Raw genomic sequence first — 72,089 nt, forward strand, 5'->3', positions numbered from 1 at the left:
CAGGAAAACCTACGTCCTAGTTATGCCATCGGAGTGGACAGAGCAAGTTCAGGTAGGCTGCATGCAAGCTGCAGAGTTTGAATTCACTTGTCAGAAACTGCTGGTACTCATGTTTGCCAACCAATGTGCTGCTTTTTTTCAAATCTAAGTTCAGTGTCTTGTGATCCGTGAGCTTGCAACCAGCCTGTTGTCTGCTGCCCTAAAAGCACAGCATCCTGCAAGGACTCTGCATTGATGCAGGTACCTTATTTGGCACAAGATGGGAACTTTCGTCTCCAAACCTCCTCCCAGAGAAGGATGCATGGGTCATGCTCCAGCCTTGAACAAGCTCAGACCTGGCCAGGACAGGCTGCTACAGTGCCTTAGGAGATGTGGAGGTGTCATGGGCTGTGCTTAGAAGAGCCTTTCAGTGGAATAGGGACAGTTACCAAAGCACCTGCTTGTAAGTTGGACCTTGCAATGCAAGAAAAAAGAAATTTTCTTCTCTACTGAGCTCATGTTTGGAGTGAAGACATTTTTCCTGAGGAAGAGGAAGCAGAAGGACCATGTTGGCTGGTGAGACAGCTGACTGTTGCAGGCAGAGCAGGAAAGACAGGATGAGCGCTTCTAGAGTTTTCTCCCATCAATTAGAAATGCAGAGAAAAAAAAATAATGTTGTTCTCCACTGAATTTTTCATCCCAGAAGAAAATGAGAGAATCATACTCTCATTGCTGTACTTCAGTCCTTCAAAATGGTTTCTGTACTGAATAAGTGTTTCAGGTGAAGTTACTGGTTCCAGACTATATTAGTCCCTCATGATTCCAGTGTGCTCTAAGGTAAATATATTGTTAGTACTTAATATCCAGGTTCATTACATTTAATAAGTGTTGGGCAGCTATGGTGGCTTTCCAAGCTCTTTAAAAACAGGTGTTCCTCTATCTGTATGAGAGCGTTAGGAGTGGGATACATCCCGTCTCACTCCAGCCGTCTGTAGCGCAAATTTCTGTGCCTGAGCTAGTGAGCCTGGCTCCCTTTGCAGTCAGTCATTCGGACAAATTAAACTCGTTCTAGATGTCTGAGTTTCGTGGATGTAGTCTTCCTTTTAGGTTTCATGTGAGCAAGGTTGGTGGGTTTTATTTTTGGTATTCCACTCTTCCCATTTTTTAACTTTGTCACTAGGTAAATCCTCTCTCCCATCGGAAACTTGATACTCCCATATGCTGATATTCACAAGGAAAGGTTTGCAATGATTTAGTTTATAAACATACTAACAGTACTTTATCTGTACTAGCTGAAACATGTTTACCATATTTCTAATTCTTAAAGAGCTCAAAGATTTGTTTGTATTGGCAGATGAACAAAAACTATAGGTTTCTTTTTCCCCCTCTAATTCCCCACACTTTGGGGGAGAAAAGGCAAGGAGTTATGTTTCTTAACTTTTGGAAGTTTTACACCTCTACTTTCAGCACCACTTGCAGCGCAGATGTTGTAAAGTCCTTTGCAGTTTTAGTGACAAAGGCAGTTTTCAGTGAGACATTTGCTGGAACAAAGTGATGTAGTTGTGTGAATGTTACGTCTGAGGGTATGCACAGGAGATATTGTGATGGGATTTTTTTGCAAACATGGCACCAGATTGGAGGAAGATGACCTCCCATTTGAGGTATTATCGCTTCCTCTTTTTCTCGATCTTCTCCTGTTCTCCCCAAGCATTCAGAAACCATGAGTCAAGCCTCAGAAGAACACCATGAAAAGGAATGGAAAATAACTGACTTGGCATGCTTTTCATTTGTCCTTTCACAGTTGATTTTTACAAGCTTTTTTTGTAATGAGGACCACAAAATCACTTTCTGTTCTTAGTGAACAGCTTTGATTCTTGACGATTCACATGACTGCAGAGTTTTAGGAATAATATCATGATACATTCATTATAATTGTGATATATTCATGGGAGCTAGCAGTGGTGAAATAGATCTGGAGCTGGAAGTGTAGGAGTAAGCTTCCATTTTCTCTAGGTACTTCGGGCTAGCGGAGTGGTAGCCTCCTTCTCTTGGTACTTCCATGGGAGACTTTCCTGGGTCAGGGAGGCAGCATAGTCTCCTCACCAGTCATCTACATTGCCGCTGCACCCAGCTCCAGCTCTTGGTTTGGGGTTTTCCTGCAATGTTGTCCACCACGCTGGTTTTAGAAGATCGCTTTGCTTGGCTGCACAATCAAAAAGTCCAGGGCTTCCTCTGCGATGGGAGCTCAGGCAGCCCGGGACAGGCAGAAGTACCGCTTCCAGTTTGAAACCTATAAACATTAAGGGGTGATCTCCGAGCGGCGGTGGGACTTGTAATCATAATTTCTTGTGTGCCACAGTGACCATTTACATTTTGTGAAAAAGTCTCCCTACCGAATTAATTTTCAGCATTGGGGAAATATGGGCAGCTTTTTACAGTTTGATAATAATTTATCAGCCTCTTTCCTGCAGTGCTTCGCTGGCTGGCTGCTCTGAAAGCACACAATCAACAAGAGAGCAGTGAACAGAAATATTTTCAAGAGCAGATGGGATGTACCTTCAAAAACCAGGATTGTCCCAGTGAAACTGGGACATCTGGCAACCCTAAAAAAACCCAAACTAGATGAAATAAAAATTATGAGATGGAGGAGCAGCAAAATATGTCTTTGCATTGATTAGCAGGCAAAGTAATTAATCTCCTTCAACTCCCCTTTCGGTCCTTGGTGTAAAACAAGGAGAAATAGGGATATTATTGCTTTGCCAAGCATTAATTCCTGTATGGTGGTTGCTGAGCAGTGTTTTCAGACTTAGAAGGGATATTCCACATCCTCTCCTCCCTCTTTCCTGTTGCCCCCAGCAACAGTCTTCATGCCATTTATAAACAAAACCTGTCCCTTGCTATCTTTGTCACTAGGCCTAATTCAAAGTTTTCCCATTGTCTTTCAGGGACTTTGGATCAAACTCAAGCCCATCTTTGCTGAGCGTGTTATTGTGCAAGACACCAGCCTTGGTGTTTGGAACTGTTTGGAAGTTTGGAGTCCCAGTTGGGAACTGTCCCAGCTTGGAACTGACTGTCTGTCCTGGGACTGCTTTATAACAAGCCGATGTACATTGGTCTTCTCAAATAACCAGACAAAGTAGCATCATCTCCACAGTTCCACATGAGTCATCTGCTCTCACAGTAGATTTCGGGGTAGAAAGTTCACCAAAATGCTGAGTGGGAAAGAGAGAGACAACTGGTCTATCGGTTCAAGAAGTTCATCTATCTTGCTAGAAAAATGTTCTAGAACTCCAAATGAACTATAAAATTATGTTTCTTGCATTGCAACAATTTAGAAATTATTGCTACATATTTAGAAGCTGGTATGTGCTTATAACATTTACACAGCGTCTAGTGCAGTGGGATCCTGGCTCATATTGGGGTGGGGAAAAAACTCATGTGATGTTACAGATTATAAGCTCTGTGGGAATGTTAAACAATACTGTGTTTGTACTGTTTCTTCAGCAGATAGCATGATATCTCCATAGTGGAAACTTGTAATTTCAGTAAAGTAAAAAATGAAATTGAAGAGAGGTGTTTGGCCAGCAAGCGCAGGTGTTTTAATGGCAGTGAGACAACGTACAAAGAAACGTTATTCTAAGTATCTTGTCACCCATCAGATGCCAAGACAACCCAAAAAAATCAAAGCCCCCTGATATCCAGGGCAGGTGTGTTTCCCAGTAAGTTTTTATGACAGTTAGTTACTATCAGCCCTCCTCTCACACACCTCTACTCTGTCTGAGTCATTGTGTTACTCTCAAGGTTCGTTTTGGGCAATTGCACATTTTATCAAATTTCCCATTTCCCTTTGCTTCTATTTTTATTTTTTTCCAATGTAACAGTCCAGTGCCTTCTCAGGTTCATGCCATAGCTGTGCCTGACAGGTATTTCTTAATTTTTAACTTTTTTTTTTTTTTTTTAATTCCAGATTCCTTTTCTAAATATAAGCTCTTTGCTAAAGCTAAAAATATAAAACACATCCCCTTCCTAAAACTCAAAGGTTGGTACGTTTTCGTTCATAGTTTGATCTGAGGGCAAATGGCATGCGTGTGTATGTCCTTGTGTACCCAGCCAACTTGTCAGAGATGCCTCTCAACGACAGCCGTGCCACCCAAGGCAGTGTACGTGAGGGTGGGTTTTGGCCTCCTAGGAAGGGAGCCACAGATGATGCTGGGAGACACAAGGAAGGAAGCAAAGGGAGAAAACAGATGGCTCCCATTTGCCCACTGCATTTTTATTGAGACTTATATGAAGGTTTAATGTTGCATAGGCGAGTTTTTCCCAGGCAAATATAATTCCTCAGGAAAAATATTCAGGACTTCAGGGTTGCTTAAACTGACCAATGCCACATGCACAAGAAATGTGAAAGCTGGGATTTTGTTGATATTTCACAGCACGGACTGAATTTGTTTGATCAAATTAAGAGCAGTCTTTTAAGCATTTTAACATTTTGTATACCCTGCCCCAGATTACTTCCTTTGATGAGGAATGTCTGTGCCATTGGGACTGTATTTAAGATATTCCGTTAGATAAAAAGGCAGAGCTTTTTATGAGCTTCTTTAACTCATTCTAGAGTGAAAATGACCTCTGCTGGTGGAAATTTGCACGTCGTTCAATTAATCAAGTATTATCCAGGTCTTCTCAAGAACATTTGTGTCTAAATGCTGTTGGCCTGCTTTCTCAGTGTATTTTATTGCAGCACTCTTCTAAGGGGAAGTTGTTGTATGTTAGGAGATTGTCAGCTATCTTCTCCAGTACCAAAAAGATACAGGCCCAGGGATAATATAATAATGCTAATTCCTAATAACATAGGAATACTAGGGAGGATGTCAGAAATGCTGAAATACTAAAGAAAAGACAGAATGACCCCAAAATATTTATTCTTATTTAAAAACATTTTGACTGTGGCACCCATTCCTGCAGCACCCCCTCCTTAAAAATAGTGAACAGAATCCTAGCAAGGGTAAGTGATAGAGTGATAAGTGATAGCAGAATCATTTTACTTGTTTCTGTACAGAAGATGGATTTCGTTTGAAAGAAGATAGTAATTCTGTGCTTGCTAATAGAGTCTGTCTTTTTAATCTTTCTATAGGATCCAAAAGGTTTGTGATCTGCGTCATGTTTATAAAATACGTCATTTTCTATCTCCTTTTCTATCTCCTCCTATAAAGGGTACTTGGTGAATGATAAAAACCAACAAGCTTTGCGTAGACACAGGTATTAACCTTTGTGCAGGCATGGAGAAATAGAAAATTACGTCCATATAGATTTTCTAGATTATGGCAGTTTTGAAAGTGTTACCTAAAGTTACAGAACCATTTTCTAGACCTCAGTTCAGCTTACTATTTTATATGCCAATGTCTACTCACTTTTGTTATTGACAGAGATTTGAAAGTAATCACGGGGAAAAAAACTCCACTTTTTGTAGCTGCTGAGCAATGTTCGTCAGTTGTAACACAGTAGCAGAGTGGGAAATTGGGATGTGAAAACACTGGATTCTCTTTCTAAATGTGTTTGTTTAAAAACAATTTAAAAAAAAACCCCACATTAAAAAACATATCCCAGCTTATGAAAGCTTCATTCTCATAAGAATCTCAATTTCAACATAACCCCATTTTTCACTGGGGAAAGTAAGTTCTTCAGAAACTTTCCAACCAGACGTCTCCAGGGAGCATGCAGTCACAGGACAGGGCAGGCCCTGTCATTTATATGCTGTGTTCCCAAATTGTCTTTAGCACTCTGACTTGGAGTCTCCCGTGTGACAAAAAGGGACAGAAAAGACATGGCAAGAGCCCAGGATGAGCTTTTTGTGCCGTGGGTTGCGGGAGAACAAATAGTTGTTTCCCCATCCAGATTTGTTCTTCGTCATGTTTCTGGCTAACTTCACAGAAAATGCTGGAAAAATATACTTTCAGCACTCTCTTCTAATTTTATATACTCCCCCTCTGCACCCATCGAAAAGCAGACACATGAACACATGCAAATTGCTCCTTAGTAACGACTGTCCTGTTGAAAACTTTTCTTCTTTTTTTGCCTAATATTCTAGAAATAGCTTTGGGACGAACAGTTTCACTTCAGTGTCACAGGTCATCACCCAAACTTTTATTTTTTATTTGCACAGAAGGCATCTGTGGCTTTAAAACTCTGAGGAAGAAGCTGAGCAATTTGATTTTTTTTTTTTTTATGAGAGATGGGGAAGTAAAGTTTAAAATATCATTGCAGAGAAGTTGACAGAAAATCTACTGCTGAAGGGCTGAGTCCAGCATCAAGATAATACTTCAACCTGTGCGTACTTACAAGTGTAATCTGTCTTTATCAGCAAAATGGTGGAAGCTGTGGGTAATTTTAAGCACATGCTTTGCTGCTTCCAAGCCTCAACTCTGTGGCTGGTTGCTCTGGATTCAGTGGGGTCACACTGAGGTAAGGAGGGAAATTTGGCCGTCGGTGTGTTTGTGCAAATCCACTCTGTCTACAGAAAATATAACCTCAGATTTATTGGCGCAATCCCACATCCTTTGCCGCGGGTGAGACTGAATCGCCCAGTAATAAACGAGCAACATTTTAATACCTGATCTTGGGAATAGTCCCTTTTTGTGGCTCATATGGAGCTGAGGTGACAGGTATGTGCCTTTCGTCCTCTACTGAGGGCCACAATGAAGTACATCCACCCTGAAGTCCTGGCCGAGGCTTTCTTTACAGAAAGTGAAAAACTAGACGGAGAGAAGGGTGGGAAAATGCGCTGTGGTTTCCCACCAAAAGCCTGCGAGCCTGAGGAGCTCCTTACCATGGCTTGGCAACCGTCTTCACCACACTTGTAATGTTTGTTCCTGAAAGACAGACGTGTCCTTTAGCAGGACAAGACTCTCCTCAAACTAATCTGAGACTGAGGGAGGTGCAGGGAAAGGAATTTGGCATAAGGCTGGTTAGAATATTTTTTGACGTTTTCTTCTTTAAAAATGTTGATCTGTCAAAACAAGAACATTTTATAGAAATAGTTCATCTTGACCAGCTCTTGACCTGAAACTGTTTAGGATAGCCTTCTGGCCTTGTTCAAAATGTCCCATTATAGCATTTTAATCACAAGAATTTTTTCCTTTCCAGTCCAAAAGGTCTTTTTACATAGAAATGGAGTTTATCAAAATATGTATTTTCAAATGTAAATGATAACAATAAAATTAGTTGGTTTGATATTACTAAAATAGAAACATTTAAGGGATTTGAAAGAGTTTTAGCTGGTACTTTTGGGGGGAAAAAAAGGAAAAGTTTTCAATAAGAATGGTGGAAAGATCAGAAATCTAAAAAAATCAAAGGATTTTGTATATGGGGAAAGTTTAGAGAGAAAACTGAGAATGGCATTTGACCTAGCACAGACACACTGGACGGTGAGATGTTGTCTTTGAAACCCAGTTTCTGCATCCTGATGAAATTTATCACGAAAGGATATTTTTGTATGTTCACTAAATTGCGTTCACGGTAACGATAAATTGCATCATACTGCCTGTGGCAGGATACTGTATCTGACATGGTGAAAAAACTGTGGAAAAGAAGCTGGTTTATTTCTGTTGGCCGCTTTGATTTTTCTCACTTCCTTTCTTTAGTACAATGGTCCACTGAATGCCTTGAAAATAAAGGAAAGACAAGTGCAAATAAATTGCTAATCCAGGCTGGGTGATTTTTTCCCTCTTAAAGAGGCCGGGATTTCACTAGAAAAAATAACATGATTTTGTGAGGGTGAGTTTGCTACATGAACATCATGCAACATGACTTTGTGTTTAGAGGCATCCCTGCAGGCTCTGCTGGGTATCTTGCTGCATCTTGCAGCAATATCAACTAGTGCTGTTAAATTTGTAAATCCCTGGTGAAATGCCATGCCGTAGTGCAAACTAGTTAGCGCTGTACTCCGGGAGTTTGTTGGAGCTTAGTGCAGCTCTGTCGTGCTGATGTTATTTCAAGTTTTGCATATCTATCCTCAAGCATGAGCAAGGAGGGATAACAAACGGACTGAAGTTACGTGGAAAACAGTAGTTTTTGTTTGGGACTTCCTCACTGACGAAATGGGAAGCCAAAAAATGGAGAAGATTGGGAGGAAGAAAAGGGGAGGGATAAATTACACTTAATGAAATCATGTGTTATTTATGTGTATTCATGCATGATAACTAAATTCCCTCCAGTAGTTCGGCAAGACCTCTGGATTGGATTCTTAGGTTTTTCCTTGATCTTGTTTTTTCTAGACTCAGTATTGGTTTAGTTAATCTGCTTGACTATACTTTCATGATCTGGCTATCTCACAAAGACTGTCTAGCATGAACTTTGAGCTTTCAGTACACATGGAGGGAGAAATTATGAAGACTTTTCTGGTCAGGATTTCTGGTCAAAGGACTGCCTCAAGAGCACTTTTTCCTCCACAGTTGTTGCTTTCTGAGTTTGTATCATGTGTTTGCAGAGGAGATGTTTAATCCCTGGTGAGGACTGACTTTAGATGGCCATAGGCGATATATAATATTAATGTGTAAAGTTGTATTCATACCTTAATATATATGTCCAGGTTGCTAGAACCCTTATTTTACAAGGGGTGCAGTGTCGAGACAAAGAAGTCAAACAACTTGCCCAAAATACTTAGTGGAAATCAGAGACTGAGCCAGGCTGAGGATATGACATGTGCCCTGGGTGATATCCAACCTAGCTGGTCTGCTCGGTACCTCTGGTGTACCTGCTGTTGAAAGTGGACTTGCAATTTCAGATCTGCCCCCAGCTGAAATGACACACCCGGTAGCTGTTGCGTGTTTGGGAATATTATGCTGCTCAGAGTAGCTTTGTGAGGTTGTATTTGTTGTTTGTCAGGCTGTTTGTTTACTTTTTTCAAGTCTGATGAGAGCAGCTTTGTAGGCTTTGGCTGTGTTGCTATTTTCATTCATTTTCAAGTGCTGAGTTTGTTTTTGTTAGCTCACCTGTTTGTTTTAAGAGTCTTGTTTGTTCTTGGGATTGATGTTTGAGAGTGCCATTTCCATGAGTTGTGAAGGCACCAGGAATTTTTATTGCTGTGATGAACTCTGTGGCCACCACCACCCCCAGGCACCTGACTGACAATTGGGCAGACTGGCTGCTTGCAGACATCTAGACCTTCACACCTGTAGAAGATAGCGTGCACTGACCACATTAAGGTAGTCCAGTTTTGGATGTCATTGGGACCCGTTCCCAGCCTATGTCTACCTCAACCCACCGGATTGCCCAGGGTGTTTTGCATTCACGTACGATACCGTACGCAGACAGGTTGGCTTGTGGGATCAACAGGGCAGCAGCCCTCACAACAGGTCTTGATGGCTCTGACATCTGCACCACATCAACTTCCTGCACCACTTTAAGAAAAAACTCAACAGTACAAAACTTCCTGAACACATCTATTCTTGAAAACACTTGTGTGACACAGAGTAGACAAAGCATATTTGGAAAACAGGTTTCTCTTTGACGTGAATGGGTGGGGATTATGAAAATATCAGCCCAGGTTAGGCAAATGTTTGTGTTCTCTCTTTTAGGAGCGGGAAAGCTCAGAGAGATTTTGAGAGCTGTTGAGCTGAGATGGGAGAGCTGCTGGAGAGTCTCGCCCCTCCCTCCTCTGGCTTCTGAAGGAGTGTTAGAGCATGCTCTTCAGTACCCATGCTGACCCAGGTAAGCCTTGTTTAATTTCCCATATTCTTTATTGAAGCTGTATTTGTATTACAAGCAGAAGGGTGATGCCAAGGGAAGTATCTCTGGAGAACAAAATCCCTTTTCTGCTGTTCCACTGCACACAAAGGCATCTGATAGAGAGGGAAGGTGTGTCTAACACAGCATGGCTGTGTCTCATACTGTATTACTCCATGTGCATGGGACAACACCATTACCAGCGGCTAAAGCTTGAAGCTTATGTCACTGAGTGATTAAATATGCAATGTCTAATGATACCACTATCTAAGATATCGAGCCATGTATTTTTACTTGTCCATATAAAGTGAGATTAAGTTACTGACTTATCAAATATACTCTGTTTTCTCAGACATAAGGATAAGATCAGCAATTGTTTAAATGACATCTCTGTTTGACTAAGGGACATAAAATCTGGCCTACAACACAAAAGTTCACATGTACTTACAGTCCCCACCTGCCTACCCCCAGTATGCAAAGCATACTCCTATCAACACAGAAGAGGAAAATGTTTGCCCTCAGGGTTTTCTGTCAGTTCACAGATGGAAAAAATTAATGTTCGTAATGGTTAGCAGAGTCTGGTGCGGATGAAGCCTGAACCAAATTCTCAGTGGGTAATTTTCAATTGACTTTTATAGTCTCAGAACTAGACCCGAAGTGGCTGTCCGTTTAATCAGAAGTAATTTTGGGCAAAACCTATCTACTTCCGTATGAAAGAAAAATCAGTTGAAACTTTGTACTGAAGAGAGAAAGAGGGTAGTAACTATGGTTAAATACTTGTCAGAGTAATTCTGGTGAACATGTAGTATCTCTGATCTGAAAGAAGAATCACAGGGTCATAGAATCATTTGGGTTGCAAAAGACCTTTAAGTTCAGGTCAGCCGCCTCTGATTTCTTTCCTTAAATACTGACGCATACCAAGCACGTTAGCTTCTGACTGAAGTCAGCCAACCTGCTTGTAAACTAAACCTAAAGCTATCCAAACCTGTTCCAAAATCATGGCAAAATTGGGTATGACTAGCTGCAAGCAATCAGAATCAGCATCTGCTTCTTCGTGTTAGGACAGTGAAATGCATACCCATCCCATAATCAGTACTGGCTTTTTGAACTGTTATCATCAAATCGGAAGTCTGAGCTCATATGTAAGGGCTGGGTAGGGATATAAAGGTTGTTGAGAACCAGATTCCACTTGAACTGTATTGTTGTAAATATCAACAAATGTAAAAATAGTTTGCACTGATGCTATACTTTGAAAAGAGCCTTGTAAGAATGGCATTGCAAGGGCCAATACACTGAACTATTGCTATATTCTTTATGACTTAAAGATCCTGGTCTTATCAAGAAGGAAAAAAATGTTCTAAATTCCAGTTCTGCAAATTTAGCCTTGTTCATAAGAGTCAGGGTGAGTTATTCCCAGCTCTGACAATGCTAAAAATAAAAATAGCAGGCCATTTACCTCTTCTGGGATATCTGTAACTCCCTTGAAACCAGTGGAAAGAGCAGGATATCTACCATTTATAGATGCAGCAGGACCATATAGAATTTGTGGTTGTGTTGATGTGAGGAGGAAGTGAATGCTGCTTTACCCATCCCTCTTGTGGTTGTGCTGGATTAATAGAATTAAAGCAACAAAATGTTTTTTACTAAAATAAAAAGAGGACTGAACATGCAGAGGGGACAGAACTATTATTTGGAGGACTGAACCCAAACTTATTTTCAGACATTAAAGAAAACAGTGCTTTTCAAAGGTTATTCACTTTGAGTCATTTTGTCATTTATGAGACTTACCGTCCTGCCTGCCTTACTACACCTTTGCTGGCCAGTGCACTAATGTTTAAAGAAATGCCAAGAAAACTGTTTCCCAATCAGTTTTGTTGCAGAGGAGGGAAAGGATCCTACAGGGAAGGAGGCTGGGACTAAAAGTAAATGAAATGCTAAGTTCTGTTTCCAAGGAGACCTACGTACGGTCAGGGTTTACGTTTGCTTTGGCCTGACAAGACAGCCCGGCACGAGCGTCTCCTGTCCTTGCCGGCCGCTGCCGCAGGGTGCGTCTGGAGGAGCACGAAGAGCAGCCCGTGGGCGACGCGTCCCGGCTCTGCGCCACTGCCGGGGGAGGCTGAGGACCTGAGGGCCTGGGGAGCTGTGAGAGACGTGCGGAGAGAGCTGCCAGAACAGGTATTTGCTCCCATTTCAAGTCCCACCCTTCTCCCTCTCCCTTCTTGACCTGCTTGGTGGGCTGGTGAGGAGAGGGAGGAGGAAAGAGTAGACCCAGGGCTTTATTTCATTGACGGGTGCTCTGAAAGGCTGGGAAAAGACTGAAGCGTGTGTGTATAAAGCCTAACGGTGCTTACACAGGCGCCACGAGCCTGGGGCAGCATTTCTGTGTTTAACAACTTGCTCCTTTCCCCGTCCCTCTCCTTCCCAGCAGCACATTCACTGAAGGGTCTGACAAAATCTGTCCCGTCAGTAGTTAACTTAGCATTAGGGCTGCTGGAAACGCATGAAATAATCCTCAGGGTATGTGAAGGTCTTGGTTTGGTGATCACAGAATCACAGAATATTTAAGGTTGGAAAAGACCTTTAAGGTCATTAAGTCCAACCACCAACCCAACAGCACCATGACCACTAAACTGTATCCTGGAGTGCCATGATGTTGCTGTACACCTCTAACACCAGTCTCAAGGGCACATATTACTGTGCCACTATGGGGTCCGAGTGGGAGTTCAAGGAGTGTGCTGAGGTGGGACACCAGAGCGAAGAGGTAGCTTAACCTTTTTGCAAAGCTCCCTGTCCTTTGCTCGTGGTGTTTGCTCAGGGACACGACAGCAGTGGGCTTGAGCTCTCCGTGAGCACAGTGTTAGGAAATGCATTCAGGGCTAGTCATGGCACCAGCTGCTTGCTTTAGAAGAAAGGGAAAAGGTAAACGCACCTGGGACTGATGCTTCTCTTGCTTGCAGACACCAGCAGGAAACAAACCCACTGATGTGAGTGGGATTATAATTGGTGCAAAACTACTATTTTGTGGACCTTTTGTGGATGATTGAAGAGTTGGTGGTCATAATTATGACCCCGTACCCATGGAGAATGGTGATGTAAGGAGAGAGGGAGGTCTGGCTGCATCCTTCTCATCAAAGGAAAGATACTTAGATGTTCCTGGTGCCCTGTCACCAGCTGTGGGACATTCTCCTGAAGTGAGGAGGCAAGAAGAGTATCCTGGAATGATGTAGTTGCCTTGGTCCCATTAGAGATGTACCTAGTCCAATGCTAAGGGAGAAAACAATGTTTTTGCCAAATGGCTGATCTACTGTTCTGGTTAATCTGTGCCTAAGATCCCTTGGAAAGAAAACCCTTGATTCATGGATATGGGCTAACTATTTGGGATCCAGTTCTGTTTTCACTCAAAGCGGTGGCAATTTGGACATTTCTGTCCATAGAAGCAGGGTCATACTGTTTGTATTCTGTGTCCGTTGGAATGAAAATGATGTGTGACTATATATCTGGCAGAGCTTAAAGCAATAAAAAAGAATTACTGACAATCTAGCAATCTAATAGACAAACAATCATCTACAATTTGTTTTAGGGAAACAAGACAATTTCCCTCTTCGTTATTAACTGTACTGCGTTGGTTCCCACTAGATCTGCTTAGGGGACTGTTCATCTTGCTCATTTAACTTGATTTTGTATAAAATTAGGGTACTTTATATAGTACTTCTGCAGAATGAAGAGGACACTCAGCTAGATAAAAACTGTTGCATAAAAGCCCAGCAATCATAAGATTTGGCCGCTGCCTATTCCATTCCAGTGTTTGTGGAAATTACTTATTCCAGATTACCAACATATTGATTCAGCTTTAGTACCCCAGGGGGAAAAAGCTGGAAAGCTAAATGATCACCAGACCTATCCGTTAGCTATTTCACAGTAGGTAGCACAAGAAATGCCTTTTGTGCTGCAGATGTGTGTTATCTTGCCTCTTCCTTCTTCTTCTGAAACGCAACATCCCTTACCCATGTTCTCTTGGTACCAAGCGCGAGCCCAAGGCTGGTGGTTGTTTTACTTGTGAGCAGTCACGAGGAAGAACCTGGGACACTCTGTGGCCAGAATACCAAGTTGGGTGTCCTTCACTGCTCCTGGCTGTTTGCAATGCAAATGAAAGGCTTTGTCTCACATAGTGCCATATCCATGGTAACCAAATGAAGACAAGTTTGCATTACTTCCTTAGTAAAGTGTAATCCTTCCCCTGGCACATGTGCCAAAGAGGCATGCAGAGTTAAAGGGACAGCAATATATTTCTTGGAAATGGAAGCAACCAGAGCAATTTCTGGCTTCCCTTCCCCCTTTTCTGTTTCAGTTATCACTGCCCTCACTCACTCCTCCACCCTCTCTTTCCCATCCTGTCTTTTTCTAGAGTTCCCACTGTTAAAAACTAGACTAGTCCTGATTTCTATTTTCCCTTTGCCCAGAGGCTAAGCAAACAATCATCCATGTCCGAACTGTCAACTTAAACACTTCTTGGCAAACAGCCTCTCCTTGCCCTTCCTGGTATCTTTGGGGGGGGAAGAAGGGGGAAAGCCAAGCCAAGAACATCAGTTCTTGTCCTCCAGTTTTTCAGACTTTGCATCTGTGGCAGAGCAGAGACGTAGATGCACTAGCCTGCAACTATTCCATTATATTAACAGCTGGATCAAGCCATACAGGTTGGAGCTTATAAATTTTTTCATTGTAGTTTTTAAAAATTTTAGAGAGCCTTTTTTTTTTTCCTCTTCTGATCTGTAAGATATGATGTGGGAAATAGAAATTAATTTTTTTTTCAATTTCTGGTTTTAATTCCAGTTAAAAGAGCTCAATTACAGATTTAAAGAGCTTTGATTTTGAAACCGCTTCATAGGTTGTCTCTTTTGACCAGCCAGGGTACATCTTTTAGCAAAGGGACCAGACTCAAACTGAGTGTGCTGCAAAATTATTGCTGCTGTTACTGTTTTCACTGTTGTTGTTTTGTTACCTTGCTTGTGACACCCTGTGCACTGAATTTACGCGCTTTCCATTATGTATCTGTGAGGCTTAAAATACAACTCTTTCCCTCTTCGGCACAGTCTTATGCTGTTTCAAATGGAAACATCTTTAGCTGTTGTTATTTAGCGTTATCTGTTATATTTATTCTCAATTAAGAGTAAGCTCACATTGTGATTAAAATGCAGTTTGATGATACCATCAGCTTCCAGTTCAGTTATTCACAGTGAGCAACACTGATTGATTGTCTCAACCAGCCCTAGGACTTCTCCTTTGAAAGAGCAGAACAAGTTGGTACTGTGGCCTTCAAGCAGGAATTTCACACAGACAGAAACCTACCCAAAATTTATATTTACCAACATATGAGAAGGCTTGAAGTGTTATTACAAGCTTTCACTACCTGGCGTGCTTCCAGACAAGCTTCTTTTCCTGGAGTCACTTCACTTGTGAAGTTTTTAGATGGATGGGGTTTGATATTCAAAACACCCATTCCAGGGGTGTTTTGAATATCAAACCAAGTGCCATTCATTTCTTTTAATGCAAATGGCAGGCATGCTGAAGAGAAAAAATAAATTAATATCTTCCTATGGTAGCGAGGATTTCAGTGTACTTAACCACTGGCAGGTTGATGGGCAGGGAAAGGGGACCTCAGCTTCATTTACCTGCCCAAAGTCAGGGACTAAAGTTGAAGACTGAAAAGGTTTTTGTCATCTTTTGCTTCTAGTAAGACAGAGAGAAAACAAGAATCCTCAGTCTTCAAGCAGTAGTTTGTCCCAGTAAAGACCAATTGAAAAGAGTGAATATTACTGACCAGAAATTATGATTGCTCCTGCTTGAGGATACTGTGCTAGTTGCATCTTTCTTCTTGTTTACTGAAGCAGAGATGGGTAGGTAAATACCATGAGCTTTCTCCCTGATGGGGCTGCTGTAAAAAGGATAGTTAAGCCAGAATGCCAAACACAACTGTATCACGTAAATGCCTCCACGGTAATAGTATGAAGGATCTTCTTTGTTGTTTTCTTCCCATTCTTTTCTTTTTTTAATGGTTACCTAAATGCAGCAATTGATTCAGAAACTGTCTATATATGAGTTCATAGAGTTGATAATAAGAAACATTCTCATCCTAGTTATGGGATCTGAAAAAACATTTTTTTCTCCATTCTGTATTGCAAAAGCATACTCAGTGTTCTGCTGTCACAGCGAAACAGCCCAGTCACCATAAATATGCTCAAATACTTTTCTGTATGGATATGTCTTGGGAATTTAAAGGCCTTCCTAACTCAAAGTATCTGAGACTTGCTGCTACCTCCCAATTCATGTCTGTATAACTTGCAACTTTAGTTGCATATTTCTCAATTTTAAAGTTAATCGTGGGCTGTCTACTTGAGTATTGTTGCACCTGGATATGGAGATGTTTGCATTCATAAACGTCTACAGAAAGTGGATAAATATTAACCAAGTGTGATTGAGTAATCACCTGACAAATGGAAAGGGAAGAGTAATACTAACAGTGCTATCCAGTAGGTATTGTATGGTGTGAGGAATACGGTGTGAAGCTGACGAAGTTCAAGATCCTGTTTCAGTGAAACAAACGCACTTTACTGTAGTTGGTAGCAAGGAGAATGGTTCTGTTAAATGCTGGCAACCAAAGTGAGACAAATCTGCCTGGGAACCTGCCATAAACTGTTTATGTGTTTTTCAGTTTTTAGAAACTTTTCATTTCTTGCATTCTGTAGCTGGTATAAATTTCTTACTGATGCAGAGTCCTCAATTTCTACCTTGAAACCTCCCTGGAGGGGAGGGGGAGAGGGGAAAAAAAAAAAAAAATTTCCAAGATGTTCTCAGTGTGTTATCAAATGAACAAAACACACAGAACATGGAAACCAGCCAGTCATTCATTCCATCGACAGATTTGCAGAGCTAAATTTGCTTCTGGAGAGCAGTTAGAAATTAAAACACACAGATGATGAGTGGTGCTGGCACCCAAACTGTGATCAAGAGGACACTCTTGTCTGAAAAGATGTACCCTATCAGATTAATCATTATGTGTTAATTAATTTGAAATCAAAAGGATGTCTTCTGCTGTCTATGCACAGGAAATTAATGGTGATAGCACTAATTAAATGTAATGGAAGTTACCTCTGTACTTCCCACATCTGGGGCCAACCTCTTTATTGCCCTTCATGTTGTGTCATTTACAGTTCAGTCCCATTGTAGCATCTTACCCTCATTGTGCCCTGCTGTAAATGGCTGTGCAAGTCATCAGGTGATGGAGAATCAGACTGGCAGATTACTCAGCTAGGAAATCAGTTAACTTCAATTAAGCTCACTCTAAACTTTGACTTCTAACCTTAAGAAGGTGTGTCACTGCATCTCCTCTGCCTCGAGTCAATCTAACATGAAAAAATGGTCCTTTTGTCTTACTCTCCCTCTTTACTCCCCAAAACCACTACTGTCCTTTCTTTGACCTCCTGCTGCCCAAACTTTTGTCCTGGCAACTTCTCTGAGAGATGGAAGGTTCCATTTCCTTGCAGTTTTTTAATTTGACCAAATGCAGCTACAGGTATTTTCTCACCGTTCTTGTGTAACTGAAATGCTCAGACTGAAAAGAAATTGGAGAGGCCACAGCAAGCAGATGAGACTCTGGACACTCTCTGTCAAAGGACCCAGGTACACAGTTCCTGCCATAACCATCCTCCGCACAACGGAGATTGTTGACCTGTTCTTCCAGTCTTTTACTTACAGCTTTTCATTAGTCTCCGAGTCTCCTAAAAGGTAATAACAGAAAAGAAAAAATCAATGGGTGTACCACCCCTGTTACGCAATGACAAATGAGTAACTACAGCTAAAAATCCAAGTTATTTCAAAGGATGTCAAGTATCCTGGTTTATTTGTCCTGAAAATGTTCACAGAAGGGACAGCAAAGCAATTTTTTTCCCACCCTGATCATTAGTAGTTCTCTCTATGGCACCACCTCTGGGCTGTTGTATGTGACTACAGCAGACCTTTGCTCCTTTGGGTTTTCAAGTCAGGAGAGTCATCAAGCCACTTCTCGGCGAGCTGCAGTTCACCTTGGAGGAAGGGCTCTTTGCTCAGGAAGTGGTGGCAGTGCCCCAGGTAATTCAGATCAAGTATCTCAGCAAAGCTACGTGGAGACATCTCATCAGTGGCTGCTGAGCTGAGCCTTCCTTGAACCAACACTCTCAGGGTCAGGCAAAAAACCTTCTAAATTGACTACGCAAAACAGCATTTAATAGGCGTTCCCTTTCACCGCCATGTCCACTGATACCAAACCACTTAAAAGCTGCTCTTGTGGGGCTTAATTCATTTTTCTCCTTGAATGTCTTTGACACAACCTGGCATCTATCTGTCATCACATGCATCCCCTTCACACCCCTTATCATCACCTCAGGAACAAGCCCACCTTGATGTGATCACATTGCAAGTGCATTGATGGCCGTAAGAACATTGCCTTGTTCGCTGGAGCAGTTTTCACAGTCTGAGGGGTAGCAGATGGACAGCTATGTCAGTGGCATCATACCAAGCTCAGTTTTGATTGCACATGCATCTGAAAATGTGGGAAAAAATTAGTTTCTGAAAGATATGGGAATTTATAGGGAGCAAAATACCCCAAACACTAGTCATGTGTTCTTCACATTTTATGTTACAGTGGCACTGAAAAGAAGAGCACATTATTACACTGATCAATATTCAAGTTCTTGCAGGACAAAAATCTTACCATTCAAATGGATACCATTCAAAAGAGATAATATTATTACATTTGCATTGCACACAGAAAACTGAGGTGCAAAAAAAAGAGGAGACTTCCCCATTCAAGAAGGAATCCCTGTTTCCATAGTACCAGCCCAAGGGATTTAGCCTCAGAATAGTATCCCACCATATGATCAACAGTAGAGCTCTCTATTGACTAATAGGCTCTAAAACCACTGCTGATGCTTTATGATAAATGTAGGGGATCTTTTTCTTTAGTTTTCAGACTTGCTTTGTGAGATGGCATCAGATCCAGGCCAATGGAGCGGCCAGATCCAGGCCAATGGATTGACCATAGCTTTGAGATGGACAAGGCAGGGATTCTGTGTGCAGCAGAGCATCATGGATGTACCCAGATGAAGACTCTCCACTATCAAAAGTGGTAGACCACTGCTGGTTGGTAAGACTGGAAAAAAGGATTCTGCAGATTCTCAGCATCCTATGGTGACTGAGTGCAATGTCAGGGGTTTTTTTCTGTACTAGTTTGCTTGTACTGGTGACAAGCATTCGTGTTTTTCTCTCAGTCACTAACTCCGTCTTCATTTTTATTCTCAATCCTTTGTTCTTGCCCACAGAGGTTCTGATGGAATCTGTGTATCTCTTCGTATTTCCTATTGAAAAGTTAAATTTACATAAATCCATTGTTTCCCCAGGCCAGTTTATAAGTGTCAGGTACTTAAACTGATACTCAGCATAACACTTGTGGTTGCAGTTTGCCTCCTTTCTCTTCATTGGGTGGGGAAAAATCACCATGTGTTGCAAAATCTGATCTTGTTTTCATCAGAACTTCACCTTTGTTCTAGTGTTCTCACTTCTGCCTGGGTAAATATGCCACTTGTCAGGGTACATCACCTAACATGTAGGATCATCTCACTAGCCATCCCAGATCACTGTGTTTAGTCCAAGGTTAGGTTGCTGCTTTGGTCAGTGCAGAAAAGCACGTCTAAAGAGCTCCTTGTCTCTTCCTCCTAATACAAGTGAACTGCTGTGGAGGTGCTGTACTCTTTACTTTGACTATAAAGGGAACCTAAATACCGATTTAGAGAAAACATGCTGGTTTACTTAATCTTCAGTGCACCAGTAATGAGTTTTCAAGGCCAGGCAGCTAGGCTGAGATTGACAGTCTTAAAACAGCTCTGTTGCTCTGCAGTGTAACAAAAAACAGAGCAACCTTGCAAATCCATATATACTGTATTCTACCCGTCAAAATTAGATCTGTAAAGACTTCTGATTGCTACAGTCTTTCCATGTCTCTTCACTGTGTTAATGAGAATTGTACCATTGAATCATGATAATGCAATGAAAATGCCCTCTGCTTTATCTTATGTCCGGCTGAGCCACGTTGCAGATCGGCACTTCCCTCCCTCCTCTGTCACGGAGAGCAAGGCAGCTCCTTAAACTGCTGGTCTCAGTGGCTTCAGCTGAACCTGATGGAAAAGAAGCCTGCCCGTGGCATTTTTCAGCCATGAGATGAATGCTTCTGAGCCACCTTTGCTTCCCTTCGGGTTGAAACGCTGAATGTGAAGGCAGGAGAGCTGGGATCTCTTCCTGGTTCTGCTGCAGGCTTCCTGCCTGGCCTTGGGCAAACAAGGTTGACGGCTTGTGCTGTGCTTCCCCTGCTTGGTAAAAAAGAGGCAATAATCCTCCCTCTGCACAGGAGTGGACGGTATCTCCCATCCCAAGCTATGCAGGAACCGTGTGTCGGGGTGCGTTCATGCAGAGTCAGAAAAGCTAGATGTTCATTTTCATTAGGACTGCTAGATACTTCCAACTATGGATGACTGGCAGATAATAAAGACAAGTTAATAATTCAGGATTTTATTTTGCTTTCCAAATTCAGTTAAAAAAAAAGCCCTCAGGTTACTAATGGGAATTACTAGACCCTTCTCCCAACATTTCTCATGCATTCCAGGATTCACCAAAAATGAAGCCATACGACGAGGTGGTTAATTGCTATAAACTGATCTGTCAGTTCTTTACCTAAGTGCTCTACTTTTTATTTTTAGAAGACTCTATAGAAGAAAATATTTATCACTGTTTGAATTCTTGTGTTTTGTAAGTTTGGATCACATTATTACTTAACTATTCATTGCCTGATTTCTCCAATAGGAAATAGAATGCCTGCAATATTGAAGTTTCCTGTAGGAAAATCTTGACCCCTGAAAATTCAGAACAAAGTATTGTGCTTTGGCTGACTTCAACCAAAGAATTAGCTTTTTATTTTGTTGAACTACATCAAAATACTCTTTCACAACTATTCATTCTGAACTGATGTGTCTTGTTTACGACCCAATGCCTCATGAGAAATGTATCTCAGTGCTCTGTTCAGTTCCATAATGTTCTTTGAAGGATAGCATTTCCCATCATGTGTCTGGATAGCTTTCTGATCAAGCTGTCTGCTACATCATGGGAATTTCACAATGCTGGGTGCCTCAAGGGAGATGTAGCTTGTCACATGAGCATGATTTATGGCGCAAACTGTGGTTACGCATACTTACAACTCCATGAGGCAGTGTGCTACTTCAGGGAAATATAGTTTAACCTTGAAACTTACTTAAACTTGAATGTATTTTGTTCACCAAAATCTTGATTTTTTTTTAACTTTTTGTCCTTCTTTGTGGTGAAAATAGAGTCTGAAAGACTGGTATTTCCCATGAACTCTTCAGTATGACTTCATGGATTCACTGCTTAAGAAAATGCAGCTGAAGCGTTTTTTGTTAGAGGCAGGGTTGTACCAGAGAAACAAAAACAAACAAACAAACAAAAAACACCAACAAAACAAAAAACAAACAAACAAACAAAAAACCAAAAAAAAAGACACAGCCTTAGGAATCATGTTTGGAGGTATGGTGAGGAGCAAAAAAATAGCAGTAATCTTATGTAACAGTCATGGCAATGTTTTCCAGCGGTAGAGTAAGGCCAGCGCAGCCAAACTCATGCATTGCAGGGATGGATTATTGCTGGTGTCATTGATAATTACCATGTCACCATGCAGACATGAATCAGCTGAGAGCTATCATACAGCTGCCTCTTATGTCATGCACTGGAAAGGCTTTTGCTTCCATTGCTCTCACTCCTGCCCCTGATAAACTGATTTAATTAGGTTCTTATTAAAATTTAAGTTCAGATGTGACAAACTTTATGCATGTAGAATACTAAAATTTCATGGTCTTTGCCTTAAACACAAATGCAAGATTTGAATCTCAACACTTAACAGGCTGATGAATGTCGAGGAGAAAGTAGGTGGTGGTCACAGGCAGGAAAGAAGATGAGCCTATGGCTCTGTTTTTCTACCAGCCATCCCCACGCAGCTCGTCTATGCCTCGAGTGCCCCGTGCTACGCCTGCCCGTCAGCCCGCCTCCCCGACCTCATCTCTTCTCAGGAAAGCGCAGACATTCTTTTGAGGATTTAATTTCTTTGTCTTTTTAAATGGTTTTTATCTTACAATCTATCTACAAGTGGGGATAAACCTCAAGGCCAAGGGCAGGCAGGTAAGAGAGAACATAATTTGTCATTTCTAATAAGGAATGCTTAACTTACAAAATATCGAGCACCACAGACTTCGGAGCGGCGGGGGAGAGGGGGATATTGAGAAAAGCTGATATTCATGGATAAGCTGTATATTTTTTCCCCTGTTTGGCGCCATAATAAGATTCTCACATGAGATCTTCAACAGAAAAGTCTTAGGTTCCCCTCCTCCACTGGCATAATTTTGTTTTCCTCTATTTAAGTAGTGGAGGTTTCTAGGATGTATTTGCACAGTGGTCTGGAAGTTATGGTAAAAGAGTTTCAGGTGACTGAAATTCTGCCTGACCTGAATGCAGAACATCTCACTTGTTCTCACTTATTTTCCTGACCTGCTGAATGGAGAGAATTCAGAGATGATTTTTTTTTTTTAGGAAAGGAGCTACAAGCCCACATCACCTCACAGATCTTCATATATTCCTGAAAATGTACACATATTTAGTGCTCTTGGAAGCCCAAAATATTATTTGTCAGTGCTTCCGTACCCATAATTTTTGGGTTTTGGGTTCACAAATAAGAGATGCAGTTCAACAATATGTTTTAATCTTGACTCTTGTTAATCAGAGATTACTGAGGCTAAAATGCCTTATCTTCCCTCAAGTATCACAGGCCACATTTTACTTAGCAAAATATATTATTCATAAGCAAAGCTATACTTAGATGTGCAGTAAACAGAGCACCAATTAGCACCACAGTTGGTTTACAAAGTATTTTTTGTTTGTTTGTTTGTTTTCATAAGGTTTTCTGACAGATTTCTAAAGGGCATTATTTCCCCCAAAGTATCTTCCAGTTCGGTAATGAGATTCAGTGTTTCTTGTGTCAGGAACAAAATACTTACACAGATCAGGAAATGTAAATACCGTACCCTCCCCATTACTATTTCTGTGACCTCTTAAATATGGAGAAAACAATTTCTAATATTGCAAAATGTCAAGCTCTCTAATAAGGAAGTTCTCATGAGAGTCTTCTCATTAGAGAAAGAAGTGGAAACTCTGACCATGAGTAAAATGGCCCATCTTGGGCTACCTGCAAATGTAAAGTTTGTCGAAGTCACAAGGTGGACACGGGGTCCTGAGCAGTTTACTGTCACTTAACAGGTTGGATGGCTTAGCCTTGGTAACGGTGTTGTTGGCATGTTCTTGACCCACAGCAATATAGGGTAATTCAACTTACTTTAACCTACAGCAAAGGATAGTTAAAGTGTCATACCCAGGGTTTATCTGGTTTGAGAGTACAGCCACAGCAGCTATTGCCTCTCACCCAACATGAAGTAACCTATCAAGTTCTGCCCATTTGGTCCTGACTCTCAGCCCTTGATTTTTTGCTGACCTACTACTTCCTACACTTCTCACACACACCAGGTTTCTCAGCATTCTTTACTTTAACACCCTGGCCAGTGTTTCTGAGCACTAGGTTTTTAACCTGGTGTTACTTGTGTTCATTCAGTCCCAACAATATGAGGTATTGAGGAATCACAGCGGCAGCCAGTTTGTGGAATAACGTTCTGCTGCAGGGAGGCGTGCCTACGTGCTGCTAGGGAAAAATTGTATTAACTCTCCCTTTCAGGTCTTATTTTTTACATTCTCAAGCATTTTTATAGTGAATCTACAGCTTCTGTTTGCACGTGAGTAGGAAATGGTATACAACAAGTAGCTGATTCTTATTCAAATTATGCTCAGTTTGCTGCTAGAAAGCCTGGTTTGTGTTACCACAGGAAATTAGAGGATGTCAGTAACCTTTATGTTCCCAGTTTGGACGGATATCCTTACACTGAGTAAGCCAGAAGAAACTTGTGCTAGAATTTACAAGCTGAAGAATAATCCAGCAGAGAACATTAAAGGATGTTTTCTCCTTCTTTATTGACACAATTTTGGTAAATAGAAAAGAAAATTTAAAAGCTAGACAAAAAAAATATTCATCTTGTGGAATGCAGAAGGATATCTACTGTGATCTTAGGCAAATGTTACCCCAGCTTCCAGAGGATCAAGAAGTGTGTTAGTTCAGTATTAGGAGGGGAGGTGACAACTACAGACACTGTGTGTTTGCATCTGACTTATTCCCATTTCATCACTGTGAAAGGATGAAATGCGCACTACAGCTCAGAGATGTAGCACACTTGAAGTCCAGTAAACAATGTCAGCAGTTCTTCGACAAATATTTTCTCCTCCAGAAACTCCTGTAGTTGTCCTGCAACTGTCTCACTCCCCTCAAACACATTTAGAGCATGATGCAAATCCCAGAGAAATCAATAGTAAAATACTTACAACATTCCAGTCAATTACACCTGAAAAACTGTTACATACAATATATGCTAGAATGAGAATTTAAAATAATATATTTTAATTGTATTTTTTTACTAAAAAGGCAGACATTAACAGTTATTTTCATCATATTTGCCGGATGTATGTCTTTGACGGCTCCGCAGAAAATAGTGGAACCCAATTCATAGGGCTTGCTTTTAAATAGCAGGGGCTTAGAGTGTACTGCTACTGGTTTATGAAATATAAAGGCACCCATTTTCCCCTTCTTTTTGACATGTATTACATTTATTTATGACTAACATATACTGTGACTTGAGCTTCCCACAATGGTATTGTTCTACAACTTTTCCACTCGGGCTAAAATGTTTCCTTATATAATGCAATCAGTCTTTTGGTCTTTTCTCTAGTTTGACACATTTCTGTTTTGAGGGGGAAAAAAGGTAAGAAAATAAATTATTTTTATTTCTCTTTTTTTGCAGATCCCTTCTCAGTATCAGAAATGGTACAAATGACTGTGCAAAGTTACAGGAGGTAGGTGTCAGACACTGTAGAGATCTGTTATAATTTCTTTTTTCTTCCTTTTCTTTTTGACAAAAGGAAGAATTTTAGGGGTTTGGGTTTTTTGTTCTCTCAAGTTGATAGCAACAGTGTTAGTTCAAAAATCTACATATCCCTCAAGGCCTGTTTAAGATGCGAGTTGATGGATAACCTGCAATGATTAAAAAAATTATTAATGCAATGCTTCCCCTCTATATAAACATTTGCTACTGATCTTGGTAGGTGCATGTAGGTAAAGTTAAGCTTGGGTGTAACAAAAGTATGTCATCTCACCTATTGAGAAAGACAACCGCGCTACAGGATGTTCCTTTTGCAATGAGCAGATTAGGGGATACAAACACAAGGAGCAGCGAAGCACAGGGTTGTTCTCAGGTGCCACGCCTGCTGCTGCAACTCATTGTGCCTTGTCTCTCCAAAACTTTGTTTAAGAGCAATTATATCTTTTGAAGTAGGTGGCTAGAGAAACCGTGCTCCCTAAAGGTTCCCCAAAGATTCACCATCTGTCAAAAGTGAGCCATGCTGCCACCTTTATAATTAGCATATACTGGTACCTCACACCTACGTTCTCACACCTACTGTAACATACTGTTCTTGAGAACAAGCGTATTGCCACATTCTCATGCCGACTCTTCGTCTAAGGCATTGCTATTATGTATCGTTATAAACCAAGACAAAATGAGAATGTTTACTCTAGGAAAAAATCATAACAACATCCCCGAGGAGCACATGAGTAAACAAATTTCGTTGTTGCTTTTTTCCAACCAGGTCCCTGCAAGAGTTTTCAGAAAGTCCGGTTATGTCAAGATGCCAGAGTCTGGGCTTTTCCCACTTGCTCACTGATGCACCCCAGAGGTTAGTTATTTCCATGTATTTCCAGCTAGGAATACCAGGTATTAGCCCAGTTAGAGATCAACAAATGTGAGTACAATTTTGAATAAGTAGTTCAAGGTCTTTAGTTTGTAAAAGGCATCTCCTCATTTATTAACAAGATCAAAATGACCGTATTAATAACAGGTGTCTGATCTCAAATGCATTTGTACCAGTAGGAAAAAAAAAAAAAAAAAAAGAAACCTACCTGAAACAGCAGTGGACTTTGAACCCACTGGAAGGTAAAAGGCTGCAAGGTCTTACATCAGCTGCAGCATACCTTATCTATATTTTGTCTAGAGAGAAGTGAGCCTGCAGAGCTGAGAACCTACACCTTTTATTAATGTTCCTTTTGCTAATCTATCCAGATGCCATGCCACCAAATTCCTCTGGGGGGAGGAACGTGTGTTAATCTCTTAGCAATGTGACCAAAAATGATTACTTTCAATTAAGTAGTCTCCACATGAGGGGAAAAGAAGGGAAGAGAATTATTGAACAAAACCAAGACCATATGATAGCTACTGGAAGAGAAAAGTGGTGTAAATAATTCTGATGTTTTCACTACAGCATCACTGAATGGCTCGCGCTCTGGGAAAAGGATCCGGTGGAGATTCTTCTTGATTTGGGGTTTGGTACAGAAGAACCTGATGTCTGCACTAAAATCCCTCCTCGGTTTCTCAGTGGTGTTTCTGTAGCAAAAGGGATCAACATCCGAGTGTTTTTGGAAGCTCAGAAGCAACGGATGGACACTGAGAGGCCAAACCTGTATGGTAAGAAGGGACATTTTGGCAAAAGGAGAAATTTTAGCCATAAATAGCATGGGGACTGAGAGAATAGGGAAGAGGCAGCTTATGAAAGAAAATTCATGAAAAAGAGATATGAGACATGGAGGATCCTCATGTACACCTTTGTGGCAATGACACTTTCTAATATGACTGAAATATAGTTTACCTCTCCTCAGCTGCTGACTGTGATTTATGTGCTGAAGCTACCAGCTTGTAGCATTTGAAAACATAACGCCCCCCCCCCCATAAGATCTAACCCACCACCAGAGATTGTTGTTGGTCTCGCAGAGGCTGCAGAATTGAACATAGGTCCATTGGCCTATGTGCAAGTGGCCTCAGCCACTTCACCAGCAGCGTGTTAGTACATACGCGCTATCATTGGTGGTGTAAGCCAATAGAGAGGATTTTGAATTCAGGCCAGATGTGGGCTCGCATTCCCTTTTCCCCCTGGTGGGAGGACCCCTCTCACAGGGAAATGTGCAGAGCAGATGACAAGGTCTTAACTTCCCATGACTAGAGCTGCCAGAGCTTGTGCATCAGACCCACAAATCCCTAACTAGAACCTAACAGCTTTGTGGTTCAAATATACCCTGAGATGTAGAAGAGGATCATATTTTAAGCACAATAAAATTGCACCATTTAAAGCACACAGTCTTTTTCATTCATTTAGATGGTTTTAGTTCTCATGTTGTGTATTTTGCAGTTGAGAAATGAATACAAGGTCCTCACCCTAAAGATATAGCTACATTAAAATAGCATTGTTAATTCACTGGTATGTTACCCATCTGAAAAGTCCAATTTTGACATCATTTCCCCTCATGTTTGCTGCACAGGATAGCCAGATGGCTCTTGAAATCTTCTGCTTACTTAAGATGCTCAGCAAAGCAGGATCTCTCACATAGTCCTTGCATTCCCGTTTAGAATTACACCAAGGAAGCAGTATGGATGGAATGAGAATTGAAACAGAAATGTCAGAGAATTGTGGAAAATGTGGTTTTTTTCTCCCTCTCTCTTTTTTTATAGCAAGCCCCATGCACACATTTCAATATTTACAGCAAACTGACACATCAAACAGGTTTCTCAGCTCTCACTTTCTTTTTCTCTCCCTCTCTGTAACTCCTCTGAGAGAGGAGAGAAGGATCAAAGATAATCGGTATGAGTGGATGGTGTGTGGAGACCTCAGGGAAGAAGGTAGAGAACTAGGAGGGAATGAGAGCAAAGAAAGAGTCTCTGAGGGAAGGAGTTTGCACAGTGAAGGCAGGCAGTGGTAAGCTAAGGTGTGAATTTAATGACTCGTCCTGCAGTCATCCTCAATGGGAACACTCTTAGTACATGTTAATAGCTTATCTGTACGGGGGAGTTGCTGTGAAGTAAGATAGGATTTGAATTTATGTTTCGGTGGGTGTGATGTCCATCAAAGCGTATTATCTTGCTTTTGACAGTTTGGGAGGGGGTTTTCACACCATCTGCTCAGGCGTCCTAAGTATGCACCTGGGCTGGGAACATTTAACTCAGAGAGGTGGGTTTCGTCCTTCAGAGATACTTACCTCTTCTCTTTTCACCGACTACGTGTTTACATATATGTGGTGGTTCACTGGTTCACTGCACCAAACTTTAGGTATTTAGCTGAAGCACCATCTCAAGGAGCTTAATCACTGTAGAATCTTTCTATCTCCACAGCAAGTGGAGAGAGTCAGGCAACTCCTGCAGGTGATCATCCAGCCGCCACTTAAAACACCTCTTGGAAGAAGCCAGTCTGTCTCATGTAGATAATCTTGCACAAGTACCTTCCTACAGCCGGTGTTCTAGGAGAAGACTTAAAGCTAAAAAGGGGTGTATCAGGTTTAGTGTACAAACTCCTGAGGAATATCCTTAAACTGCATTTGTTTGCAAACTGGTTTTTTCCAATCTTGCCAACCTTAGGTTGTCTAATGAATTTGCAGTGAGGTATAGCAAGAAGGAAGGACAAATTCATGTTTATTAGATTTGAAAATGGATTGCATCTCTAGAACTGGGCCTAATCTGTCTGCCTTCAGTACTAATATGGCACCTAAATTTTCAGGCACCTGGTCTTCTAAAGCAGAAGCCTGCATTCCCTGTAATGGCAAATGAGGAGAATAGGTGCTTTTGAAGGCCTCCGGAATAAGACCCAGAAAAAGACCCTTCTCTGTAAATTAAGTAGAAGGTTCAGGTCTAGAGATGTTCCAAGGCATTTACCACTCCATGAACAATTTAGGGAACCCCAGACCCCCTACTGTTGGAGGACTGCTTCACCAGGGCATTAAAATTAAAGTGCCAAAATCAGGAGGCAGACCATGCACCACCTCTGGAGATTTCAGGACTGTATTAAACCACTGTTCCTAGAGATGTACTGAATGAATTCAGTTATTGTCACCCTGTTTGGTTTAATATCACCAAACCATTTCAATGCAGATACAGTCTGAATCCCTCTCATTTGTCTCTAGCCATGGAAAAGGAAGAAATTGTTTAATCTGAGCTAGTGAATGCCTGAGAAGTTATCTCATTGTCAGTTTACTTTCTCCTATTCTCTGGATCAGCACAGAAAGTTAATTTTTTTAGTATGACCTGTTACTCTGAGGAAGTGAGAGATAAGGAGGATTATAGGTACAACATGGAAGACAACAAACTTGAAGGAAAGAAGGAGGAGAGGGAGGTGAGACTGAGGAATTCCATAGCAGAGTGATCCCTCTCCACTCTCACATTTCATTCGTTTCCTAGTGCAGTCCTTTCCTGTTTCTGTTTGACTCTTCCCTGCTTGTCATGAAAATAGTTTTCTAGGTCTGCTTCACTGCTAATCTGACTTTTTTAAATGCCTGTGGATTGTTATAGAGTTATTTGTTAATTGTCTCCTTGCTTGGTGCTGGTTCCCTAGCACTGTCAAAGAGATTTTTCAAAAGGTTCAGTTCACAAAAACAAGATGTGTTTTCAAAAATATAAGTCACCCCTTTGGTTTCTCACCCAAATGCAAAAGAAAAGCTTATCCCCATCATCTGCCAGTGGTGAAAATTTTACTGACCACAATAGAATTAATATTTGACTTCCTAATTGAAGAAATAAAGTCACTTGACAATCAGAAGTTATGTTAAGTGAAAAGTGATTATATTTCTGAACATGTTGACCCGCAAGTTCTTTGAAAACATCAAGTTTCTGAACACCTTAGTTCAGAAACATTGAAATGTTTCCGTCTGACACTTAATAATAATAAAAAAAACCCCACCACATTTCAGTACCACCTTTCCATACTGCCATATCTAAATCTACTTGGGGTTTGGTGTCTTGTTTCTGTGGATTTTTCACACTTGTTTCTGTCTGTCTCAGCTGCTGCAAGCCCCTCACTGGAGCTGTAGTTCAAGTCTCACTCTCCTCTGTGAGATGAGTGGATTAGGTAGACACCATTTCCCATGATACATGGTTGCCCTGAGACCACCACAGGTCAGCTAGGAGACATATATGTCAGCCAGTAAATCCACCCCTAGAAGAGAAATGAAATGTAAATTGCTAAATGTATTCTCTGAAGTACAGTTTTGATTCAAGAAAAGGCAGTATTGCCAAGACTCGAGTTGAAACAATCTAAAAAAATGAATATGTTTTAATATATGACAAAGCAGACAATGCTGAAATTTCATTTTTACTTTTCCCAAGAAAAACTGAGAAATTTTAGATGTCTTGATCATCCTACTGAAAATTTTGATTTTTTTTCCAAATTCTGCCATTTGCTGTGAAAAATTATTGAAATGGCTCTGGAAATGTTCTGTGTTCCTTCATTCCACTGTGGGCCTACTGACGACTTTCCACATCTTTCATGTAGATAACTATGTCAGCCTATGTAATACCAGATTTAAGGAAGGAGGAACAAAACTGTGAGTTTCCCCTCCCAGATGATAAAACAGTTGATCATAACATTGTTAGAAGCCCTATGAAAGATACAGATTCTATTGAAGATTCATTGATTTTGTTTGCAGCATGGCCATTTGCTGTTTCGGCTGAAGTTTCTAGTGAAAATTAATCCGTGTTTATGTCCTTCAATATCTCATCTGTGCTACAGTTTTAGACTATTCTGCAGCAGGCTGCAGGGCCTGAAGAGACCTTATCAGCCTCTTGTCTATTTGAGGTGCAACCCTTGGGGAGCACGCCTAGAAACTGAAGGGACTGCTTGCCTGGAGAGAAATAGTCCACGAAGCAAGGCTATCCCTGACATAATTTCTTGATGACTTGTGTATTTATTACATTGTGCATGAGTGAGTGAGGAGATTTTTTATGTTGTTCATTTATCATTTCTCTCATTGTTTGATCTGTTCTTTAGGTGTCCCAACGTCTTTGAAATAATTTACAAAAGCTAAACAGTGTGTAAAAACTATTTCAAATTGCAGCATGCTTGGTTCTGGTTCAAATCAAAAGAAGGACCGGACTTCTGTGCCATTGTCACTCAAAGGAGATTAGCACTTGGCATTTTATGGCCTGACGTAGTGGGAGCCAGATGAAATAATGAGGAGAAAATGTGCTTTACATGGAGAGCACGTGGTAGCACAGTGGATGTACAAAATCAAAAATTATTGACACCCCAAATTTATGCAAATAGAAACTATACAACACTGTGTAATGTGTGTGCTGATAGATCAGATAACTCCTTTAAACATCATTGAATGAAACCTTTGACCATGTCTCAAAAGCTGGCAGCAGTGGCCACGTTTTCCTCCAGAGTTAAAAATAAGACAATGTCTGAGGGGGAAAAAAAAAAAGAGTATTCTTGAGATATAGAAACTATTAGGAACTATATGTCATGGTATTGGTCCCCGATGCAAAGGACCAACTCAGATCCACGTTAAATATCTTCTTGTAGTTTAATTGTAAGTGAAGCAGCATTACCAACTGCGGGAGAAGGATGGACTTCACAACTCTATGAGAGTTATATTCTGAAGCCGTTTATTGTCTTGTCTGACTCCAATATATATCATAAATTTCGCTTAGTCACTGCGCACACACTCATGATTGGTTACAGCTTGTTACACACATTATTGCAATTGGCTATATACAAAATATCACGCGCTGTCCACGCGCCCCTCACACAGTCAGGATTCGCTGCTTGCGTTCCTGTTTTCCTCGCTTCTTCTTAGTTGTTTACCACAGCTCCTTCTCCTCAAGGCCGAGCCGTGCAGATATCCAGCTGTTTACCAGCTTCTCAGTGCCACAGCTCCTTCTCCTTAAGGTCGAGCCATGCAGGGTGATCCCATGCAGGCTGCATGCAGTAAGTTTGCCTGCTTTCTAAGAGAAACAGCAGCCAAGAACGTTAGCATTTTGCCATCTACTGTCCTCAGTGAATCTCTCAAGGAAGTCCTGGTGACATACTCATTGCCTCAGGATAGGTACAGACACGATGTGCAAGAAAAAGTGTTGCACTTCTTTGTATGAATAACTTCATAGTGCTGCAGTGATGGAATTCTCCAGGATCCCTTAGAGAAAACATTATTTGCTTCTCTTTAGATGTTATACCATGGAAGAAATTACAGAGGTTAGTGCAATGAAAAAAATCTGGGAACCTTTATGCAACATCAGCTATGGGTTTCTGTGAGATAAGTATTTTGCTTTGTGCTGCAATGAAAACGAGAACATAGCTTCTGTGGTCAATTTTTACTAGTTAATGGCTATATGCATTTTGCAGTTATCCTGGACAGCTGCCAGCTGTAAACATTTGAGATCAGATTTTAATAACTTTATTCACATGGATTTTAATAAGTCCTCAAAAATGGCATCCAAGTCTGGCCCAGACAGACAGAGAATTTCAGGCTGGATTCTGTAACCTTTATTCACACATAGCAGTATCCAGCTGCACTTGACCCAATGAATTCAGCATTGCGTACGGGTTTGTGTTTGTCTCATATGAAAAACTATGCAATGATATCTGTATGTAGCCTGAATGGATCCTCTGGAAGCAAAGGGAAAAATTTAGGTACTTTTGAACGAGGTACTTAGTCTGTGTCTTACTAACAAGTTTGAATAATCATTGTAACAAATCATTTCAGATTTTCTTTTTTAATAATTATGTTTCCTTCCATTCTGCCAAACTTAAGAACGTTTTCGACAGCTGGAAGTTCTTGACCATGTAACCAGTGCGCTCTCGTCTTTGCTGACCGACGTCAACACTCAACAGGCCAAAGCACAGGACGCTGTCAGGAATGAGACTGGTCTCTTGGGTGCAGTGAAGAGCAGACCTGTGGTCACACGAGCAAAGCAGAGAAGAATAGGTCAGCTCCTGAAAAGGGCTTCTCGACAGACAGTGCTGTTGAAACAGGGCTCGCTGGCACTTGGGGAAGCCGACTTGCCTGGCAAGAAACAACAACCCTGTTCTTTTAAAGATATTGCTGAGAGGGGAACAGTCCAGGAGGGCTTTTCTGCATGTGTTACATTGGGCTGTCTGCCCCAGGAGCAAACCCCCAGAGACAAAGGTGTCTCAGCATACCCCACAAGGTCCCAGTGTTCACCGACTCCATCGGGGGAAACCTGGACTTCGTCGCACCCAGTTGCAGAACAGCCCCACCTGTCTCCTGCGTGTGAGGTGCCTGCCAAAGACAGGACAGGAAAGAAGCCACCTTTGCTTGTGCCCCACAGGCTCAAAAAAGTGGCTGACCTAAACTGCAAGCTGCCAGACTCATTTGAAATGGAAGAGGTGAGGTGGGTTTTTGTGTATTGCTTGCTAGCAGTGTATCTCCACTCATATTTATGGCATAGGTTTGGATTATCTTTTTCAGGATGGAAGCTAGAGCAAATTACTTCAAACACCATGTGGCAGCATTATGGGGAAAAACAGTAGGGCTTGCTGTAGTCATTGGGGTTTTGATTATTTTAAATAGACTGTGTTAGGATACTGTCAAAAAAGTTGGCACTGAAGTTACTGAGGTAGGATCCATTCAGCCAGTATGATAGTGTAAGACGCTAGTGTGTTTTATGCAGTGCAAGGTTGTGGGTTTTTTATAGAGGAAGTTGCAGGAACAGTAATACATATGGTAAAGGATATTCTTACAGATCCAGTCATTAACCAGGGATGGTTTTTTTCCCCTATCTTTTTTCCCCTAAGCACATTTTCTGGTGTGCTCTTTCAGAAAGTTGCATCACAAAATTAGCTTTGGTTTTATAGCAGTGTTTAAAATATTTTATCGCTCTGTAAGCTCAGCATCTTAAAACCAGAATAACTCAGAACAGCAGCTTGTTCTCATATCCAGTCTGCAAAGTCCATGATATTCAGTTCTCTGTATGTTTTAGCAACAGTGGGTTGTCGGTGAGGGTTCAACATGAAGTAGCAGAGACCAGGATACCTGCCAGTCCCTTGCTTACATCTAGAGTTGTGCGAGCAGGAGTTTTCCTGGCTGTACTACTGCAGAAAAAGGGCTATCATACAGACTCCACCAGGATGCTGACAGGAATACTCTTCCCTTTCCATCCATCCTTAAGAATGAAGAAAAGGAAGGAGTAAAAAAATTAGGCTGAACTGTAAGAATCAAAAAAAGGAAGAGAAATGGGATGGTTGGCAGCCCCCTGAAAACATATGGAGCATGGGAGGGAGGAAAGAAGGGAAGGGAGGGAGGAAAGAAGGGAAGGAAGGGAGGGAGCAGCGAGCGGCTGGAAAAGTTGAGAGGCTTAAAAAAGATTTCCATTTTTTAAAACATTGGAAAAGGTGAGGTTAAGGTGGTGGCATTCTTCTCAAAGAACAGATATTTATCTTTCCAAGTCCTTCTAAGGGTGTATTTTTCTGTGAAAGGTTTGTTTCAGCCTTCGTGTCGGCACAGCTGACTCAAGAGCCAGAGCATGGACCTGATGATCAGCCTCAGTGGGGAAGAGGGTGTCTTTCGGAGATCTCCAGCACAGCAAATTTATAGTCCCAAAGCAGCCTGTATGTCTTAGTAAAGCATTCAGCTTTAGAGGAGACAACCAAAAAGGAACCATCTGAAAGATTTTATGTTTTCACTTTGAAATGTCCAGATTTTTTTTTTTCCCTCTAACCTCCCTCATAATAAAGCATACACTCATAATCATTATCATCAATAAGAATTTTCCCTCCTCTCTTCATTTTCTTTTCAGATTCAGAGTTTTGAGGATGAAACCCCATGTGGAAATGCTCCTGACACCACTTTAGGTGAGTGTTAAGAAATAAACAATTTGCCAGTTTTGGTTTTAAAACACTATTCCCATGTAGCTGCTTCTAAAGCTTATCCTAACAATACGTTTTCCCTCTCTCCTCCCATCACCTCTGGCATTTGGATGCATTATTCTAGACATGGCAGCCTAGATTGTATGACTTGATAAATCACAGGGCTGTAAAATATACTCCGCTTGTCGGGGAGAAACATGAGATGGGTACCTCATGTGCACAACTTTGAGCATGTGGGCTCCCTGCCTGATGCAGACGTCTCTACTCCTCCAAGCGACACCAAAGCTTTGCTTCCCCGGGGTGAATTATTTGCCAGACTCAGACGACATCTTATCCACCAACTCTCAGATTCAAAGGAGATAAGTTGACTGCGAGACTGGAGATAGTGACTCTGCAGCCACTCTGTACCCAACTTGACCAGGACTGTGCAACCAGGATGTTCTGGTGACAGCATGGCCTCTACCCCCTCATCCGAGTCTCCTATATCACATTGATTATCACCACATGAGCTGACATAGCATTGAATCATGTGTTAGACTCCTCAGATAACTTATTTCCTATGAAAGGATTAAAAGCAAAGCTGTTAGACCAGATGTTATGCTGTCATTTGGGGCAATCTCAGTTTGGATCCTGAGAAGCATTTGCTGGCAGGGGTGGTGGTATTGGAGGAACGGCTGTTCAGCCTCCAGAGCAGGCAACACTTGGCATTGCTCTCTAGTGACCCTTTCCAACCAGTGCTTGGAGCAGGACTGGCAGGTTTGATTTTTTTAATGGGACATAAATTTAATGTGAAAGAACTAAAAAGTAGCAAGTAGCAAGAAGCAGACAGCAAGGGACAAAGGTGAAAGTTTGGTGAGCCTTCATCTTTTGAGGACTACATTATATCAATTTTGGGGAGCCAGCACAAATAATTAAGCAACCCATGTTCATACATAGATATCTAAAAAAAAATTCAGATATCTGCTGGTGCTGGTCGTTCACAGATGCCATTGGCTGGAGTGACAGCTGGATTTGCAGGAGTGAAATCATGTGCCTGTTAAAGGCAGTGACACAAGTCAAAGTGTGCAGGTTTTTTGGTAAATGCTACAGCTGAGTAAAGGTGATGGAGTAAATAATTAATTCCTTAGTTCTGGAGGGGTTATTTTTGTTTTCAAATGATCTGTAAGCATACATTTTTTGTTTTGCTAGGTTGTTTTTTTTAACTGTGTAGATAGATTGCATACCTATGGCACTCAGCTGCTCTTGCCACGTCTTCTGGCAGGGTTGTATGTGTCCAGTCTGTCAACATGTGGCTCCAGTGACTTGGGGTTTGATGTCAGGTGCTTGTTGCTATTCAAACAGTGTGATTTGTCACATGAGTTACATGAGGTTACTTTGATTTTGTTTCCTGATGGATGTCTTGATCTTCATGACCAAAGACGAGCCCCATACCAGTAGTCTTGCTCATAGCAGTATCTATAACAAAGATTAGCAGTTCCCCAGGACTGATGCAGTGAAAAACACCATTTGGACAAACATTCAGTGAGAAATGGTAAAAAGAGAATGTGGACAAAACCCAGTGGGGAAAAAAATTCTGAATGTAATAGCATACCCACAACTGGGTTTTTTTGTTCTTTGTTCACCTCTAAAAAATTATTTTAATCATTATTTAATGATGAAGGGCAATAGTTAAAGGATTTAGCAAATGTATAGTTATATCAATCGCAATGTAAGGGAAAAAAGCCCTGTGCCCTGGGTACCCTTTTAAGACATGGGAATAAGCACATATTTAGTAGTAACTCTGTGACAGAAAATGCAGAAAGTAGTTAATTGTTTTTAATTTTGGTAAGACTGTTACCCAGTTAAGTGATCAATAAAAATCATACAAGTAAACTGCATTTATGTAAGATTTATGCCTTTGCAGTCCACAATAGTATTTTAGAGTTTTGTTTAAACACTGTGTTCCACCCCCCACTCCCCCCTCTTTTTCTCTGTTGTTTTAGTGTCACTGATGCTTGGCCTAAACTTAGGGTGGATATTTCCAGCTTTTTTTTTTTACAGGCTTTTTTCATATTCTTTTTCCCACCGCTCTTGAATGGCGTACCCCTCCATACCCATGGGAGTTTCATTGCAACTTCAAACTTGCTGGCATCATGGAAACAGTCTAAAAATTGCCAGTTATGAATTAATATTGTGCATAGTGAATAATACCTAGCTCTTAAGAAGGTTGCTACCAAATTCAGCAGAATGTGACTCAGACCTATAAGCAGGGGTCCTGAAAGCAGGAGTGAGTGGGGAATAGAGTCCATCAGGAGCCTACTCAAGGAAAACTTCAGCTCCAAGGAGAACACGCCTGAATTTAGATTTGCCATCCAAATTCCTTGGGGCACAGCTGACTATTTTTCAGGGCTCATGCAGTGCCTGATACCATAAGGGCCCCGTCTCATGTGGTTGCAGGCTCTGTTGGAAAGGGTGTGAGTGATGATGAAGATGTGAGCGCCTGACATGACCCTGATGAAATGGGAGCTCACCTGAGCAGGGAAGTACGAGGTGCCTGCTATGAGAAGAAATAGATAGGAACAGACTGCTTTGCCTAGATGGAGCATATTAGAGATGGGTGACTTATGGAAGTACTTGTCCCAGTGGTATTGTCCCTTGGCTCCATAGCCTGGCCTCAATTTTAGTCCAATTGCTTAATTTTCTACACTCCCCATGAAAGCCAATTCCCTGGCTGCTGTGTGTCTTCTTTATATTTCTCTGTAATGTAGATTCTGGCTGTTTAACTGCAGTAGGCTTTATGATAAGGCTTTTTTTCCCTCTCTCTTGGCAGAATGCTGAGACTTAATTTTAAAAGACACTCAAACCCCCCTAACATCCCTGAATGACTTACAGGGAAAGCAGAGTGTTTTCTAGCTCTGTTTTAAAAAATATTACAATCTTTTTTATTAGGCAATTTTATCATTGTTATAAATAAGTAATTGTACTGGGGAGAAGGGATAATCCTTATTTAATTAAATTCATCTATACTCCCAGGTTGGCAGCAACCAGACATATGTGAGACTAATACCCACAGCCTGCCTGTATGCATGTGCAATTAAAAATTCACTCTACAGTAGCACTGGCAGTTTAGTGTTGCTTTTGGCATTTACAAATTCTTTTATTTTGTGACTTTTTTTTACCATACACATATGCTGGAGCAGATGTTGCTTATTTGTTGTTTATTCAAATCTGTAGGCTCTGGCAGCTAACTCCATTGTTCTGTAATGAAGCTTTATTCACTGTCCTGTATTAGGACCCAGCAAATGCATGACAGGCAGAGTTAGCTCTCAGCAGGAACTACAGTTATTGTCCTTACTTATTGGCTGTTTATATTCTAAAGCTCACAGTTGAGAAAGCTGGCTGGGCAGGGTAAGGGGCTGGGGATGCTGTGTGCGGAGGAAAATTACTTGACTCCACTCACTGTGTCTTTGCCCTGATGAGGTGCAGGCTTGCATGTAAACTCATCTGTTGCAGGGATTTCATATTCAGCACTTGAAAAATAGAGCTGTTCTCTCCCTCCACCCCCTCTTCCGCCTTGTTCTTCCCCCCGCCCCCAGCTGCTCCTTCCTTTTTCAATTAGCCTTTGTAAAGCACCGGGTTTAACTAAAGGATGTTTCAATGTTGCTCACCCCCGTTAACTCAGCACGTGCCTGAAAATTCATTAGCAGCAACATCTATTAGGGAGGCATCGGAAGCCAGTGTGATTTCGGTGCATGTTGTGGTCGCCTGCTCCCCCTTGCTCCTTTATTTACTTCCCTCTCCCTCTGTGGTGTGGCCACACACCCGAAAGGCAGGAATTCCTCCACGGTGCTGACCCAAGCGGACACGCGGCTCCCGGGCGCTTGAGTGCCAACAGAAAGGCATTAGCCTGCTGGAAAAGCCCTTGGTAGTCCACAAGGCAATCAATCAGGGAAGTAACCACCTCCATCTGGCTCACTGTGACATGGTAGCTCACTACCAAAGCACTTGTGATTCATCTTGTCCCAATGAGTGGTGCCAGGGATCACATACACCCAGTTTTTGCGGCAGCTGGGAACGTCCCAGCTTCCCCACACACTGAGCTAACACATTAGCTCCTGTGACTTATCAAGTAGCAATTCTTTCAATTATCACACCTTCACTCCTCCTACTCACCAACTCCTCTGATGGTTTGGCACCATGGGAATATTCACAGAACGCAATTGGTATTTCTTTTAATTGACTGAGTGCCAAGAACGTGAATCTTGTTTATTATCCATTATCCTTTGTAATGTCTGCTGCAATTGAAGGAGCAATGCCTTCAAAAGGGCGAGAAGAAAAGGCACATATATTTCCTATGCTTCAAAGAGTATGGCATTTTCCATGTACCTTTCTCTAGTTTCAGTATTAAGTGAACAGCTATTTCATTTTTCTTATTTGCTGTAGTGCCTACATAACACTGTTCTTCTTCACGTATGACACAGTGACTTCTAGTTTTAAATACAGATTAAAGGAAAGGGAAAGGCAAAGAGGTGGCCAAAGTGAAAACTTGCTAAAGCTGCAATCAAAACCAGGAGCTGAACTTAAAAATGTCCTACAACTCTGACATTTATGTTAAACTTTGGCATTGGTTAATGATCACATACAGTCTCCAAATATGAGTTCTCCCTTCATAAAACATGACGAATAACAGATCCATAATAGATAGATCCCTTTTTACGACAGTTTTATCTTCTGCAGGTGACCTGCCATAAAGGAGATATCTGCTGCCTTTAGCCACTTTGGGTTGCCTCCATTTGTTTTATGATGCCTTGGCCCATATTTTTCCCATCTTCTGCACATGAACCATGTAAAGACCTTCTTATTCTTTCCCATTTCTTACATAAGTGACCTGTAAGTGTGAATAAGAGGAAGCTGTATCATTTTAATGCGTTTTGTAGCCTGAAGAAATTTCAAGGGAAAGTCCTGTGGTCCCAGAAAGAAGCAGAGACTGAGAGAAAAGAACAAAGTGAAAAGCAAAGTTGTGAAATGATGAGTCTTCAAATCTTCCTGCATTTTTGCCCTGTCCAGAAACATCCTGAGTTGTCTGATTCCCTCAGAGAAGTCCTCCTAGAAAGACAATTGACTTCTGCAGCTCTCGAGACACAGCTGCTTCGATTTGCCACAGTCCTTGATGTATCTCATGCACGTGCATATGTCTAAGTTCAGCAATGGACATAACGATGGAGACCCAGGAGGTGGTGACGCCATGTTCACCAGCACAGAAACTGGATGGGCAGCAAAGAGAGGAAGTCTGGCAGAATTTTGAAATGGCTTCTGAGAAGTCACGTGCCCTGTCAGTGGTGTCAGGACACCCTGCCCACAGTCCTCAGGTCTAAGCAGCCGTCTCAGGAGCTTTGGGGGGTTGTATGATTTTCAGTGAATACATTCCTAAAAGTCATTGCACATTTATAACATTTTGTTGCATGTATGTGTCATATTTTAGGATCTATTGCAGCAGGCTGATTCATCCTAGTGGGAAAGGATATGCACACACTGCATACTTAAGGCAGATGGCCCAGTGCAAGTTATAAAACCTGCTGTTTAAATCTTAAGGGGGAAAAGAATCATTAAATTGCTTAGGAGGACAACCAAATACTTTGACAAGGAAATACTTAAGCGACATTGGTTTAGATTAACAGTGATAGCTTTTTAAACAAGAAAACTTCTGAAATGAAATCCAGTTGCGCTAAAGTTGTGTTGAGATCTTGAAAGGTCATTTCTATTATTTCATCCTCTGCCTTTTCTTCCCACACCCTCAACAGAGCATAGGAGGATCAGAGCCTTGCCTGTGCAGTCAAGGACCTCCATGGTGCTTGACTGCTCAGTTGACAGCCTGACCCTTTGAACCTTGCTGCAAAATTCAAAATCCCAACCCCACATCCAGCTCAGGCTTTGAGTCAGCTTTGGGAGAACGTACATAGTTTTTCTGATGGCACCATGTTGCTTTGCCATCACTGCTATGAGAATGTTGATTCCCCTCATTGTCAGTGATACCTGTGAGAAAGAGACCTTTGGTGTTATCTGGGGTGTATTTTTATGCTCTAGAGAACTCTGATTTCTTTACAGATGAGAAACATGATTCCTATTCCATAGATCTTCTACATACTTGTCAACTACTGGCTGATACTTAGCATTTCTCCTTGGGAAAATATCACTGACAAGGAGAGGTAAGCTTACTAAGCCTGACGCTCTTAGACCCCCTAAACACAGTTTAATGGCTATTACCATGGAAATAGAGCTATTAAAATTGACTGTTGATCTCTACAAAGTAACACCCAAAAGCCAGATACTTCTTGTGGCCTCCCAATTGCTTTGGGCACTGCTGAGCAGGCAGAAGTTACAGGACCTAGCAAAAACATAGGGAATTTTCCCTCATTTTTCTCAAAGGTCTCTGTAAGGATTGCTGGAAGCCATCCTCCCTTTTGTGAGGTGCTCTCAGTTGCAGAAAGCCCTATGAGGCTCCCTGTGATCGCTTATTTTTTATTCATTATCTCTGTGCAGCTGCTACTGGGAGAAGTTGTGATCTAACGTGATCTACAGTGTAGGCTGATGACATTCAGCTCTACCTCTCATTTTCATCAGAAGCAGACACAACCATCACCCGTCTCTCCCGACATTTGGCAGCAGCACGAATCTGAATTAATGACAGTTGGCTGAAGCTCAGTTGAAATAAGATGGAAGTGATACTGACTCTCAAGGAAAAGTGGGAGGAGGACCTGGCAAAGTTTGAAGCTGTTTCATCAGCTGAGGGAAGATAAAAGACCATTGTCGAAGTGACTGCAATTTCAGGTTTTGACTAGATTCATCACTACTCCTAACCTCTCAGTCTGCAGAAACATAATTTATTACAGAGAACTGCCTACAGTGTTCTCTCTTTTCCTGTCAAATTCAGCTCTTAGATTACTCATTTATACTTTTATCATTTCTAGGGCAGTGTGTTCTTGTGTAGGACAGGCAGGAGATGATGGGAAGCCCTGACTCGTGGGGAAGGCAGCCGCCTTGTTTCCGAGCATGGCAGTTTGCAGGGGTGCATCCGTCGCTCTCAGCGACAGCATAGCAGATTCACAACGTTGGTCAGTATTACCAAACCTGACATGACCTTTGTCCCCAGCTGCTTTAAATACTTTCTGCAGCTCCAGCCAACCTATTAAAGGGAGTTTCCAGAGTCGTGGACCAGATTGTCCTGGGGATGTTCTTGAAAGGGGCAAAGGTGAAGACTTCTGGATGGTGAACCCCTGTTACCAAAGCCCACAGATCTCAGTTCTGACCCTCTCCAGAGAGGCACAGAGTGGTTCACTAGTGCAGGAAATTACATCCTTTTCAGTGATATACAAGGTAGAGAACATGTTTCTTCCCTTGCCCATAGTCATCCCTGATTTGGGTAGGGAGGAGGGGAAATTAACATACAAAAAAAAATTTTCATTTTTCCTTAGTGAGTAGCTTAACAGAATATTATCAGCTAATTCAGTTCTCCGAAGCTTCCTTCTACACACCAGCTCAGGACAACCTGTAATGCGAGCGAAGGAGAGAGCCAACCCACCCACCCACCCGCCCCAGGCATTTCACAAAGGAGTATATTTATACCTGCTGTCGCGGCGCTGACTGTAGCGCGCAGCAGATGTACCGGAGCTAGTTTTAAATCAGTAAATATGTGCACCGGCTTTAAAGCATGCTAGCATCTAGCACAGGCCTAGCCGCAGCGCCGGGGAGCTGACAGGGCACCCTCTCGCCCCGCTTTTCAGGCAGGTTTTGCAACCTGGGAAGCGCTGCGGCCTGCTGTGCTCTGCCTGCCGGCTGTGCTGTGCCACAGCACGCTAGACATAACCATACCATGTGCTGAATCTTACGCCAAAAGCTTGGCTGGAACCTGGTGCAAAACTGCTTTTTTTCCTCGGGTGTTTCGGAGGAGGACGGAAGCCACACGCTCTGATGACAGACGTAGGTTTGCTACCTGGCTACTTCTGCCAGGCTCTGGGCCGATGCGGTTTGCGCCTTTAATGCTCCCTGACCCGGTTCCCTCCAGTGCTTATGGCTGATACCTGGAGAGCATCTCGGCCAGTGTCCTCCCAGGGGGACGGGGGCATCCAGAGCTCCGCGGGGAACCGGGCCCTGGGTAAGGAGCGGGAGGCTGCGCAGGAGGGGGCGAAGCACGGTGCGTGCCCCCCCCGCGCCCCTGGAGCTATGCTCGGGCCTCCCGCCGCCGCCGGCTGAGACAGCCAGACCCCGTAGATAACCGTGTAGAGAACGGCAAGGCTGAGCACGGAGACAAAGCACGTGCCACACGACATGCATGCCTGCCGCCTTCCACCTCCCCGGCCCCGTCTCACCTCCTTGGGGCGCAGCGTACGTGCGCCCATGTCCCACTGAGGTCGCTGTGGCCGTGGGGGCTGCGGGGCTTTCCTCCCCCCTTCACAATGAGTCTGGCTTCACCCCCACGAAAAGAAAAGCACACCTGAAGTCCTCCCTATGCCAGTGGTACCCAGAGTAATGGGCAGAGGAACATTGCAGACTGGGTGACAGCTGGGGTAACTGGCTTTTGACAAGCAGAAGGAAACACCTCAGAAGAGCCAGGTTTTGTTCACCTTGTAAGCACTTCTGAGCATAGACATCTCTGCTCCGTTCATACAGCACCTACCAGCATGGTGGGGCACAATTAATAACAGAAACTGCTTTATGTAGAGCTTTTTTTTGTTAATATATTCTCACCCAGTCACGCTGTGTTAGACGGTTGGCATGAAGTTCCCCTTCAATTCGAAGGGAGCAAGGGATAGACAAATTTCTTAGCTACACTTGTTTGGGAAACAGGTGCTTTTGCTGCATCTGGTGCATTTTGGGGTGTATTATTTTCTTTCAAGTAATATGACTATTTCAATGAGACAGTTTATCTAATTTCTGCTATAATGTCATTGAAAACTAAAATTTGCAGAGGGACTTCGCTAAAAGCTCTAGTTTGTGCTGGCCTTTGGAAACACACTTTGTGGTTTATGTGCTGCTGCCATCTGGTGATTATTCTTCTGAAATGCAGCACAAAACTGATGCTGTAGAATTGTTCGTGTTGGAAGGGACCTTTAAAGGTCACCTGGTCCAACCCCCCTGCAATGAGCAGGGACATCTTCCACTAGATCAGGTTGCTCAGAGCCCCGTCCAACCTGACCTTGGATGTTACCAGAGATGGGGCATCTACCACCTCTCTGGGCAACCTGTGCCAGTGTTTCACCACCCTCATTGTAAAAGTACAGAAAGGGGTCAGTGCTGCTCCAGTGACAAACAGTTCTGGACTGATCTCTCTTACGGGCAAGCTGTAGAACTGTGTATAGCATTTGGCTAGAAAATAAATATAAACTAGATCTTTCTCACCTCAGTTTGCTTGTTCATCACCATTTCTGCAACGTGGAAAGTGAATCAGTGTTACAGAGGCTGTGCAGGAATATTAAAAGAAAGACTAAGAGTAGACTTCTTGGGGATTTCAGTGGCACTAAATGAAACCTTTGTGTTCATACTCAACATTGAGTCATCAGTACAGTTGCCTATGGGGGAGCTACTTCTTAGACTAAGGAAAGAGAGCACAGAATACTGGGAATGAAGCAGATTTTATGGAATGGTACCATAAGATCAAGTTTTGCCACATACATAGGAACTGATATGAATAAAAACGTTTCTTTTCCTGAAATGATGAAAGTTATACAAAATATGTTCTTCTGGTGCACCAAGGTTGAGTGAGCTTCAGAAAGTCCACTGTTCTGGATAACATCACTAAACAAAAAGGTTCTTTGTGGCTTATGCAGAATACATACTTTCAGGTGAGTTTACTAACTCTTAATGGCTATATAGTAGAGGGTGATACTTAAAATTGATGGTGCCTATCCTCCCTGACTAGCAGGAGAGGGGAGTAAGCTGCAGCAGTTCTCCCATCACAGGACTGGACCATCTGTAACTGCCATGCAGCTGATGTATTCCCCCAGCACATAGCCAGCTCGTCCTGCAACATCATTTTGTGCGACGCCATAGGCAAGGCACTGTTGTTAGGGATAACACACGGATCTACCAATTTGCAGAGCAAGTAGTGTGAAATACCTAAATGGGAAGGATCTAGTAACTACTCAAAATGAACCTATTTCTATTTTGAAAGTAAAATCTGAAAATTTTTGAATTTTGTCATGTAGGGCAGAAATTTTTGATTTTTTTGCCTTGTGTGTTGCAAGGTTTTGGAGAACTTCACATCTTCTACATGCTGCCACTAGAGCCATAGTGCTGAGCAGCTTTGGTGGACGAAGCACTTTTGAGTATTTGATGCCTGTTTTTGAGAAACAAAACATAAACATCCAGAATGTAATAAAATACCTATTCTGTTCCTGCACTTCTGTGGTCATGGTGTCACCTTCATTGACCCCACCTCTTAGTGTGATAAACTGCTGTTGAATTCAACTATTGTTGAACGAATGTGCTGCTAAAGGCCCAATCAGTGAGATATTTGTGTGCCCATTTAACTCTGGGTATGAGAATATTAAGCATAGACTTAAGCCTGAATCTAGTTTCTCTGCCTGAATTTAGCCTGAGTGTTTAAGCTGTAATGAAGTTAATACCTTGAGAATTTTGTGTGAGAGACTGCAAAATATCTTTGCTTATACAGTGAAGTGGAAAAGTCTTATTCTAAGTCCTTTAGGTTTCTTTTACAAAACATCTGACTTCTGTGCATTATTTAGTCCCATGTATGGTAGCAGATATTTTCAGAAATATGTATCCATATCAATGTCCATCAATGTTTAAATAGCTACAAAAATATTTAAAATTTGAACAGTATTGCTAGGTTGCAATTGGCCATTCTGTTTTTTCCTATGTTGGGATGAACAGTCCAGATTTTAATCTGTGAATTTAAAATTTAGATTGGCACAAATGTTCTTGCATTTGAAGTTTTTGTGCCTATGCTTTCCCACATACTCAAATGATGTAGAAAAACAAATATTGAAGTACATTCATCAATGTAAATGTGATTCAAAAGGCATGCAAAAAATGTGCTATTATTTATAAGCAGTACAGTAGCTCTCATGGCATCTTTTGCAGTTTGCAAGTATTCTCCAGGCTGGAAACTAGAAAGAGGTTGTGTTATTTGCAGCCAAGTCCACAGAAAACCAGCTGCAGAGTCTTCAGAGGAACGCAGAATTGTACTCCAGCACTTATTTTTTTACTAATTAGGGGATATTCTTTCATTAATGGTGAACCTTGGAGCCTGGTAGTTTCAGAAAGTTCCTGTACTGACAGTTGCTGAAAATGGAAGCCACTGTATCAGCATGCAAATAAGGGGAGAGAAAAAGTCTCTTAATGAAATTGGATTGATCACGTAAAGGGCTAGAAAGCTGTGGGACCCGTGGGATTTGGAAGGCATGTACTTTCTTATATATGATACAAAAGTAAGCAGGAACCTGATTAGTAAGTTCCTCTAACCTATTTTTGTTTAAAATTCAAGCAGAACAGAAATGGGATGCAGGAGCGAAACTCTCCCACTTCAGTTAGCACAGAAAGGCGAAGAGCCAAGGTTTTCCTCACCAAGGCTTTCAGGGGCGATTCTTAGGTTTCCTCCTTCCGGCATAGCCAGATGTATTCTCTGCACAGGGCCAAGAGTTGTAATTTTTACTTCATAGCTGAATACTGGTCTGCGTCCTTACTTCCTCTCCAAACATACTTTATCTTTCCTTGGTGTGATGCTCCGCATGCATTTGCAGAATCTCTACAGGTCTGGGTGTCTCCACACGCTAGGAGAACTCAGTAGAGCTACATGAATAATGGATATTTTGGTTTAGCAGCTGAATCAAATGATCAGGGGAAAATGCAGTGTGGGTAGACTAGAAAGTAAAACATGTTTTGCTTAATGTTCAGGTGATTTAACCCATTTTTTTTGGCACCTTTCTTCTTCAAATTAAAAAATGTGGTTGCTTTCAGAAAAGGAAAAAAACACATTTGAAAGAAAAAGGTGGGAGCATTTTAAAAATGTCAGATTAAACTATGTAAATTTTGGCCAATTTGTATCCCTCCTAAAGAAAATCTTCCAGTTGCTAAAAGACTTTCGTTCATTTAAACATGAGGAATTGCTGCTGTGAAGAAGTGATGTCCCTAAGGTGACCTTGGCCACTGTTGAAAGGGCTTTAGATGCTAGTCCATTCTGAGAAAAACCACCATCAGCATCCAGCCTGGACATTTTCAGAAACCTGGTAGATCAAGGAATTTGTCCTAGGAGACTTAGCAAAGACCTGCTCTGGACTCCTGCAAAGAGTCAGTCTCCTAATAGAAACTCGGGCTATGGTATCCTCGATGGGTGTTAGAGCCTGCCAAGAAAGTCTGCACCTTTACTATTGGCAAGCTATTAACATGATTGAAAATTTCGCAAAGAGGGAAACTCTATTCCTTCTCAGGACAGCATCAGGCATGGTCTGATTTGTAGTCTCACTTAATTCCTCTTTGGGACACTAAGAGGAAATGAAGCGATAGGTTGGCCCACTCCTCACCCAAAGCACAGTTTCCCGGTATGCAAAGGCTGCCCTCCATTATGCAAACATTACTTGGCTCTGGTATACAGACATGAAACCAAACTATATTTATATAGGTTGAAACTGAGCTGCCTCAAATTAAAAAGGCTATCATTTGGTTTCGGCACAGCCCCAGCCTGCAGCGTGATCTGCTTTCTCAACGCAGCCCTGCTCCGCGTTTCTCCTGGGAGTGTGTTGTTCATCTTGAAGTCCTTGTGGGAGCATCTTGACAATCTCTTCATAGCTTTTTTACCTCACCTTGAATTGGAGGCCCATGTTCATTTTTATCAAGTCCTTTCTTAAATTCAGGCTTCCGCTGAAATTGAGGGAATTTTGACTGGCTTTGAATAAAGGGTTACAGAGTCAGGAAAAATTCTCATCTTTTAAAAACTCCTTATCTTCACCTGCCTACCTTCATCAGGGCCTGGCACACTGGGTGGGATCTGGCAAGTCAGTGTGGGTTGTAATGATTAAATTAGGCATCTGAATGTATTTGGAAAAGAACTGCAGCTCAGACCCTCAGAGACATGCTTATGTGCTGGCAATACGGGGAATTTAAGCCTTTACGGGTATTAGTTCATTCCGCATCTAATATGTAGGTAGGTGCAAATTAGATGCCTAACTCAGATGAAGGTGATTACTTGGTCTGAGGACAGGAAATCACAGTAACAAGCACAGGTGAACTGTGCTTAACATGATTCTTCTTCTACTATACTTTCCTTCTGTAAGTTTCTACTTCGCTAGCCATAAAAGTTATAGAAACTGGATTTATGCCTTTTATGGTCATTAGGTCCTATGACATTACCATTTTAAAAACATACACAGGCAGCCTTTCAGATTGCTTTGAGCCTTTATTTATGTACACACCTTGCATGCTTAATCAATGAGAGCCGTGACAAGCAGAGCACGTATCACACCTCCTCACGGGGCAAGTCCAGGAGACATGTGGAGGTCTTTCTGTAGCCTAACCGTAGTGATATTAACCTGGTCTGCAGACATGTCATCCAGTCTTTAATGTCTCACCTTGTGCCTAAAGGTCAGCCTGGAGCCCACTGCCACATGTTTTGGGTAGTTCCCTAGCTAGTGCATGAATGTAAATGTGGGTGGGAAGGCTGCGTGGTTGCAATACACAAACACTACTGGCTGTTGTTGGAACAGATGCGTCGCATTTATCATAATAAATGGGTCAAACCTGGCTACAGCCACCTGGTTTTGGTGGTCAGAAGATGAATTCTAACTGCACTTGCTCTTCCATTAAAAGTTACAGGGTTTTTCCCTACACATAATTTCTAGTAACGTGCCAGCTACTTTGGTACCCTGCACGTCTCAGGAGAAAAACAGGCACCTTAAAACACCAGGTAAGCAGAAAATGTCATCTTCTAGCTCTGCAAATTTTAAAGCCTGAAGGTCAGTTGTTATGATTGTAGGATACAATTGAGTATCTGAGACTCAAATAATTTGAGTCTCAGATTGGTTCGGACTACAGCACCTGAAACATTTCAGCTTTTCAAAATTTTTTCCTAAGCCTGCCTTTCTTCATTTTTATGTATGGAAAACTATAGGCCAGACTGACACAGTGGAAGCAACAGCTGGCAAAGATGCAAAGGGTAATTGAAACAGCTTTAAAAAAAGTTTAGAGAATCTGTAGAACAGTCTCCCTGGGGGAGAAACTGAACCATGATGTCGTTTGTGGGAAACTGCAAGGATGAGTATTGAGACCACCCACAAAACAGGTGATTTTCAGCAACATCACTGCAGGTTTTGTAATGTGTGAGATGGGAACCACATATTTCTCATCCGAAACAGGAAAGTGACTGACTGGCTGATGTGCTGCTGATGATATCAGGACTGATAATGCAAGTAATTAATTTTAAAACTATAACATGATATCTGTTTTTTATTTTACAGTTGCTGCCTACAAATAGATGGTGTGATTTTCATTAATTGAAGCCTAAGATACATTTAATAAAGCCCATAGTCTGTTAATGTGTGAAAACATAATTTGTAGATGTTTTTGCATTTTCCGGTTCACACAAATGAGAATTAATAACTCAGGTCTCAGAACTGCTAGGTGAATTGTCATATTTTCATGGGTATAACCAGAAGATGAAAAGCCCTAGGATTCAATAGCGGTTATGTACACAAGGAGCAAGAAAGGAAGCATATCCACAGTGTCTCAGTCTCCACCCCTTCCCCAGCAGGCTCCCTCAGCCTGTTCCCCCAGCTCTACCTCTGGTTTTGTGCCAGCTATCTGAGAATGAGGGCATTATCTAAGGGTGAAAGTTATCTGAAAGTGCAAGTTATCCAGGGGATGAGAGGTATCGGGATGTACAGGATAACTGAGGGTTTGCTTTCAAGCATCTGTACTTTTAAAGAGGGTTGGCTGTTATCCATGAAATCAGATAGTTAATGTTGTATAATTTATTTGATTGCCAAAGTCGGGGTAAGAATTGGTTTAGCCAGATGTGGTGGCTGCTAGATTAGAAATCTTCTCTGGAGTAAATCTAGAATATCTTCCTCTTGCTTTTATGTCTTGCCATGCAACCCTGCATCTTCTCTGCTTGTTACTGTGATTTCCTGTCCTCAGACCAAAAAAACAACGAAGACCATACACAGTGCCTCAAAGTAGAGATAAACTGGTCTAGGGAGAGGCTAGGGCAGCTCCCTTTCCCCGTAGGAGTCACCTAGTTGAAGTCATTGAAACTATGTGGGTATGAAGGAGACTTGGTCTGAGCCAGTTCTAACAATCAAAAGTCACCATTTTTAACAAAGGAGATCAAGTGGTTGGCTGCTTTATAGGTTATTTGCATATGTATGTTGTGTGACTATATCAAAATCTGAAATCTGCAGTTGATGATTACACTGGTGAATATACCAAGGCTTAGTAACTTCAGCCGTAGCTATTCTGAGAACATTTTGTTATTTTTTCTAGTTGTAGCAATATTGCAGATTTCTGGCCAGGACCAAGAATATTTCTAGAAAAGTACACTTAAAGTGTCCCTGCTTAGCTCTATGTTAATTTTAGCTGGGTACTGCTTACTGTCTTTCTAATTTTTCTTATTCTTTTGTTTTCCCCAGCAGAGGTGATGGTGACAAGAACAAGCAGCTGCCAGTCAGACAGCAGTGGGTTCATGGAGGAGCTGCCAGAACCTGTAGTTTTGCAAGTAAGAAATAAGCAATAGTCATCAGTAGGTCCATGAAAACTCTGTAACGCTGGCACAAATAACATTAAAAAAATCATAGAGTTGTGAAAGCTTAATGAAAACAAATTCACCCTCCTAGAAAACCTCAGAAGGCAGGAAGCTTTCTCAGAACTTTGTGTAACTTTTCCACCACACTAATGCAAGATTTGTGCAAGGTTACAGGCATTAGAGAAGAAATATTACGAGAATCTTTGATTTGCTGGTTCACTGGGTATTTAAAGATGTATTTAAAGATGTATTTAAAGATGTTCTGGGTGTGCCCAGTGTAAAATAGTGGTGGGCAAACCAATGTGATAGAACAAATACAGTATTTCAATTCCTCTTTTTTTTTTTTTTTTCCTTCAGAATGCATCTTTGTCAGGAAAGATTAATTTTATTTCTGATATCCACAATCAAGAAACAGTTCTGTCAGATATGACAGTTTCTCCTGCGTTGAATCAAGATTTTCGACAAAAGCCAGATGACCGTGTTGCTAAGGCCTTGATCACAGCTTGTGAGAGCATTTTGACAGTACCTAGATCAACGAAAGCATGCAGTGACCAGGGAGAAGAGACTCATCTGCTGCTGACTGCAGAAAACGGCAGGTATCAGGCCTGTAATGCTGAGACACAGGCTTTTGTACAAGAAATGTTATGTGACACGGACAAAAAAGAGGAAAAAACTGGAAGAAAGCAACTGGAAAAAGAGGAGTACATAAAAGAGCATAGTCTTTTTTTTCAGGGTGATACTCAGGATGAAGGAGATCTTAGCTCCTCAAAATTTGATCGTCATTTATGTTTTAGTAAAGAACACAAAAAGGTGAATGTAACCTTCATTGAACTGAGTGATATAAACCCTGTAGTCATCAGTGAGAGCAAAATCAGAGGCGAAGATGAAGGTGAGTGGTGCCTGACTGAAAAGGACATTGCAGTTACATGTCATGAATGTAGTCATCGAGGTCACACGGGACATGTTAAAGGACCATCATGGGGAGTGGAAGTGGTCAGCAAAGATAGTCCTCTGCTTGGAGTGAATGAGGTGAAAAATGGGCAGAAGCTCTGCAAAATGGATGGTGATTCAAAAAATACAAGATGTCTTCCCAAAGCAGGGCTCCTAGAAACTCCGCAAGAGGGCTCAGGAGTGCCAAGTGGGATCAGTGCCACTTCAAGATGTTCTCTGCAAGTATCTCGGAGGCATCCCTCCTGCCTAGCGGAAGGACCTGGATTAAGTTCATCTGAAGGTCAAGAGATGAGTAGTGTAGGGGAGACGTTAGGTGCCAACAAATCAGAACAGGGAGACACTGTCCAAAACGGTGAAATAGCTTCTGCTCCTCTGAAATCTGTTACTGTCCAGATGTCTTCAGGGTTGGAGTTTACTTCAAGGGTGAAGTGCACAGGGCAAAATGCTCCTGTCAGTGAGAGCCTTGCTAGGGAAGATCTTGTGAACTTCTCCGACCTGTTAGCACACCACTCTGAGAGTAGTTGTCTCATATGGTCAGGCCCTGGGGCTTTGAAGGATGCTGTAAAGCAGACCACCGAAGCCTCCAGCCAAACTGATACCCATGCCAGGAACACCAGGTGGCCACCGCTTCTTCATCCACTCCATAGTCACCTGACAAAATCAGCCTCTCTTGATACCATACTTTGTGGCAAATACAGGTCACACTACTGGGGTGAAACTGCTGGTGCTGGGGGTGCACAGGGCAGTCCCTGCTGTCACTGCTGCTGCTGCCATGGCTGCTGCCCATGGACCTTCCCCGTGAGCATCTCTCCCCATTGTGCTGTGGGCTGCTGCTCAAACCATGCCTCCACTGAGCTGCAACTCTTGAAAATGCTGATGCTCCTGCAGGACACCACAATGCGTAATCTTGCTCCGGTGAGTAGGTTTCTTCGTGTACGTGAACAGCTGACACACAAGCTAAATGCACGTGCTGCTGCCTTCTCCTTTTCTGTCCTGCTGTGCTTGCTTCTTCAGTGAGATATATCTTGGGAATGTAACTGAGAAAGTGGATGGGGAAAGAAGCATTCTCTTCTGGACAAAAATGGCAAGCATATCTGTGTACCTCCAGTTTTGCTGGGCTGCTTCTTTTAGTAGCTTAGGTACATCAGTTCAGTCTTAAAATGGTTACTGCGAACTGGGTGATAAAGTTTACAGGTCAAATGAAGAGCTGAGAGATGAGAAAGAGTTTCAGTGAATCCCTGTGAGTCAGCTGAGTGAGTAACTCACTGGACCACAGAAAATGCAAGGTTATCTGATTTAGTGTAGTCCTCTTTTACTGAGAACTCCTTTAGGTTATATAACGTAGTGTTTTTTAAAGACTAGCTGTGAACACCCAGATACATACCACAAGCTAAACTGCTCTAAATCAAAGTGAATTGTGACTTCCTAGAGCCTCAAGCCAGTTTACCATGCTAGAATAAGAAGCTTGCATTAAATCTAAAGTCCCCCTAAGGTGAATATTTGCAATAAAAATACCAATAGTAAAAAGTCACCAGATTTTTATTTCTTTGTTCAGAAATGCTGAGAGTTCCCAAAAGCTGTGAAGGACCCAGGGTGTGTTGGGGAAGAAAGCAAGGAGGGGAGTCAAGAGTGGCTTTTGTGTTCTGATAAAACTGTGGATGGAGTAGCATACCTCCTGCTCATTTGCAGGCTTTTCCATTTTTCCTCTTTGCTCTTCATAAGGAAATGAAACTTGAACCGTTGTACAAATTGGGGAAGAAAATTATTAGATAAAAGTTCCAGAAAGTGAAACTGCTCAGTTTTATGCTGCCACATCAATGAATACATAAATCTGCAATGTCTTGTCTTTGAGCAGTATATTGGAAAATACGCCTTTTGTCAGCTGTCTGGCTGTTGCCACAAGATGGCAGTGAATCAGCACCTTATGCTGGACTGGGAAGCCACCGAGAGAAAATCTCACTGATTGACTGCTCTTATCACTCTTCTAATGGGGGCTAAAGGCGATTTGTCGTCTCTAGTCTGTGGACAGGGAATGTGGGAGGAACAGACTTTGCACCGTACTGTTACCTAAGATCGGTTCTTAGGGATATGGCTCCACACCCAAGTCACTGTGAATTTACTGAATATTAGCCACTCTGCAGAGATTACAACTATGTCTATTTTATATGCATTAAAGGTAAGGTAGTTTCTACATCTTCTACTGAGAGAAGCTCACTCAGGTTATGTTCCATTTACCGAGGGGGAATGCAACAACCACGGAGCAATTGTTAAGACAGTAAATTTACCCTGTTTGCATGCACCTTACCTTAAACAAGGTCTTGCATGAGAGTAATTGTGGAACAGTTAGTCCCCCCTCCATCCTTGCTGAGCCTGAACATTGAATAAATCTATGTGAACTTGTGCTCTGCGATATGATCAAAGAGTCAGTGCCAGGGGAGCTGCCCATACGTCATCTGTAAGGGCTGGCATGACTTTTTACCCAACTTATGCCGCTTGTATCTTTTTCATGGTGCTTTCTAGATTTTTGTTAGCCTTGAAGAACCAACTAGAAGTTTGTCAGTGGGCCATTGACTTCTCCCTAGTGACCTGAATGACAGGAGTTCTTCAAGCTCATTTGGGCATGTGTTTTTGATGACTAGAAGTCCTTGCTCTGCTCAGATTTGTCAATGAGTAGAAGTCATGATTACTATGTGGGCACTGCTCACTTGCACCCCACACACTCCCATCTAGGAACAAGAAAATTGTCTGAGGATGTAGATTAAATTTGAGGTGGGGGGCAAATAAGCAATCAGCCAACACTTAATCTGAAGGTGCTCATAACACATCTGACTGCCTCAGCCATGTGCGGTTGCTGCCCTGAGCCACAGCATTGAGCATCAGCTGTGCTTGACATGGAGCAGACACTTAGGAGAGCTCACCTCCATTGCAGTCGCAGGGCTGGCCCTATCACATCACTATTGGCCTCTAATTAGTCCTTTCTTGCGCAATCCCATGGCTGTTGGGGCTAGATTTTTTAATTTACTGCTATGGCATGGTTTCTTTCTGGGTCACGCATATCAGGAGTGTGCCTGACATAGTAGCTGCATTGAAATGGAGGTTCAGAATGTGGTTTCTCAAATGCAAGGGGCGCATCTTTTGCCCTCTAGCTGAGGCTGATCCCCTGGCAGGGAGGGCTTCCTCGTGTTTCAGGCCTTTCTGGGAATGAGGGACACATTCAAACACGCAAACATGAAGAGATCATCAAAGGACTTGATTGCAGGAATCCAAAGAGATCGAGCATTTCTATGCTTTGCAAACGTGCCTCTTGTTCCCTATCAGTTACAGTGGTCAGCAGTGGAGTGCAGGTTTCTCTACACCATCTTCCCATGGCTTACAAGAGACCAAGATCTGCCAAGATGGGAACATGCCAATCATCAGAGCAGTTTCAGCGTAATAGGGGAGCATGCTTTCAGAAGGCAGACAGTATTGTCTCCAAAATCATTTGGATGATGCTGTCTGCATTACTGCCCTGAACAAGGTGTGAAAAGTCAAGAAAAAGTCTTTAATGTGGCTAGAAACGTAGACATTTTAATGTCACTAGTGGGCTGCCATTGTATTAGTCCTGTGCTGCAAAGTAGTAACTTGCAAATCTTATAATGTTTGATGTACCATTCCTGCTCCTTCTTCTCCCCTGCCTTGACACATTCCTTGTGTAGGTGGCTACGTCAGGGTAGACATAGATGATCAGTCATACTAGATACTTTCTCTCAGTGAAGAGTAATTATGGCATAGATCCTCTGGCCTATTACGGTTGTCTACTTTTGGATTAGAACATTTTCTCTGTTGCAGCACTTGCATGTATATCTGTTGCAGAAAATGTCTGCATTTGGCTAGATAGATCCAATTCTAGGTTTCTAACTGGTAGTAGATGAGAAATTATCAAGTAACACTTAGCAGAAACCATCAGGAAAGACACTTTTCCTTCTCATAGTTCTTATATATCCCCTCTCTCCCTCTTTCTCCTTTTCAAAACTTCCAGTGGACAGTAATTTAACCTAGCATTAACCCATAGCAACTCATTCTGCACAAATATAATATCTGACAACAGTGCAATAACATCAGAATTTAGCACATTGCATCAGATCAAAGTCCTTTTCCTCTTCAATGGCAAAAATTAAATCCTCACTGGCTTGAGTAGTGCCAGCACTTGATCCTACATGCTTTAGGAGAAAAGGTGGTGACTAGGATGTGAGTGAAGCACCCAGAGCAAACTCACTTGAAGCACCACCTGGACTTTCACGGCAGCTGCTCACAGAGTCCCTGTTGTGTGGGTAAGAGCTGGACCCATGCCGTTAGGGCTGTCAGCTTCAAACATACTCAACATGGAAGCACTCAAAGAAAAGTAGTAAAGTGGGGTGTCATCTTGCTTTTCTCTGTAGTATACCCTCCATGAAATAGAAGCAATGAAGAGCTCCTGCCAGCGCTTTCAGGAGAAGCTGGATGACATTGAACAGCATCTGACCGAACAGCAGGTGCTCTTTTCCAGTGTGATGCCAGATGAAGGAAGGTAATGGCACCCCAACACATTTGACCAACACAGTCTGGTTGCTTGTGTTACCACAGCACTTCCGATCAGTGAGGTGCAGCTGCGGGCATCCCACAAGTGGAGAAGAAATATATTGTGATGTGATTTTTGCTCAAAGGAAAGTCTAATTTCTCTCCACACTGTTCAAGGCTCTTAAGCATGAGCATTTTGAAGGGGAGGATTGCTCCATAGATGCAGGCTGCATTTTCAGTGTGCAGCTACTATGTTTTAATAGCAATAGGAACACAGGAACAGATGTCAGTCAGATGCAGATTGGCGTCCTAGGTCAATGTTGGGTTCAGGAAAGGAGGTGGGAGCAATCTCTGACAAATCAGTCCCTTTAAGTCATGTACTTAGTGCTCAAGATCAATGGGGTGATGACACAGGAAAAATTGAAGTAGCTCTTCAAGGACATAGCCCAAGTTCACAGGGATTACTGAGAAGTCTCCGGTTCACAAAAAGGTATTAGGGGCTTCCAGTCTTGAGCTGCCTGAAAGTAGAGCATTTATGCAGCCTTTGTGCTGGTGGTAAATCAGAGGTGATAAACCTGCCCAGACTCAAGCTGGCTCTGCAACTACAACGTGTTTAATCTTGCAACTGGGATAATCAAAGAAATGAGAGTCAAGCAGACAAAAGCTGTTATTTATTATTTTGAAAGATATTCTGTGATCATGGGTAAAAACAAGACCGCAACAGAGGGAGGTACATGTGTTATGCTGGGACTGAGGAAGAGGAGGGTGTTCACTGCTCACTCAAGTGTGCTTTCCTGCTGTGCCTACAGGGAGGAAGGCAGACACCTGCAACTCTTACGGCGAGCCGTTCATCAGGAGGTTGCAGAGCTGGAATTTCAGCTGAATGATCAAGCTTGCCAGGTCAGGGAGGGCATCCTTACGGTACGTTGCACAAGCCACTGCTCTGGGTCAGGTGGGGAGAGTTTAAAGTCTGTCCCGCGATTCGGTGTTCAAAGTGTTAACTCTGAGGTGCATCTGAATAAACCTTTCAGCACCAAAAATAGGAGGATTTCCAATAACGGACTTACAGTTTACATCTTTGACTCTCTTTCTCTTTGACTATGCTGCTTGAGCTCAACCACCCAGGAAAAGTGCCAGTACTTACAGAAGTGACTGTACTCTCTTCTGCTCTGTAAAGGTCCCATGATTTCCAGAATAAAGTGACAAGGCAATCAGCCTGCAGAATTACTGATAAATGGTTGCTGGTCTGGTTCTTTTCTGGAACAGCTCTCCATCTGATAACGGAAGGCTAAAAAAATGATCAGGGGATTGGTTACTTGTCTTTGATTCTTCCCTGACAAACTTGGGTTAGAGGGTCAAGACTGCAATGGTCACAGATTGAAGTCCATTTGGAGATTTTCCATTAGGCAATTAGATCTATCTGTTGGAAGAAAATGTCCTTTAGGCCTTTCTCCTCCTTTTTATCCTTTGCCAGATACTGCATGTCTTCTTCAGACCAAGCAGAATAAGCAGGCATGCTTCATATACTCTTGTGTATCCTGCTTGATTCCTTTTATTATATTTTTATTACTGCAATATGCTTTTCCTTCTATTTTCTCTGCAGCAGCTGGACCAATTACTAGTAGAACAATCCCATCTGTTTTCCGAGCTCGGACTCTCTGATTGGAAAGGAGAAAGAAAAGCCCAGAATAAACAAGCGTTTCCAGATGCTGCTGACACTGCACATTCTCAAAGCGAGTGCTCAGAAATGGTGCTCCAAAGAGCTCCTCGCAAAAACACCACAGCAACAGGCTCACTCTCTGCCCCACGGTCGGGGGCACCCCCAACGCAGTTTCCTACCGGGGCAACACCTGAGCCGAATTCAGCCGAGTCTGACCCACAGGAGCCCTCCACCGGTAAAAAGGAAATAAAAGGACCTCCCCAAGCTAAAATGGACTTTAAGGCACTTTTAAACAACGTAAGGAGATGTTTCAGTCTCACCCTCAAGGTTTTAAGCGGAAGGGGCCGCTGACCTGCGGTGCGGTTTTACTATTCTGCGTCCCATTGCCACAGCTGAGGCCAGGACCCTTTCCCACTAAGCCGTGCGTTCATCCGAAGGGATGGAGCCTGCGTTTCAGGGCACTTTCAGTCTGCATGGGCAACACAGGTCGAACTGGGCCTGGACTTGCCTTGATACTTCTCAGTAAGCTGTGGCAATGATTTATATGCTCCAGAGAGAAGAATGTGTAAATACATGGATGGTATTTGCCCGGCTTGCTTGAACTTTGAATGCAACTGTTTGACTGATGAGTATATTCAACCCTCTCCCACCATGTGAAATTAGTAATTTATGGCTTCAATTTGCAGAGACAATTATCCAGTTCTACAAGGGCAGTCAAGGCAGTGAACTGGAAGGTTTGTTGTTTTTCTGAAGAAATTCAAAGTCAGCATTTCTCACTGCTCTGAACTCACAATGTAATCATAAAAAATTATTTGCCTGCCTTTCTGAGTATAAAATATGCCTAGAAAATCTCTTGGATAACTGCCTTGTCATTTAATGGTCTCTTCCACCTAAACATGTGTCCCAATTTTTAAAGGATTGATCATTCTCTTAAATGAACAATTAAGGTTAAATTCTGCATAAACTTCATGTAAACAGCATAGGAGGGAACGCTCTTTATTGTAGTCTTATACTACTGTCTTGATTTATGTTGATATTACCACTGATGTTATCAATAAGAATCAGATTCTTTAGCCCACAATTCAAAGAATGAGAGCCACAGGCAGTGAGGAACAAGGAACTGAAATATTTGAGATCGTGTTTTGTCATTTTTTGCACCCATTTCCTTTTAAGACTAGTCTTGGTCATTCTCTCAACATACAAAGAAAATAACACTTTTTTCCTTTTTTTTCCAGTTGAAGAAATCTTTACGAAATTCTGTAGGTAATGATTCGGCAGAAGGAAAAGACTGATGGAGGACAGACTGATGGATTCTGTTTTTAATATTTGTGGCCTTTTTCCTGAAATGCATGGTATATCACAGAAGCAAACAAACACAACATTGCATTATAGAAGGTTCTGATCATCACAGCAGTTTCATTTGCAATGAGATGACTGGCTAGAAAAGCAGGCATTTTTAAAGGATGTTTCAAAGAGAAGCGCTACATATTTTGCTATTCTGTGATTGCAAAATTTATTATGCTCCTATTGGCAATCACACGGGATAGGGCTGTTCTTTGCAAAGTCATTTAAAAGGAAGGGGAGAGGGCTTATTTTGACAAGAAACTTAAGAATTTGCAGACAGCCCAGGAGATACCACTAGAAGGTATTCTCCTTGTTGCCAGTTATTTTGACACAGCCCTTCAACCAATGTTAATCCTCAAGTCAAACTACCTTGTATAGTCCTAGCCATTTTCTAGCTTTTTACTTGCTACTAACTTACCTCTGACTAATTTTATGAGGCTTGTATCTACTGTCAGTATCAAACTAGAAGCTTACTGACAGTGTATAATATGTTAAATACCCATTCTGTCAAACTGTTACTGTGGGTAGTCTCCTGGCTGTCCTCTTCCTTTTCATACTTGCTTCACATAAATCCAATTAAAACCAAAATTAGATTAAAACCACAAGTTTTTCTACATTATAAACCTTGAATCAGAATCCTGGTTCAGTTTGCCAGAGAGTGCGCAGAGCACGGATTCAGGCAGAAGAAGCCATGAGAAAAGACCTCCCAGGTTTGGATCACAGCAAAGAAATTCAACTGGTTCATTTTCAAAGTAGTGCAGTTTGTACTAGTGCCTTCGATTTAGCACTTCCCAGACTGTGAGATGTCCTACTGGCTTGTTTGTTTAATGCTCTGGAGGGATCTTAGGTGTCATTTAGGCTTTGGTGTCGCAAATCACAGCTCTGTGAAGGTGCAAATAGAAGTAGCATTTGCACATGTTTAAGGAGAAAATGGAGTCAAACATGCTGAGCAGCCTCGAGGCTCCCTGCACCTCCACATTTCCACAGATGTTCAGAGTAATAAAATGATTGGGGGAGAGAAGTACATAACATAGGAACTGACAAGATCCTCCACAGCCTGCTGGGCCATGAATTTTACTGGTTGAAATTTGCCCCTTTCTTGAGACCCCGCATGGGATTTGTACACCACTTCCACACTATCAAGTGTTTAAGAGTTTCTATGTCAAGATTTGTGATTGTGACAGTATCTTCAGGCAGCATGCAAACAGGACCAACGCATCCTTCACCTAAGTTTTGGTGGTTCAAGCAATAAATTAGGCTTAGTATTTTCTCTCTCCACTGGCTTATGAACTGCATTTGCAGATGTTGTACCTCAGTTTGTGGAGGAAGGCAAATAAAGAGCATGGTGAAGAATATACAATGATGCCAGTGCTGAAGGTGTCCTGGAAGAGAGGATGGTTAAGAAACTTCATTATCTCAGCTGCACCAGGGCTGTGATTCCTCCCATGAAGCAAGGTTTTTTGCACTTGTCACTGCAGTAGAGACTTTTATGCATGATGCATAAAAGCTCTGTAGGTGTGTGATGCTGCAACCACTGTCTGCCTGTTTTATGCCATGTGTACCGCCGATATGCCAGGTGGCAACGCTTTTTGATTAGAAAGATCATGAGGGACGTCTGTCACTATTTGAATTCTACCATTTGTATTCTCAACCGGGACTGAATCTGACTCCTGCTAACAAAACTTTCCTGCTTGAACATTCTCTGGATGATTGGTATGTGCAATCCCATTCCTCATTTCAATTCAATTATAAAATAATCTCATGCAAGCTATGGACAAGCTGGGGTTCCCCAATACTTAACATTTAGACATCCACAAATACTGTTACATTGAACTTGTTTGCATTTATACCTAGATAACCTTTCAAGCTCTCAATGTCGTTTTAACAGTTAAGCTGTAACCTTGTAACAATAAAAAAAACCCATACCAAGCAATGGGAAATGGAGAAGTCTTCTGACTTATCCTAGAGCACGAGTGATATTTCACTTCATAACTCCTCCAAGCATGTTACAAGGATGGCTCGACTAAACCTCATAATGCTGCTGCTGAAGATGGGAAAGAAAAGAAAACACACAGTAATTTTGTGATCAGGAAAGTCTGGGGGTAGCATGGTGAGCGCGGGAGCCAGCTGTGCACCCGCTTAGCCTCACAGTGTTACCAACCTTTTAAACTCTATCATTTATTTCCCTTTAGGGCAGTCATAAGCAAATATGGTGGGGATCTTAATGATAACTCCACAAAATTAATGAAATAATAACATATCTGATTGAGTTTCATAATTACTTTAGCTAGCTAGAACCATACAAATTAACTTGCAGGCTCACAAGGCAGTGGGTTGTATCTTGGCAGGGGGAGGGGGCTACATTACTTGTGAAAAGCATTAACGCCAGGCAGTTTGCAAGTTTGAAATGTGAAGAAAACTGACCCTATGACACTGCAGGACTTCTGACAAAAAAAACCAAAACACAACAACAACAACAAACCAAAAACCCAAGGAAAATAAAAAAAAAAAGGAAAAGGACTATTTGGAGAAATAGAAGTATTTGACCTAAAGAAGCTAAAGACTGTTTTCCTCCATATTCCACTTCTCCGAGGCTGAAATATGTAGAACCATTGGCTCTGTTTCACAGGACTGTTGAGGTCCCACACAGCTCCAGGCAATATAGCTCAGACCTGCTGTGGAAAAGGGTAAGATGCATAGGGTGTAGGTACGTTACAGCGGTGGTTCTTCTCCCTGCTCTCCAGTGCTCTTTTGGCATCTCTTGCCTGCAGAAACCTAAAACTTGCCACCTGAAATCTTTGTAACTCCCTGTTAAAGGCTCAGCACTTCCTTTGTCCTAGTCACAATTTCTGGAGTGCAAGGGCAACATGCAGGAGGGAGGAAAGGAGCGGGGTGACAGGGGAAGTAAATTAAAAAATGGTTCCCTGACAAAGGTAGAAAATTCAAAAACTAATGATTGCTTTTGCGCACCTTAGTTCAGTAGCAATTTGTGCCGCTTGGATTTTACTTCTTTTGTCATTGTCTTTTGCCTTCATTGGTTTTCCCTGATGCCCCATAAATCTTTAAACCCTGAAGCTAAAAGAGGCTGCATTGTGAACCAGCTTGAATATTGATTTTGCTAGAGAGTATAAAATCTAGAGAGATAATAAGGAAATCCATCTAAGGTACCCTGCCAAGGGCTCCCATTAGTTGCTTTACCAGGCATCAATTCAATAAACCCTCGAGAGCAGCACATGAATAAACATCAGAGCCTCTCTGGCATGTTAATGCATCAGTTGCCTAATTGTCAATGCTGCCAACAGACTCCAAGAAAAGTAGTGTCTTGGGAGTTCAGCCCCTTCCAACTTCAAGCCCAAAGAAGATTTGACACTGGCTTAGAAGAAGGCAGGGCTCAGGAGAGGGGGTGTGACAGCCAAATAACATGGGCACGGCTGCTTTCAATGTGGTGCTAGCCTCTTGCTGGATGCACAGCCCAGCTCTGCGCAATCTGGGCATGTTGCCTCCGTATTGCATCCCAGTGCATGGTGATGAGATGCCGCAGGTCAAGCCCATGGCTTTGCCTGTAGAGGACTGAAATTTGTGTTTGAAAAAGAGAGTCTCAAATTTTGGCCTCAAGCAATAGGAATAAACTGGTCCTGAGATGCTAGATATGAGAGACTGCATCCTCTGGGGCTTCCAGCGAGCCTGGGTGGCAAGAAGCTGGTGTCTTATTCCAGGCTCTACCATGTGTTTTCCCTGTGACCGTGTTCTTTTTCTTTACCCTGTGGGGACCCTTATTCCCGGCACAGCTTCTTTCTGTCTTATCTAATGAGGTTTTAAATTCCTCGCAGTGAAGTTATTCTCTCCTAATGTGTTCATACGGTGCCTGGCACAATAGGGGCCTAATATCAGTTGGGACCTCTACTTGCTGCCGCAATAATAATTTTATGAGCAGCCTTTCATTAAGATCCATTGCTACTTAAGAAACAGCTGCACTGTCACTTTATAAGGCTGTTGACTGTTTTAACTCCCTCTGCTCCAGAAACAAGGTTTTCATCTTCCCTGTGGAAATGGATATAGGTGAAAGAGGCTGAAGCATGAACAAAAAGGCAATTTTGCCATCAAATGGGAAAATTCAGAATCAGAACATCTGAGACTTTCAGGAATTAAAAGAATATGAAACCACACTCTTCTCACCTCGCTGGAGAGGTACATTTTAATTCATCCATCTTCATTTCATTCTTTTCCATTGTCTTTCAATGGGCACATCACTCACTCAATTAGCACAGATCACAGCTAGTAAGAGGGACACAGGTGTGTCCCGTTGAGGCTATTCAACCGTAACATGGGAAACATTTATTACCATGACAAATAATACAAAACACCATCAGCCTTTTCCTGAATTCCCTCCCTTTCAAATACAAAAGAAGCTTGTTAGGACATTAGACCTTATAGTTAATGATAGTTACAGAAGTAGTGAGGAGGTGAGAAGTACAAGAGACCAAAAGTCGGGAGCTAAGGTGGTTTTTTTTCCTCATCTCATACCCTAAGGGAGTGTGAGGGCTTCCTGTAGCTTCACCTGAAGATGCTGGCACGTGTATCCCTTGCATGTCACCTGCAAAAGGCTTCTGCAAATGCAGAGACGGGTAAAATATTCCCCCTCTTCTGTGCTCTCTGCTTAGCCAGCTGCCTCCAGGAACAGCTGCAGTAAGTATTTATTAGAGGGGCTTTAGGTAAAGCAAGCATCTGCCAAGGGTGGCAGGATGCCAGAGGTCCCAAAAATGAGCAGGATGAAGGTCCTGTATTCCAGAGGGGTGGTGAAGAAAACTGTGGTGCCCATCTTGACATTCCTATACACCTCATTTCAATTTCACTGTATGAATTTTTGGAAAATTGATTCACATCAGCTCTCAGTCTGTAAGATACACCTTTCACAACAAGCAGAGCTTCCTTTCCAACAGACAGCCCGAGTCAAGCTATTGTAGCCCTACTGTGAAACAAGGGGGGGTAGGGTGGGGGGAAAGTCTGTAGTTAAGTATTATCTTGCTGGTGAATTATCTTTTTAAAGGTTGCCTGGACTTCCTGGAGGCTTTTCTAAGCTACTGACAGAAAGAGGAATTATTGGGAGTAGGAAATAGTTGCAGTCACTTAGGGGAAAAAAAACCCCAAACAACAAAGAAGAAAAACCTAATTACTTGAAAACTAGGGTCTGTTGTATCAGTGACACTTTTGTAATGTCCTGCATAAGGGCTCCACTGCCCTTAATTTTTGATCTACAAGGAATAGTAATAATGAGAAAACGTTACTCTAGTGGCATCAGGAGAGCTGTTCCAGATCTAGAGTTGCTCTAATGGGAGCAGAGCACACTGGAAGCAGGGTAGCCTAGGCTCTTCTTGTCCTTGTCCCGTTTAACCAACAGCGAAGTAGAAGCAAGGGCACCCAAGTCACCCCACTGGGCCTGGCAAACGCGTGAGGCGCCTTTCCCAGGCCTGGGTCTCCTGCTAAGCTAACCCAGGGAGGAGTGAGAGCGTGTGCCTGTGGCCAGGGGTGGAGGGGAGCTGGAGCGAGATGTCCAGGGAAATTTGGAGCAGCTGGTGCCAAAGAAATCTCGTTCTGGGAGCTGACGCGATAGCCTCGTGGTGTCAGCAGGTTGTATCCAGCTCTTGCCCAGCAAGGCCATCCTCAGAGACGGGCACCGGGAAGCGGTTGCTGCCAGAACAAGTGGCAGCCGGGCTGACTGGCGCCCAGCCAGGAGGTGAGCAAAGGGGCTTGTGAGCAGCACGGGGGATGTAGCTGCAGGTGGGACAGGAATCTGAAAACAAGGGGCAGACACAGAAAGAAATGGAGAAAGAGCAACAGTCAAGCAAGTATAATGAAAATGAGAGACCTGAAGCTAGACAAAGGAGGAATGAAGCAGGGGTTCATCTGTCTGTAGATTGATCTGTTTAAAGGTAGCCCAAAGGTACTAGTCCAATAGATAAAGTTCCTTCGGTGAAGTAAGTAAGCTGACTTAGCCCTCACTCAGAAACCCAGGGAAATGAACTCACTTGTTGCTCTTCACAAGGCCATTTACGAGCACTTCAGGAGCACAGACAGGCAAAGGGGTTAAGGATCACAGTCAGATTAAAACAAAGCACAGAAGAACAGTCAGTTTAAGGATATCCAAGTCCTCAAAATAGCACCCAGGGGTTAAGAACCTAAGAAATGGGCTACAGGCCAGACCACCCGTGACAGGACTATACCTTTGACAGAAAAATTAGGAAATGCTTTTCAGGGAGAGCCTGACTACTTGTTTGCAGGCTGTCCTCAGCAGCTGCAACAGTTGAATAAGGGTCATTAGAGTGTGTGTTTCCTCCTGTCTCCATTAGCATCTGTTAATGTTACAGAATCGTAGGAACACAGGTTGAGAAGGAGCTCTTGAGATCATCTAATCCAACATCCCACTCGAAGGACTAGCCTGCCTTCTTCTCCATGAACATGTATAATCCTTTTTGTACCTTCCTACAATTAGCTCCCACTACTTCTTGCAGAAACAAAGTCCAGAAATTTGCTACTTGCTGTGTGAACTCTTTTATCAGTTTTAAATTGATCTCCTACTTTTGATGAACGTCTTCTAACTCTAGAACTGCAGGATTTTGTGCAAAAGACATCTGCATTCACCTTCTCCACCACTTTCCTGATTCTGTAACCCTGAGGAGCCTAGCATCTCCAGATTGAAGAGTCACCGCCCCTTTAGCCTTTTCTTTCCAGTCAGTTCCTTCACTACCTTGATCTTTTTCACCCAAATCTATCTAATGTCAACAAAAGGTTTCTGGATTTTCAACTTTGTACATTTCTTTCTGAAGGTGTTAGAAATGCCAGGGAATTTTCTCCTCCAGTCCAATTTACAAAGTCAGCTTTATTATAGCTACTCATTTCTGCTGCCATTCTCCAATCTTGCTGGAAAGAGCCGAGTCTGAAGCTGTTGTCCCTTCCATCAGAAATATCCTAGGAGAGAGCCAAGAGTCCCTATGAATTTTGAGCAGAATCATCATAGCCCACAATCAAATACTCTGCTTCAAGCTCTTTTTTCTCTTCTGAGTCTTTTCTCAAAGTTCAACCCTTGCCAAATCCAAGTCTTTATCAAATATTCCTCTACCATCACTGGAGTGTTATGGAAAACCTACAATCTCTTCTCCTTATCAAAGTCAAAAAATAAATACATGGAAGAACGAGGAGATGTAGGTTTGACAAAAGACATGGGACTAGAATGAAGACTGGAGGAAGAGAGAAAAGAACACTGAGAAAGAGAGAGAATTGAGGGGAAAAGCAGAAAGAGGAACACAGAGTCGGATGGACAGGTGGCTGCAAACAGGAAAAGCAGGAACCTTGGGTCCCTGTACTAGGGGCCGTGCTCCTGTGGCAGAACAGCTCTCTGGAAAGGGTGTTCTGTCTTTCCTGGGAATCCACAAGGAAGGCAGGGAAGGTCACAAATGCTACTTGCCCACCTGATGCAGCTGCTGGACAGTAAGACATTTACCCATAGTGAAGAAAAGACAGGGATGGACTTCAGCAAAGCATCCAGTCAGAATAAGTTTGCAGATCATGGCTAGGACTGCCAGATGGATAAATGGTTCTCCCCATGTGCTGTATGACTGTGCAGACAGTTCTGTTACTGTTTTCCCCCTAATTTATAGTTTTACCCCTTCTTTACTCTTTCATTCTTTACTTCTGCTATGGGAGCTCCACTGATTTTATTTTTTTTAACACCATATCCTCTCAGATTTAGTCTTTTTTTGTGCTCTGAATTGTAGCCAACCTGTCAGGTAAAGCTTCAGCGTCCACAAAGAAAACCACAGAGAGTCTCAATGGGAATATTTAAGCAAGAGGATGTGTTGGTCTTCTAGGCAGCCAGCAGTGTGAGATTGCAGCAAATTCAATACAAGAGGGATAGTGTTAACACAGTTAAGCATGACTTTAGACATGTCACTGCTAATCCCTGGATTAACAAGAGGGAAGGAAATGTGTCAAAATAATAAAGTACCTATTAAAAAAGCTGTTGAGACAGACACTGATCCATAGTTAGCACCGATAGATGACAGAACATCGTCAGTGAAGCATGAGCCGTCATCTGGCAATGCTCTTTTCTGCAGAAACCAGACGAGTTAGGGACTTATGTCAGGCTCGCTGGGGATTTCCAGACATTGAAAACGGAAATAAGGAGAGCAAATTCAGAAGAAAAAGAAAATGATATTTTTTTTTTCTAAATCCTCACCTTAATTTGGGGTCCTTAGTACTTTCTCCTTTTGTTCCCTGGCTCCACAGCGGAAGTGGCGATCCAGCAGGGTACTTGTATGAACTGTGTGAAATTGCTGTCGTCATCACTGAAGTCCTTTGGAGGAATAAATTAATTACTCTTTAGATCATACAAGGAAAGACGATAAAGGTCTCAGAGGAAGACAGGTAGGAACCCCAAAAGTCCAAGACAGCTGGAGAGACTCAGAGACTATATGAAGCACAGGATGTCTCAGGCACTAATCCCATGCTGCTGATTTAGTTTATCAGCTAACAACATGTATGTGAAACTCTGTCTAATGTTACTTCTTAATGTTTGTTAGTAGTTATGCTTTCCAGAGGGGAAAGGAGAGTCTATAAGCTGTTTTTTAAAGATGTCCGGATATGAGCCTGCCATCCCCTTGGGGTAGGTTGTGGGAGAGCCATGCTACAGCCTATGGCAGCAGGAGGCAGACAGCGGTTGGGGCCAGTGCCTTGGCTCTGACTGACTTCTGGACAGCATGCTTGGCCCCAGCAAGAGCTCAGAAATCATCAAATGAAAAGGAAAAAAAAAAAAAAAAATTTGTATGTGTGTGTGTGGTAGTTTTTTAATTGCCTTATGGTTTTGAGCCTCATTCAAGATTTTCCCTATAAGCAGGAGGTCTAGGAACTTGGCTGGATATGTCACCCTGTACCTTACTAGGAAAGTAAACAGCATATAGTATTATATGTGCTTGGGCATAAGGTCCATGGTAAAATGAAAGAGGAACCCATCCACATCTCTTTGGTATGGCTTAAGAAATACCTGCTTGCTGTCCTCTGAAGCTGTTTCTTCCCAGCATTCATTAATAATAGAGCATCACCTTTCAGCAAAAGAAAAGGTTTTTTTCCAATCTCCTATGAAATGTTCTAGGAATTTTCTTATTTCTTTCTGTGCATGATGTTAAAATCTGCCTGTACTGTTCAAAAGAAGGTTATGTGTCTATTGGTGCTTTAAGGTATAAACTTGCTATCTGATTATTCTCATAGTTTGGGTTCTTAATTATACCACTCCAAGAGAAGCATTTCAAGGATAAAGTTTAATTATTTTTAATGTTGCTTCATATTTGTTATGCTGCAAATAATGCTTGTTTTAAGTAAGTGGAAACAGGTGTGTAACAATTGATTAAATTAAATTAAACAAGCAAGTAGGGAATGAAATGCACATGGCCATTTTCAAGGAGAGATATTGTAAACACTAATTAAGCAGCTGGAAATCAATAACTACACAAAACTATTCCCTCTTCCCAATTTTATGAGATGGAAGAAGCCCTGATGTTATTTATACCTCAGCAAGGTATAAATAAGATGTGCCCATAACAAGGCCAGCCATGACAAGGATGCAGCCAACTGAATTTTCTTATGTGGGCCCTTCTGAATCCTGTAGAGGCCCAAGAAGTATGATGTAGCACCGCTTTCACACTGTCTGTTGATTCCCAATAGAGAGACTGACTTGCCTGGTGTGAATCATTTTCAGAACTAATTAGCAAAAACAATCCTCCATTCCCCTTCTGGCTAAAATTAAGCCCTTTATATAAAATAAGGGATGGCCAGTACCTTTCCAGTGCCGAATTACCATGCAAGACTACTGTAAATTTTGTCTTTTTGTGAATAAAGAGACTTAGGGGAAGAAACAGATTTGCAAAATTCTCCAAAGGCCTCAGTATTCATTTCTGCTCTTAGAGAGTCCCCATTAGCATTGACCTTCTTAGTCAATAAACGTGTTCCCTGCAGAAGCACATACAGGCTCTTGACGTTTGCAACCAAAATCAGTTTGCTGGCTTTTTTCTGCTATTGCTAGCAGAAGTCAACACAGCTAAGTTAGAGCAAGAAGCTACTTTCCAGTCTGTTTTTTGCAATCGTGTGCGCAGCTATTTACAAAGCTCCTAGCAGCCACCCGTGTGCCAGCCCACAAGTGGCAGCAGAAGTCTAACGTTGGATGCACAGAGGATCCACAGCAGACGACTTGCCTTGTGGGACTGGTTTCCCAGGTCTCCCCATGCTGGTTAAGGAAAGGGGTTTCCCTGTACCCAACGGAGCAATGCCTGTGCTGGCTGAGGAGGGGGAACAGGTCCTGTTGCTCAGAAACTGGTGGCCAGTCCTACCTGCTTAGCATTTGCATTTACAAAGCCTAGCTCTGAGATCTATGGTAGATCATTAAAACTAATAATTAAAAAAAAAAAAAAAGTCTGGGTATATTTTAGGGCCAGGAGTGTAGCTTTGATGTCGAAAGGAGGAAAGTTATATATTGGTTAACGCACTTCTTGTTTTGAAGCCATGGAAACTGAGGTGGAGAGCTCCTACCAAACCTAGAGTATGGAATTTGAACTATATCTTATAGTTGCTTGGTTGTCTGATTTTCTGATTTATAATTTGAATTGGTCAATGTTGGATAGGTATCAAGTGAAAGCTCTGTCCTTACCTTACCTTGCCTAATTTTAATATAAAAATCAATTCTCACTTGTGCATGATAAGTATGGAAATATAAGACCGCCTTAGTATAATGAGTGAATTAATAGTTAGAGCATGCATAAAAGAACCTTTGTTACGTAAGTTTTTATAGCCTATCATGATATTTATTGCGTATGTTTCCTTGTAACAAGATTGTATAAAAACTCGGCTTGTCTCCCCCGTGGGTGTGCTGGATTTGCAATTTATCACCCTGCACCCCACTCTGCAGACTGGCGATAAAGACAAATATCTCGACTCAGTGTGCTCATTGGCGTTTTCTCTCATTGGGTGAGAGAAACTTGATTTAGTGATAACAGTGTGTCACAGGATCTGGATGGATACAAGCTGTCTGGATGGATGGAGCTGTTCCACTTGACATAAATAATTAGAAATTAATTGGAACACAGACTGTACTATGCCCACCCTTCCCTCCCCACATCTTCCTATCACCATCATCTCCTCTCCCTGCTGCTCTAACAGGGAAGCCATAAAAATACTATTCTGGAGGAGGGTGACTTGGAGGGGCAGCAGAGGGAGCAGGGAGGAGAGGAGGTTAGGAGGCTCTCCTCCTCTCTCCCAGCTTTACAGGTTTGCACCTACACCTTTTCTTTTGGGCTGTAAGTTCATCCAGAGGTTTAAGTGGAAGGCTGGATTTACTATCACTGGAGCACCTTCTGCTGCTTTCACAAGGCCTCTGGTCCTCCTTTCACATGTGTAGGAACATTCATGACAATGGCTGTAGAAAGTGGGCACCCTGCTGTTACTCTTCCAAAAGATCCTTATGGAGGTTTTCTTGCTGGTGGAAACTCATGGTGTTTGGTTTAAACACGCGTCGTTCATACCTTTGGTGGATGAGAGTTTATGTAATGAAAAGAGAGTTCAGTTCAATCTGTTTTCAAAACCTACTTGCTGAAAGATATGTCCGCCTTTTCTGTCATGTTTTATGTTAATAATTTCCTGGACCTGCTGAACAAAAATAAGTCCTCTGTGGTCTCACTGCACCGTTATACAAGAGAGACCGCTCTCACCTGCCTCTGCAAAATTTCCTGGTATTAGCAATTATTGTTCTGATATTTCATCACTGATGAGTAGGAAACCTACCAAAGAATGGGCATTTAATTAAACTAGAGGCAAAGAGGCACTTGATGGTTGGACACTGCTTGAATTGAAGAATCTTTATTAACGTAACTGAAATAGATACTGACCACTGAATATCAGCTTCATAAAACATTCCTCTTTGTGACATTACCCGGGCATTGTTCTCTTCACAAAACCCAAGCGGTCTCTCTTCATTCTGATATTACTTCAAAAAAGAAATTTTCCCAATGCCTTGTGGGCCTAAGTCGTCATGGTGAAAGTGATTATGTGCATGATTGCCCTCAGAGGAAGAAAAGTTGTCTGGTTTGTTCTGATCATGTCAAAACTCTATGTCCATAACAGAAATTGTATTGCGTTAGTTGATTAATCGAGTACATTTTCTGCGTATTGTGGCAATGCTCCTTATTCTAATGGATGCTTCATTAGAAACATCTTTCTGATAAGGTACAAAATTTACATGTCTGAGACAATGGAGAGTTTCACCTCCTAGAGGTCCAGACTCCACTGAAGTCACTCTTCTGGGACAGTTTCCAGTTTTTATGTTGTTTTGGGAAATTAAGTTTGTGTCATCTTGGCCCCATTAAACCAGTGGGAGTTTTGCCTTGGACTGCAGTAGAATTAGGATTTTGTGCACTCTATAATAATTGAACTGGAAATTATAGGAGCACAATCTTCCTTCTGCCCTATTAACGAGTTTAACAATTTGCGAGGAGCAAGCTTCTGCCAATAAGGAATCTGTGCTGGTATTTACACAAATCCCACATGAAGCAAAGCTTATATGTCTCTAATGAATGAAATGTAATGTACCCACACTGCGCTCAGTGTTCAGCGGCTTGCTGACAAACCTTCAGCTGGGCTCAAATCTATTGATGTTGTAGGAAGAATGGATAAAATGTTAACAACTAACACACCTTTTTGGTATTAGAATTGCAAGCTTGACAAGCAGGCACTGAAATGAAGGGAATTTTGAGACTGTTTCAATGGAAGCAGAACTGCTTCTACAAATCTCATCCTGCATAGCTTGTTTGTTTGTTTGTTCATTCGTTTTTATCCCTTTGAAAAGGGGTATCTCCTTTCTACCACCACCTGTAATGGAAGAGATCATCCCAGGCAAAGGACACCCTCCTGCTCTGAATAGGAGGCCGTGATCTGCTTAGCAATAGGAAGCAAGGACTATTAGCACACTTTCTTCCTCCTTCCTTTAATTTTCTCTGTGGGCTGGACTGGCAATCTGAAAGTTGAGTGATGCGAGATGAAGACAATGGTGAAAGCCCTGCACAACTGCTACCTCTGGCGCAGCACCACTACTATCCTTTCGGCAATCTGGGATTTCTCAGGATCCACCATGGGATGCAACATCCCCTTGTTTCCCCACAGCCCTTAGCACAGCTACACTCCTTAGGAGGGAGG

At 42.2% G+C, this 72,089-nt stretch overlaps 1 protein-coding gene across 1 annotated transcript; it reads left to right on the plus strand.

Annotated features, from left to right (window-relative positions):
• Window positions 1-6,671: 6,671 nt before the first annotated feature.
• Window positions 6,672-58,807, plus strand: ITPRID1 (ITPR interacting domain containing 1; the record flags this gene model as incomplete). Its single annotated transcript, XM_081996469.1, is given in 14 exon segments — window positions 6,672-6,832; window positions 11,652-11,821; window positions 11,824-11,874; window positions 24,744-24,795; window positions 25,588-25,674; window positions 26,257-26,459; window positions 32,564-33,159; window positions 34,569-34,623; window positions 50,256-50,341; window positions 50,726-52,234; window positions 55,738-55,865; window positions 56,665-56,776; window positions 57,459-57,812; window positions 58,751-58,807. Coding segments are annotated over 14 exon segments (3,621 nt in total).
• Window positions 58,808-72,089: the final 13,282 nt, after the last annotated feature.

Source organism: Phaethon aethereus, assembly GCF_964289735.1.
Source record: "Phaethon aethereus genome assembly, chromosome: 2".
Lineage (NCBI taxonomy): Eukaryota > Metazoa > Chordata > Aves > Phaethontiformes > Phaethontidae > Phaethon > Phaethon aethereus.